Source organism: Aythya fuligula, chromosome 1 (assembly GCF_009819795.1).
Source record: "Aythya fuligula isolate bAytFul2 chromosome 1, bAytFul2.pri, whole genome shotgun sequence".
NCBI lineage: Eukaryota > Metazoa > Chordata > Aves > Anseriformes > Anatidae > Aythya > Aythya fuligula.
Window position 1 is genome coordinate 83,742,487 of NC_045559.1, and position 68,767 is coordinate 83,811,253.

A 68,767-nucleotide genomic window follows, 5' to 3' on the forward strand; every position below is an offset into this window, starting at 1 on the left:
ATGTTTATTTTGGGCATGGCATCCACAGTTTAAGCTATTGCTGAACAAATGGACATCTGTTTGTTCCCTGCTTTAGCTGGTGCGCAAGGCAGCAAGCACGCCCAGCAGCCTCAGTGGGATTGATGGCTGGTTCTAAATCAGAAAGCTGCGTCTCACACCCTTCACAATATTAGGTGTATTATAGTAGTACCTCAGTTTTAGTTGAGAATGCAGCTTTGTTCTTCTAGATGAATCACTTGTTTTAAATAATTATGGTTCCTACTCTGAGAATGAAAGAATATATACTGAATCTTTAAAGATCAGCTTTATCAGTTAAATACAAAGACACAGAAATGGCCACAGACATAATTATAAACGTTTTGATAGTCACTCTATGGCAGGGCTGAGACTTCTGCTCAAGAGGAAATTGTTTTTCTATGAGGAATAACAGAAGCAGATGACTATTCATCCTATAAAATTATAAATATGAAAGTATTTTCATATTTATTATAAATATATAATTATAAATATGAAAGTAAAGACTTGGATGCTTGTGTAAGTGGGATTTTAATAGATTATATTTTGAAATGGTCGAGTATACTAATTGTGATTTTAATGACCTAAAAAGCTTGAATTTCTATTAAATAGCATCTTGAATATTTCCATGAATCACAATGCTTGTTTTCTAAAATAATCACAACATTCCTACAGTATGGCTTGTGTTTAATTATTGATGAAGCATAACCTCAAATTTAATTATCTATAAAAATATTTTCTATCGCTGTAATTGTGTTTTCAAGGCAAGTAAAGACTCTAGAGTGAGGGCAAAATTTTTCAACTCAGGTATGTTTCACTGCTCTAGGAAAAACACAGTGTACTCTCCGTAACAGCACAATGTGTATGGGGTGATTAAAAGAAATCTGGCTATTTCAAAGACTTACTTGAATATATTCATTTGCTTAGAGATGAAAATTAATTAAAAAATCAGGCATTAAAAAAACAGACCACCCATTATTAGACCTTTGCCTCCTATCTTGGTAACAGAATACACTCTAGCAACCCAGGAGTATACCAGTGAAAAGCAAAGGTGGGGAAATACATCTTCACAGATGAAATGCTTATTACTCTCTGACAAAAATTACTTCCTATTCAAATTTTCAAATAAGAATCTCTTTCTCTCAGTAGTTAAGGGGGAGTCAGATCATCAACAGGAGAGAGCAGTACTTAACCTCCCCTACAAATCAGGCTAAAACCCTCGCTAGCTCCCACATAAGTGGACCTTGTTGAAACCTTGCATGAAGACTTCATTTCACTCAGTTTTGACATTAAATTGTGGGTTGTTTTTTGCTCATTTGTTTGTTTTTATTGGTTTGTTTGCTTTTTTTTCTCCTGTTGCATGTAATCCATTTCCCCCCCCAAGCAGGGCCTGGAGGCTGCTTGGTGGCCCATGGCCTCCTTCAACGTGGTTGCCACTCCCCACTGCTGTGGACCAGCAGTGAGCTGTGGCAGGCCTCAGCTGGTAGCCACGCTGAGGAGGCTCTTCTCCATTGTTCCCAACGGGGTCTGTGTTTTATGAAGCCTCACAGTATAGCCAGTCGCCATCTCCCCCAAGGGCAACGGCAGTTTCTGTTTCATGGAGAACAATGGATGATGGTGGCCAGTCTAAAAGGGAACAATTCTGCATGGGGAAAACAACAACAACAACATCGAGAAAAAGCAACAGTAAGTATGGACATTCATAATAAGCATCAGTGAGGAAAGAACCTATTATGCTAGACCCTCTCTATGGAGAAGCTGAGAGGGAGGTGGGAGACAGCATGCCAGTTTTCTGCACTGAAAGGGAGGCCAGGCGCACCGTCCTTGGAGGAGTGATGGAGAGGAAAGCGGGCACAGGCTGAGGGATAACTCCAGGCTTGCCAGCAACGTGGGCAAAATCCTATTTTGCTGCTCAGAGTAGAAGGAACAGTGTCACTTTTGCTGTGGGATGCAGAAACGGTGAAGAGCTGAGGCAGAGCACTCAGGGAAAGGCTGTGAGGAGCTGAACAGCCACTGCCACTATCAACAAGAGGCTAGAAGAGCAGAAAGCAAAGGGTGCTAGAGTCTACCTCTCTCATCATTTTCTTCATTGCTCTGGTGAAACAAAGCAGCTGCAATTCCGGTGGAAGTATCCCATAAACCATAGGTGTTCTGTGTTCCCAGATGGGTGCACAATAGTCTAAGCATAGCCATGAGTATCTATGTAAATGGTAAAATAGAATAAAACAAAAAATAATGTTGGAAATCTTTATCTGGGGGTGTTAGGTAAATTGCCTTAACACAGTGGTATGATTTTTTTCAAAAGAGTTGTAAAAACTCTGCCTTTTATGTATACTTCAGTCTTTTTGGTGTTTAGAAAAACATTTCACATCGCCATATATCTGCATTGTGATGCTGTGTTTCTTTTGGTATTTTATGACAGTCTCATTTTTAAAATAAACATTAAATAATCAGTGAAGTGTATATTTAACTGTACATTGAACAGATATTAAACCACTACTAACTCAACAGGTTTTAAGCCTCTGATCTCAGTTTAGCAATTAATATTTTTATTAGTCCCATAGAAGAAAATATGAAAGCATGGCTAGTAAAGTTTGCAGATGATGCACAGCTTGATGAAAGGATAAACAGTACTGAAAAACAGACACTTACACACAGATGGGTTGTCTGGTAGGAAAGGAAATCCATACAAGCAATGTGTCTGAACAGAAATAATTTGAAGGTCACACACCTGAAAACAAAAAATTCTAAGTCTTCTACAAGCTGGGGGACTGTGGAAATCACTGGCACTGAAAATGACAGAAAGAACATGAGCTCTCAGCACAGTAGGCAACAGTAATCTGTGATATATACACATTATTTATTGTTCTATCAGTCTGTACATCTTCTGCATACTTTCTTAATAACACTTCTATTTTTTTTTCCTACTGATCATTGGAAGCAGAAAAATTACACTGAATATTGCAATAGTATGATGGCATATTTTGATGCTTACCCTGAAAAGAAGAGATTGAAAAACTCCAAAGATTCAAGAGATGCAACCCTAACTTAAAATATATGAAGCATATCTTATGATGACAGTTCTGAAAATCAGTCTATGCCATTTGCTTAAGAAAAAAAAAATATTTTTTGATTATGGTAGGAGAGGATTTCTGAAAATAAAAAGTGTTTTAGCTTAAAAGGCAACAATGTTCTATAACCTAAAATTGTAAAGTGAAGTTACAGCAATTCAGATTGGAAATGGCTCATTTTTTAAGAACTGAAACAATTTATAAAAATATGATAGGTTTCACATCTATTACTTGTCAAAAGTGTCCAGTGACTAATGGCCAATGATTTAAATGTGAATTAGGTAATCAGATCTCTTTGTACCCCACATTCACATCTTTATGATTCTTATTACAGAAGCACGTTGAGGGATTAATTTAATTATGTAGTATCTCCTATGAGAATCTTTGACAGACATGTTAAGACCAAAAAGTGTTCACACTGTAATACATACTCTAGAAAAAGCAAGAGTTATGTCATGCTAATTGGTACTGTTCAAATAGCAGCTTGGTGATTTTCTTATTAATCTGAAGAAGCAGTTACAAAGGAGAGGTTCAGACTGTGTGAATTCCTACCTATTTCTAAATTTTCCAAAGCTGTTTGGTTATTTGTTATATTTGCCATGTTTGTTTAAAACCTTTAATTATGCTTCATTTTTTCTATTAATTATAGAAATAACAGTTGCAGTCTTAAGAGTCTTTAAAATGTTCACATGTATAGAAATATCACCATCAGCTGGGTATACCTGGATGACATTTGGCAGCTGGGGAAATGACAAGGAAAGGTAAGACCATCCTTACCAATAATGTTGCTCAAAATAAAACTCTAGTCCATAGTCTGGTACTTCATGAGATGTTATTACTCCAGGAAAGAAGAAGTGCTGTTCCTTACAAGCGTCCTCAAGGCACGAGAAGATTATGACTGAATAACCAATCCAGAAGATGATTTTATTAAACTATTTCCCAGATTTGTTTCAGTTTTGCATACAACATAACAGACCTTTGTGTACGATTGGGTGAGGGAGTTCACAAATCTAGTAAAATATTGTTTGGGTAGTATCTGCACTGAACACATATTAATATATAACAGTTTTAATAGGACAGCATTTATGTTTGAGATAGGGAGGCCTTGAAGCACCATGTTATATATGTTTATTTATAACAACCATCTAAACCAGTAAGCTGTCTTCTTTCCAGGACTCAGTTCCTGCAGGAATATCAGATTGGAACATACTGTATATCTCGTCCCCAGGGGTTCTTGTAACACCTTTTCTGTCCTTTTCCAACTGTGTTCTTTAAAGCAGACAGATATGTGGATGATACCTCAGCACTACTTTTTTTCTTTGTGAATTCCATTGACACAGCCTTTTTTTTTTTTTTTTTTTTTTTTTTATGCCTTGGATTGCATTTAATTTCTAGAGGATAAGTGCATTCATTCTCCATTTCTATTAGTAGTCCCTAAGAACACTATCTAGACAGCAACATTTGCATATAAAACTATTTCAGATACAGAAGGCCAAAGCTCTGATACATTGCACCCAGAAATATGCTACGCATTTAGATATTCTATCTATAGATATCTATTCTTATCTGATAAAGAATGAGATATATCTGTGCTGGGAATAATGTTTGAAGGTCTCCTCAGACATCCAGGCTGGATTAACCACTGGAAATAACAGCAGATTTGGGTTTTCTATTTACTGTAGTAAACCAACCTTGTCTATAAACTCCTTATTGCTGCAAACTAAAGGTGTGTGTCTGGGGAGGGCAAGCTTTTCCCCTTGATGTTCCAGGACATGGAAATACAATCCTTTTTCAGACACAGATGTTTGCAATAGAAAACTTTCACTCTGCTCTCTTCTGTTTTTAATCTGCTCATGACAGGAAACACAGATTCAAAATGAATGTAAAAAACACAGCCACCATAACTGATGATAATACAAAAGAACATGTAGGAAAGATTTCTTTTTCCCAACATATTATAGGGAGAAAAGGTTTACAGATTTCAGAAGATTCTAGGTGTTTTTATTTCCAAGTGGCTACCAGGACAGTGTTTTTCCATGAACTTCACATAAAATAGTTATCTGCAATGCTATGATACTACCAACAGTTTCAGCACACAAAAGATAATACACTTCTTCATTCTCTGCCAGATCTTCAGCACATTCAAATGACTGCCCTGCCAAAGTTTCATTGAGCCAGCAAATGTATAAAAATGGTCAAAAATCCTTCCATAGCACGTGTAAAATATAAAATGAAGCTGATAAGAGTGGGATTTACCCTCTTCAGCCAGTCATGCTGCTAACATTGAGGCTCTCCAAAATGTCAAAGACGTGCTTTTAAACTATGCCAACTTACGTGTCTGAAATGAAGTTTTTTTTCTGTTCGGAAATGTAAAGGGTTGGACTGGACTCCTTCCTGTGCCTGTTCCAACTTTGTTTCTGACTGTATTCTTCAGATTCCACCCTATCTGGCCTCCTTTCTCTGCATCATCTAGTTTGCCAAAATGTCCTGTCCTTGCTTTTTTGTTCACACACTATCTTTGTAACGTCATCCTTCATTTAAAAAAGAATGTTAGGCACATGCAACGCAAATTATTGCACATGGCAATTTCTGCAACCTCATCAAATGGTGTGTCACACACTCTCTAATCTGTGTTCACTTTGCCTGTTTAGCCTATGAACTATCTGGAGCATGGGCAACCTCCTTTTGTATGCTTAAGCAATGAATGGCACAAAGAGGCTACATTTTAGACAGTACCTGAGCAATACTATAGCGAACAATGATTTGCCTAGCATCACACAAGAACTCTAGGACAAGTGGCAAGGAATAAAGCCATGTTTTCAAAATTTACGCAATTTCTTTAACCATTTGTCCTTTTTACAGTCTGTTGCCACAGCCACCAAACTTTTTCTAATTTTTACTTTAAATAAGTCAAGGAGACTGTGGACAAAATCCCAAGAGGGACTATTATACATCCCTAATACTCCCTGGACCCCACTGATATTGTAGAACAACCAAGGCTGGATCCTATGCAAAGCAGTGCCTCTTAAAGGCTTTATGCAAATATAAGTTTTGTGGACTATAGCTCAGCTATGGAAGTCCTCCTGCCCCCCCCAAAAAAAAGAAAGAAAGAAAAAAAAAGTTTGTGTTATGCTCCTAGCACTGTCACACGTTTTCACTAAGCACTTATTTGAGCATATGTCTAAGTCTTCTCCTGAATCATTTTATGTCTACTGTCTGCAGGTTTTTCCTTGATTTTTCAGTATTTTTTTCTAAGCGTGGACACCCAAAGTGGACTTAGATTTATTGATGGATACTCCGGTACTAAAAAATCACTTTTCAACATTTCAGCAAGAGGATTGCACTAGAAATAGAGTTGTTTGTCAAACACAAACTCCAGATCTTTCACAAAACTTGTGTGTCCCAGGAGACACTCACTAGCCTGAAATATATGGTCTTAAACTTTTGTTTTTAAGTCAAGTTGGAGATATTAAAAACAGAGAACAGACATGGTTATATTTTGACTGAGGTCTGGTTCATGTGCACCTGCTACTGATATTTTCCTAATCTGGGCTCCATAACAGATTCTTCACATCTAAACAGCCTTGGGTGGATTCACAATATATATTGGAGTAATATTAGCAGGGAAAATTGTCTAGGAATCATCGATGAGAAAGGTTGGAAGAGTTTTGGCTGTAGTGAGAGATTTTAGAGGGCAATAAATATGATCAGTGAATCTTTTTCCTCCCCTAATTTGACCTTCTCTCAAGATGCAAGCTGTCTTTTGTCATTCTCTGGGATTTTTAAGCCAACCTCTTTCTCTTCTCACCCTTCTCATACATTCACATCTCTCTCCCTCTCTGTCTGCAGCAAGAATATCCCATGCTTCTTCTTCTGTGCCTGCTAGATTTCTGCTGTAGTAGTGGTCTCTTCTTTTGTTAAAGTGCTTTTGTAAACAAGTAAGTGGCAATTTTTCATTTTGTTCAGCTTGAGTTAGGGTTCAACAAAGACTTCAAAGTAATAATTCAGACTCTTCTGGTTGAAGGGAAAAAAACAACGTGAATTCAGGCTTTTACTCCAGTTTCATTTTGATTTTAAAATATGTTTTGTTTTAATACACTCTGGTTATCAGAATAAACTAAGTGATAGCTACGTTTTTTGTGCTATTTACAAGTCTGTCAGTATTTGTGTCAAGAGCATATTTCAGGTATCAATTATTCACCATCTATATTCTAGATCACTAGTAACAGTACTAAGTAGGGTAAAGCATGGGTTACTGTAGAAGTCTACTAGAAAGTCTCTGAATTCAAATTTGAAAAGTACTTTTTGAGAGTTGTCCAGTAATCAACCCTTAGTCCCATTTAATGTGTATTTCTCTGATAAGTTTAATTAGAATCCTCTGTGGTACTATGTCAAAAATACTTAAAAATTCTAAGAAGTATTGCTTTTGTACTGTTACACTTACTAATTCAAATTCTAATAGCATTGAAAATGAACACTAATACTTTTGACATAACATCAATACCTTCATTCCTAAGTTTGCAATCACTGAAACACACATAGCTTTTCGCTTCATCATTTTGTCTGAAATCAAGGTCTGACTTAATGGTTTATAATAACATCATAATATTCATATTTAGTATTTGCTGCAAAGCTTTCTCCTTGCTAATTCCATACTGGAAAAGGGCTTGTTTTTAAACTCTTCACAAGTGAGGAATGGCCTACATTTCCTTGTCACGTCATCTCAACTTTCTTTACATCTTTTGAAGCTAGGTTTATATTCCACTTCTCTCTTTAGCACCCCTCTCTTCACCTTATTATTTTGAGACAGCCCTACCTGCTTTGATTACTCTCCAATGGAATGAAGTTCTGGTCAGGAGACAGAGGCTAAGGCATCCATACATCCCTCCCACTGCCTGGATTGTTCCCCAATGCTTCACTCAAAGCATGTCTTCAGTCTCACTTCAGTGGTGCAGCCACAAGCTTGTCTAATACTTTTTTGCTTGTTTTGGCCTTAGGACAGGAAAATCTCAAAATAATATCCTCCGGTCTTTTCTATTTTTCAGCTTCTTCTCCAATGTCTCCTACAATTCAAGCAGTTTCATGTGATTTTCTCAAAAACAGGCTGACATTTTTGCTGAAACCAAAAGCTAAACAAAATGTCTGAGGAAGACGGACATTGTACAGGGGAAGTTTTCAGCTCGAATTATGACAAACATTCATAGCGATGATACAAACGATGAAAAGAAAATTACACGTATGGTTTTTGGACTCAGATTTCTCACTAACCTTGCAATTTTTTACGGTTTTAGAGTCTGGGGAGCTAAATAGAGGTTAGGGTCCAATGTTGTAAGTAGTGTAAACTGTAAAAAATGTTATTTATTGTTATTGCTATTAACTGATGCATCCAAGGGGAAACGGTTATACAAATGTATGGTGCTTTTAACTATTGAGAACACTTCAGGATTGTGCAGTTAGGGACTGTAAAGCAGTGGGAAACGTTGCCTGCGGTAAGGTTTGGGCTCATCTTGCCCAGCACCGAGCTGGCTGCTAGGAATAACCACCTGTGTGCTGAGTGGTGTCACTGCATTTGCACAGAGGTACCCGGGCCGGCCATAACCCCACCTCAGCGGCCCGTTAACCGCCCCTAGCCCAGCCGTTGCCATGGCTGCTGCCTCCCCCCACCCCCGCTGGGCGGTGCCCGGCCACCACGTGACCGCCCGAGCACTGCCCACACCCCGAAGCGCCACTGTGGGGCGCTGCGCGCATGCGCCGGCGCTTCCGGGCTTGTGCCCTCGTTCCCTCCTCCCCCTCCCCGTTCCCCCCCTCCCCCCCCCGTCCCAGCCATGGCGACACCGGGGGGGCTGATCCGGGCCGCGCGCCGCGGGACCCTCGCCCAGGTAACGGCACCGGGACGGGCGCGGGGCCCTCCGCGGCCTCTCGGGCTCGGGCCTGCCCAATCGCCAGGCTGCCCGTACCCACCCGCAGCGGCCGCGGCCGGCTCTGCGCATGCGCAGGGGCGGGGCGAGGCGGTGGGTGCTCCTCCGGGCGGCTCCGGCCGGCACTGCTCGCCCCGAGCGCTGGGTTCCGGGGGGGCTGTGAGGTCCCCCTGCAGAAGGCAAATAATCGTGTGTGACCGTGGGGCTGCCCACAGGCTGCACAGAGCTGGGGTGCCCCAGCCCTGGAGGTGCCCAAGGCCAGGCTGGATGGGGCTTTGGGCAGCCTGGGCTGGTGGGAGCTGTCCCTGCCCATGGCAGAGGGGTTGGAACTGGATGGGCTTTAAGGTCCCTTCCAACCTAAACCGTTCTGTAATGCCATGAATCTATCATAATAAATCATTGTTTACGTAGCGAGGCAGTTGGCTTTTTCATGAAAATCATGGTCACGTTTATATATCATCTAAATCTGAAGTGATATTCTATGTTTCTATAGTGGAGCAATTCATCTAGAATGGGTGTCAGCGCAGACAACCTGCATCTCAGGGTGCCCAGGGGGAGAAGTGAAAGGTCAAATACCACTTCCAATTTCTCACTGATCCTGCTGGCTGTGACCTTGCAGCAACTGTATTCCCCTCCATCACAAAGTTGTTCAGAAAATTTCAGGCTAAAAAAAATACACTAATACACACACACACACACACAAAAATCTTTACATATCAGTAAGTTTTGGTAAGTTTCAAGTTGCAGGGATGTTTGGATTATTTCAGAACTAGGATTTTGAAGGTTAAATTTAAGAAATGAGGGCACATCTCAGTTTCTTGTCAACACAGTTCATAGCATGCAAATGACCATGATGCCCTGTTTTGAAAGGAGCACTCTGTTGAGGAGAGAGAGTGGGAGGGAAAGAGGAAGAATCTGTTATCCCATAGAAAACTTTAATAAGTGATATTTCACGTAATAATTGTAAAATTCCTACTAGATATTATTATGGGGCAGGTGTAAGGTGTCCATTTACATTTTATTTTTCTTTGTTTTGGAATTAATTTTGTGTATAAGACTATTCTGAATGTTAACCATATGGAAGACCTGAAGAGTCTTGACATGTCATACTCAATAAGCTTGTTAGGTATTTCCATTCCTTTAGGTGCTTTGATTTCATTTCATCGATGTGTACCTAAGTCATCCTAGGTTTATAACCCTTCATGTTTTGAACAATTACATTGTCCCTGTAATACATTTGCCAAAGCAAGCAACATGCAGATCTTGCAAAGATGCGACAAACAACTTCTAATTTTTAGAACAAGAACTGCAAAATTTATCAAAAGTAGTAAAAAGGTTTGTACATGCCTGTCTTTTCAGCTACTCACTGTAGCTCTTTGGGTTCCAATCAGTATCCTAACAGGTAATTTCCCCTGCCTTCATGCCTCTTGAAAAGGTTGTTCTATTCTGCATAGTAGACAAATCTGCTCTGAGTAGACTTGGCTTTGTTACATCTTAATATTCTCTCTGACTTGAACTTATTTGCCAGGTTAAAGTCACCCATTAGGTCAAGATTACTCATCAGGTGCTTTGTCACGTCTTTACTCTTACCTGTTTTCCTTTAGATGTGCTGTGTATGTGAGAATGTAATTCCTTCCTATTATTCTATACCTGTTTCTAATTTAAAAACCAAGAAGCTCAAAGTTAGTATTATGTAACTTCTTCCTACTTCTTACTGTACTCCCACACTCCCACAGACAATAGTGGTAATTTGAATTGTTTTTTTTTTTTGTTTGTTTTCAAATTTGCAAGTCCAATATGTCGTGGGCTTTTGTCACTTTCACTTTAAGTGCCCTCTTATGGCTACCTACTAAGAATTGCACTCTAATGTGAAGAAAAAAAAACTGGCTTCCTAATTTATTCCTATTGCTGTTCCTATTGCCAGACTGCACTTTGGTGTAGTTCAACTATTACGTCAGACAGCTTGGAATGGGTTGATCATTTATTTGCTGTGTGCTAATGCAGAAGATTCAAATTTCAAGCTGGAAATGTGTTTGTCTTCAAGCTTCAGTCATATGTACTTTTTGGACCCTAAAAGACTTGATATTTTAAGCATTCAATAATGTAGTCATTGTTATTAGAAGATGCAATTTCTGTGATTTCAGCTGTGTTTCACTGGAGTAAACAGTTCATCATTAGGCTGGATTTATCCTGCTGTGTAAAAGTTCCTGGTGTTGTAAGTATTTTTACTACACGACTGGAACATGTAAACACAATATACATCGTTAAGAAGAAAGTAACATTTTGTTGGAGAGGTTAATTATATTCTGTGGATCTTGACTTTTAAGACCTTACTTTCGTACTCCTTGACTTACTGCTCATCAGTGGTCTGTAAGCCAGGGTTATGGGAAATCATTTCATCAAGTTTTTTTCTTTGATCATAGAGTCTTAAAGATGGCAACTAGCAGGTACAACAGGGAATTACTAATAATATTATGAGAAATCCAACTATAGCCTAAAGTATCAGTAGGAAAATACAATGTAAGGTAAGTCAGTTGGTGTCTGACTTGATAAAATATGAATTAGCAGAGTTTTAGTCCTGTCAGCAAAGGGCATTCTTAACCACAACAGCTACTGATGAAAAAATCTGAGTATGTGAATGAGGTGAACTTATGAACTATATGTAGTTAGGTGACTGGGGAAGAAAATCTTACCTGTCAGCAGTACTACCAATGTCTGTGACTAACTGCCAAGCATTTTTGTACCGGTGTGAACTTAAGCTCTTGGACAGGATATTTCTTTTCTCCTTTACACCTCAAAATGGACTTATGATTTGGTCAAAGAGAAGTCTAGACAGCATTGTATGTGTCCCCTTCAGACTCTGCTTTGTTCAGATCTACATCACTGTTGCTATATAGTATGTTTCAGACACACTTTACTGTTTATGTTGTCTTAGTTAAGTAGAAGAATTATGAGGTCTTGCTTTTGGTTATTGGTTCTCATGCACCACTAGCTGGTTTTCCAGGTACCCAGGTAGAATCCATACAATCATAGAATTGTTCGGGTTGGAAGGGACCTTAAAGATTGCCTAATTACAACTCCCCTGCCATAGGCAGGGACACTTCCCGCTAGACCAGGTTGCTCAAAGTCCCATCCAGCCTGGCCTTGAATACTTTCAGGGAGGGGGTATCCACAGCTTTTCTGGGCAACCTGTTCCAGTGCCTCACCACCCTCACATTGAAGAATTTCATCCTTTAGCCTAAAAGCCTACTTTTACATGTTATTGGCCTTCTGGAAGATATCAGGAGCCTTTAGCACCATTTTTCTGTTCTAATAGCCAGGCAGTTATCACTTATTTATAAGAATACTGTAATACCTCTGTGGTTTTTCTTTCTGAGAGCATCTTTTATAGAAAACATTAACTTTTCATTTTGCTTCTTTTTCTCCTACCCTGACATTCCCTCTTCTATGCATAAGCCTTCCCTGGCCTTCACATATGATCTGTTGCAGAGGTGGTATTGTCTCTGGTAACCTGTGTGCTTTGATATCCTACAACCTCCATCTCTTACCAACTTTAGCAGCATTCTGCTTCGCTGGAAAGTGGATTTTCTTTTAGCTCTCAGTGATACAGAACTACTTCTTATAGCCACAAGGGATGTCTTATTTTAATACAAAATACTTTCATCTTTGGTATTAGAATTCAGCCCTTTTTATTTTTTTCCTTGTAATCAAATTTGGATTAGCTATAACGAAACTCAGGACAGTGAGTCTGTCAGGCACTGTCCAGGTCATACAGAGAAAAGATTGATTTGAGTCCAGCAGTCCCAAGGGTGCTGCTCCTGCCTCTTTTAGAGTGCTGCACAGAAAACATCCCCAGTGAATGTTTAGTCAGGACCATCGCAAAAACAAGACCTTCAAATCCAAGGAATCTTAGCCAATGTGTTGGTAAACTCAGCAGCTCAGTTAGGAGTGTACCTGTACCTTTACATGAGTTAATAGCCAAAAATATGCCACAGGATAAATCCATTTCCCTAGCTTGCTTTTTGGTCACAGTTTGTGACCAAAGACGGTGCTAAAATCAAGGTGCACTTACTGTTTCTTCCTCTGCTGTGGCAGCTTCCAGAGGCCAAGGTTAGACTCCTTAGTCGGGCATGCTTTGCTCTTAAGAAGTCCGTGTTTGCTATTGTTTTTTTTCCCTCTAGTTATGTTCCAGGGAATTACAAAAAATGGGTTTTGTTCACTGAGAATTTATGCTAAGCAGACTACCTTCCAGGCTGCCTCTTTTATCATCGCTTGTATTTTTGGAGACAGGAATGACATTTGTCCTTCTTTGGTCTCCTGATACTTTGTTAGGCCTCTGTGAACGCCAGTATTCTTAGTACTTTAAAAGATCTTCAAACTGGTTGGTGTTGATGAAATATGATTCATTTTTTGATGAACTATTGTTCTTTCTGTATTCAGGCCACCTGATCGCTCCATTGTTACTGTGCTGGTTATGTTAACGATTGGTCATGTTTCATATTTTTTTAATGAAGATTGCTGTGAAAAAGGCATCAAAGATAAAAATTGAAGGGTTGTTTTAGAGAGAACCGCTAAAATGCATTTTCCCAAATTGCAAATTTAATCTTGAATATTTTTAGCTATAGTTACTGTATGAGTTAGGGAGAAAGGTGGTAACTGAAAGAACCAGGCCCTAATCCTTACAAATGTCAAAGGCTGGAGTTAAAACTATAGTGGAAGCTAGAGCTCAATGCTTAATATCATTCAGCTTTTTTATAAATGAAATGCAAACTCTTTAAAGGAGACCATGTTCCCATCTTGAATTTGTTGCTGTTACATAGGGATCACTTTGTTAATCATTAATGAAATTAGTCCCCAGATGCATGTAACAAGCTGTGGTTGTACACAGGTTACTGCAGCAGGTCAACTTCAGAACGACCATCCAGGCACTCATGTACTGAGATGAGCAAAGAGTTTAAGTGCCTGCCTTGGATTTATGATTGTGGTAGTCCCTGGTGTAGCATCTCTTTCTTCTAGGGAGCATGAAGGTTGGAGGCAGCAAACTGCTCTTAACTGAGAAAAAAGCTGGAAATCCAAATGCCTATTTGATAGCAAAAACCTGTGCCATGTCCTGGTGTCCAGTATGTTCAACATGTTGTAATTTACAGGACCTTTAGGAAAGATCTAAGAGACATGAGAAGTACCTTCCAAATTGGAGTGGCTTCTATGTGGATTCATGCACAGAAATTGATACTGAATTTATTTATTTAATTTCTCATTTTCTTAAATGTTAGCTTTTTGGCTATTGCTGATGGGCATAGGTGCTCATGGTTCAGTTACCCAACTGCTCCAGGAATCAATTGGATTTAGCAACATGTTCCAGCCTCTGGATTAAAACTTTAGCATATTTTATCCAGTTTGGAAATTAATGAATTCTTTCCTAATCAGTCATTTGTTTTATTTTGAATCACAAAGTAATTTGCATGTAGGAAATATGCCTTATCTTTTAGATAGTATTGAAGGTGTTCTCTGTGCCAGAATGAAACCATTATCTTGTGTACCATATTCGAAGGTGAAAGGAAGTTAGTATGCAGTGAGAATATATATTTCTCAAGTCTTCACTGGGTTTGGGAGCACTCAAATTTCCACACAGATTTATTAGAATTTCCACTTGGAGAGAGACTTCCCCTAATCTGCATTACTTAGGGCTTCGTCTGTAGCAAATTTTGACCACTGTTGTAGCTACACAAGAGAGAGCCCCCCATTGTAGACAGAAATGAAGCATCTTTGAGGCGTGGACTGGCCCTATTCATTTCCATAATGGAGTTCTAACAATAAAGTCTGGCAAATGTAGACTGTTTTAGCAGGAAACAGCCCTTTATTCTGGCATCTTGGCAGGGCTTGGGTAGAGTCCCACCATTCTTTCCCCCTCTGGCCCTTGCTTTGAGTCGCTTGGCTGAGCCTGTTTTTTTCTCTTGAGAGACTTCTGTTTTTATTAACTTGTTTTTGTAGAGTGAGTTTAATGAAAGATGCTACACTGGCAGTTCTGGATGTTGAATTTCTGTGTACATTTCTCTGGTGCATATATTGGACAAATGTATCATGAATTGTGCAGTCTGTAGTGGATCACCTCTGTCTCTAGACTGTAGACTGGGGGTCTTGTTTTAATGCCGTTTCTTTGGCAGATAGAATTTCCATTTACTAATACAGCAAGTGCTATTCTAGACCTTCAACAATTACTTTTTCCATGACACAAGTTGTGGTTTATCCTGGGACTCCAGGGTTAGATGAACAAGCATTTTATGGAGTTGACTCAAATTACAGTAGAATCAGAAGCTGAAGTGAAGAAAACCCCTAAACTTTAAGTCAGTTATGTCACCTTAGATCATTTATTTTTTGAGCTCTGCTGAGTTTGTAAGTAGTGAATTGAAATTGTTTTCCTTCTGGTTATTTGAGCCGTTAACTGTTAGTAACTGCAGCAATACCATTCTTAGAGTCCCCTGCTCGGACGACTCTTGTAGGAAATCTTATCACTTTGTGTTGTATCAAGCAAATCCATTTCATCTACTGGACTCAATTCAATGCATTTTTGTCCCCAGAGTTGTCTACCTTGAGAGTATATCGAACATCTTACTACAAGGGGAAGAAAGGAGGGGAACCACATATATGGTTGCTACCAGAAATCAAATGTCTGTTTTTAACTTTTAACCTCAAGGGTTTTTTTGAATTATGCTAGGGCTTGCTTCCACTGCATGGAGCTGTCACAAGCATTGCAAAGGTGAAGTTGATCCAAGTGTTTCAGTGATATCTGCACGATGTCTGAATAAAGAATTAGTGTTGTGTGCAGAGACCACTAATAGGGGGTTCCTCAGTTTTCGTGGTGTTGCACGTAGGTCATGTTACAAACCACTACCCAGGATATTGATGTTTGTTTTTTTTCATAACCAGGCAGATAAAACCCTGTAATGCTCCATTTGTATTTAGATAGCACTTCTATTACTGTACAGAATAGAATTGTTTTGTTTACATTAACTAGTTTATAGATGAGGGGTTTGCAGCCTTATAGTACACATTAGAAGGTAACGTAAGTGCTTCTTATTGAGCTTTCAAAGGGGGGTAATCCTACCTAGATGTGTGTCAATATTTCAGTTCCTGTGCAGAAAGATCCCAAGGGCAAGTAGTGAATAAGCTTCCGTTTCTGAGGCTCAAAGCTCCTGTATAATGCTTCTAATTCCCAGAAGTATGCAGAAGCTAAAGTAAGATGAGATTGTATATGTACTTCCACTCTGACAGATGGAGTATTAATATGTGGTTCTGAATCCAATCAGTACATTCTTCTTACTGTTGTTTCTGGTCACATGCTCTCAGTGACAATCAAATGTCGTTATACCTTGGTCTTCATAGCATTCTCTCAACAATCTGGATGTTGAGCTGTTGATCTCATTTAGAAAGTTACTGGCCAGCTTTCAGAAAACTTGAGTTGCTAGCATCTTCACAGCTTCTAAGGTCACCACCATCTTTTTCCTTTTGCCAGGTGTGTAGTTCTGACTTTGACATCTGCCATGTAGCTCTGCCTTGAAAAAGATATTTCAACATTTCTGTGTTAATAAGATTTCAGGCTTCCAAATTATCTCAGGAGTGATGATTTGGTCCAAATGACCAAAGGTTCACATAGCGACTATTTCTGTCACTTGCTTTCATGCTCACAGATACTCTAATATCACTGTCCTTTGGCAGTGAGGTTGCTAAATAGCCTGTTTTGAGCTTATCCAACAGCAGAAACAGTTCTTTTGAGGGATTCTTCCTTAATCCTAGAAGGTCTCATGGGCATTCCCTTTTCTGCTTACCGGCATTGCTTTTTACATTAACATCAGCAAAGAATTATGGGCAGCTACAAACTTTTGATGACAGAAACACATTATTCTATCCTTCCTAAATATAATCTTTTTATAGCCACATCAAAGTTTCTTTCAAAGGTGGTCTTTTGACTTCTACTTGAATTGGGTTATCCATTTGCAAATATTTTTCTTGAAATCACATACTTGCCAAGATGTGGAAAGACTTTACTTAATAGGCATCCATAGGGTGCTTTCCTTTTGCACAGAAGAACAAAAAGGTTTCAAACATTTCAAAGCCTCTTTGTTGCTTATGTAAAGGGAATGAAGGGTCCAGCCCTCTGAATTCCTAACCAAATCTCATTTTGCATCTCTGCTGGCTACAAATTAACCTATGTAATTGCTACCACCAAGAATGAGTACACTTCTGGTCTCCATATATTTCTAATGTTTTTTGTTGTTTTAGAATATATTCACATTTGACATCTTTGCAGAGTTAAAGCAATGTCAGCACTTTCCATGTTCATCAAACATTAAGCAAGGTCAGAACAGCCAAAGGTGGTGTTCCTCACTTCAGAGTGACATTTTTACAGTTCACGGCCATGCTAAATGGATTTTGAGTCTTTAGCAGAATACATTCAAAGCAGAATGGAATAATATATGTCTCTGGTATAACTGCAGTACAGTCTGCTTTTACACCAATGTACAAATGGTATATCCAACCTGAGGGTCGGCAATTTTTCTGGTTTCCTGTGGGCCAGTTTGGGTAATATAGGTAAGTTAGTGAGGGAGATTCCATCTTTAAAATAAATCAGTGTCACCCAGGAACTGGGGAACTTTTTATTTGACATTTCTGGGCTCAAAGTGCATCACGGTTGGGACTGTGATGGTATGATGTGACATGGATGGAGTTCGTGCAGCTATTCTAATCTCACACATAACGTTCTGCAAACTTTTACATGCAGTAGGCCTCAATCATGATAACCCTTAAATGTATCACTACAAATCCGCAAAATAAAAAAATATATATATAAAAAATAATAATTCTTTTGTAAGCAAAGAATTTGCTCTGTATAATGAACATTTCAGCAGTGGTAAATTCAGTAGTTGATTGCCTACTCTTTCCAGCACAGGCAATGGAAATCTAGATACTACACTCATCCTATCTTCAACCCAACCTTAGATACAATTCCTTACGGAAAGCATATAGCTGTTATTGACTATTTTGACCATTTTTTTTATTGGCTATATTGACCACTGTCTTTGGGGTCAGTACTTGTATCCGAGCTGAAGCTTCCAGATGAGCTTCTGTGCTCCAGAACTCAGGATCATGCCTTGGCTACATCCATCTTTGAGGGCAAGACCTGAGCATAAATGAACCTTCCTGTTTTTGTCCCCCTCATCCATTCCTTGTTCTTTGTTTGTCCTTTCTGTGGAAACAGCCTGATCTGGTGATTTTGGGACAGACATTAAAAACAATTTAAACGAAGTTCCAAGTATTACCTTTCTCACTTCAGAAAATGTTTTGTTTTTTAATGCTGTAGAAGTCCTTAATAAAAGTGATTATTCTGCCTAAAGTATTCAACTGGTCTATGCTTAGGAGAGCTATCAAGGAGGACCAGTTGGGGCATTTTCTTTGTGCATGAGTATGCCATTAGCGAATTTACTGAGACTTCTACTTTGTAAGTTCTTCCAACAGTCATCAGGTGGTTTTAAAATTTTCCTTTTCAGACAGTGACCACAAGGTGAAAATTTTTAAACAGCTGTGTTAATTTTGGCCCCATGTGAAATGAAGACAACTTTTCCCAGCTAAAGGTAATTGCCAAATAAAATAATGGAGGGGAAATGAACTACTCTTTGAGTTTCTATGATAATATTCTGAAGAAACATAACTTTTCTTTGGAATTTTTATTTTTTAAAAAACATCTCTCTAGATGTAAGTTGATAGTCTTTGTTTATATCCCATAGGGCAATCTTGGTAGCAGGCAGACTCTTCATTCAAACAAAATATATAAGAAATATAATGAACTCTCTTTCAGCTAGAGGTCAGAGGAGAATCAACAGTCATCAGATGTTTTAAGATTTTTTTATACTAATGTGATCAAAAACATAAAACTTCTCCAGTTTCTCTGGGAGGGAAGTATTTAGTTATGGGGGCATTCTTTAGCTTTTTTGTTTGTTTGTTTTAAGAGTGCAATGTTTTCAATACTTAAAATGTGTTCAAATAAGCTATAACTATAATTTATAAATAATTTATGACTTTATTAATGTTGGTCTCCTGTAGCAAAATGAGTGCTAATTCTTCAATGGTGGCTATCAGTTTTATTCTATTAAAGCAGTGTACATTTCTGAATATGGGTATTTACCAGATTGCAAGCAGTTAACGTTAACCAGGATTTCACATCTTTCAGCAACACAGAATGGTCTTGCAAAGCGTGTCAGTGTATAGCTGCTACCTGTGAAAAGGCTTCAAACCTCAAATTTTGTTAAATGCTGGTAGAAGGACTTGCATCTTGAGCTACCGTGAGATCTAGCCAGTCTACGTAGAGCTGTCTTCTATCTTCGTTCATCTCACTTTGACCTTAGTCATGGTTACATAAAATCATAGGCTCAAAGAACTGGGAGAGACCTACCTAGAGGTGATCTGGTGCTTCCGCTGTCCCAAAATAAAAGTGAGCTGTCCTATGTCTTTATCAACACATCTCATATAATATTTTCTTATAACTATTTCATTACTGTTAGGCAATCAGAACCTCTGTAAGCACTCTTCTGAAATGTTTTCTTTTTCTTGCTGTTGAAGTTTTCTTTACATCTGGTCTGAATCTTTCTTACTGCAACTTAAGCTCATTTTTTCTTACCCTATTAACTGTGGTCTCAAAAGTCATATGCAGAGGACTATGTATTTAAGGCATGTTTAAAATCTTGTCTCTCCTCAATTTTCCTTCCATTGGACTAAGCCTCAGTTCTTTTAGGCTTTCCTTAATAGTCTTATTTCTGAGGTCTCTCATTAGATTTGGTTACACATCTGTGGCCTTTTTCTACCACTGTTTTGAAATGCAGACCCAGATCGTGGCCCACTGCTACAGCTTGAGGCAGTCGTCATCGTGAGTAGGGTGAGAGATTTGTTCTGTGCTTTTCGATTTTGATTCTGTCAATGTATTCCTGTGCGATTTTTGCTGTAGTTGATTAATCTGTGTTTTTGCATAAGCATGACATTAAGTCTTCACTTTCTGAAGTGTTATAAACTTCAGATCCTGTTCTGCAGTTGTTGCCTGAACAGCTGTTCTCCTTGTATTTATGCAGTTCAGTATTTCTCACTGTATATATCCATGTCCATTGTCCTGGTAAAGAGCATCCCATTTTTTCAGACCATTTTGCCCCTCTATCAAGATCTCTTTGAGCCCTTCCAGCTTGGTGTCTGCAGATTTAATGAATACTCTTTATTTCATCATCAAGATTATTAATGAAGATACTAAAGTACTGAGTAATACTGGACCCCAGATGAAACCCTGCAAATCTGCAATTGGTTTATCTTTCCACACCCACTGTAAGCCATCAATAAATGCTGTTTTGTTTCTTTGTTTTTTTTGCTGTCCAATTCCACCCCCTAGCATGTAGTATTTTGTTTAGGTGCTATTTCTGTAGCTTATGGGAAATTGAGACCCTAAAAATCAGGATATAACCTTTAATACTTCTCCATACTAGCATCTCTTCTGCTGTAGAAGGTTATTAGAAAAGTCTGGCATCGCTAGATCTTGAGAAGTACTGCTGTTTGCTGTTTATAGCTGCAATTTCTTCTAGGTTCTTAAAATTACTTCCTGTATTTTCCAAAAATTGCAGTTACTCTGACTAATGCAGAGTAACTCTTGGGTGAGGTCCCAGCGTGGAGTAGAAGCCGCTCTGCTCTCTCCTGGCCCGCTGCTGCTGTGCAAGTGTGCTTTGTACGGCCCATGGGGCTGCAGCTGGATCAGGAGGAAGGCAGACCTGGTGGATACATCAGAGGATTGTCTCCAGTCTCCAGGAATCTGTGCCCTCAAGTGTTTATTATTTGATTGCTGCTCATTCAGCAAAAAGTTCAGTAAACTTTTCTATGGGTGTGTGTCTTAGGTGTGTTCTCCGCAATGAAATAAGCCTGTGTAACTCCCTCTTCTTTTCCCTTTGCCTTGCAAGCACTGCCTACAGTACTGTGTAACTATCACACTTCCAGCTTTGATCATTGTGTGTGTCACCTAAGGGATCTGGAGGTAGCGTGCATGGGGCTGGCCTGACCTTGGTGCCTTGCCCAGCTGGCCAGAAGCCTCCTGCTGGTTGTCCAGCAGGCTTAGCTCCCCCTGCAGCCTCCTGCTGGAGAGGCACTAACTGGGTATGTCACTGGGTTTTGGTGAAATTGGCTAATGGATGCAGTTAATGTGTGAATGCGGTTAATGTGTGAAGAGGTAGTTTGGTTGAAAAAGCTTTATTGCTTTAAAAAAGGGAGGGTGCTGCCCGTCTTGTGCTGTTTGAGACCATCGGCTGCAGTTCAGCGCGTGGCTTTGGAACCAGGCGGTGCAGCAGCAGTGCCTGAGTCCGTGTGCATTGCTCAGGAGCTGTGCCCCTCTGGGTTGTGCCACAGCTTTGGACAGGTGCCATGGCATGCTGTCCATCCACTTGATCTGGAGAGCTGTAGGGAGCACAGCACGCAAAAATCAGGCTATGGGTCTGTGGCCTTGCTCAGGGAGGCGTTGTGTTTTCGAGTAGGATCGGTCACAACAGCTGGCTGCATGCAGGACCTGTGCTTGCTTACTTCACCCACTGCGAGCAAACCCTTCCCGCCCTGTCAAAGATTAACACTGCCTCTTGTGCTAAGACCTCTGCGGGGTATTTGAGCCAACTCTTCTGTTTTGTAGGCTGCCGGCTGCTTCGCTATCCCTTAGCTGGAGTTTGTGTCACCTGTTTAACGCTGCACAGAGGGGGACAGGCCTGTGATGCCTTGGGCTCGGAGGTGACTCTGCGGTGCGGTGGTGTGGACTGCGGCAACCTGCCACAGATAATCCTTGCGCCTGTCAGTACAGCTGTCACTAGCACATCGAGTGGCACGTGGAGCTCATAAAGGCAAATGGGAGAATACGTTTGTGGGACACAGCGCACCACATGAAAGGATCCATTCGCTTAGTCATCTTCAAGGAGGCAGCATGAGAGGGCAGCCTAACCCAAACGCAGTTACACTGCCGTCTTTTGCTAGCCCTAGAGGGCAGAGTTAAATTTATAGAGTGGGGTTAGTGTATGCTGTAAATGTTTCTCCTTTAAATGTGTTTCTCATTTTAAATATAAATATTAAAATCTTACTTAAGTTTAAATATAAATGTATTTGACATTCAAGAAAGGGGTACCAGGCAGTGCTCTTTAAATCTTAATTTATTTCGGTTTCTGAGCAGTGAGTTAAGCCCTTCTGAGAAGCTATTAATCTGAAATCTTGCTCTGGTATAAATATGTTTTCTTTCTAATTTAATGTTAGCTCTTTAATCCCTAAATTTAAGAATTAAGCATGATGAAATAGCATTTGTACCAGATGAATTTGATGTATTGAATTAAGAGATCGAGATAAACATGTTTTAAAGGCTTCCACAGCAACTTTTTGGAGAAGTAATTGCTTAAGAGGCAATAAATGAGGAAAACCCTGTAGTACATAGACTGCTTCTAAGGTTCCCTCTTACATTTTTTTTCTGATTTCTAGTGGCATTAACACTTAAATTGTCCCAATTAGGCTTTAAAATATATGCTTTGGCTAGTAAAATCTGACTTCTGGTTTCCCTGCATTTTGCTGCTTAATAGCTGGTAGAAGACAGTTTTCTGCTAAGCCAGCGTATCGTTTTAGAAACGAGAGCTTTGAAGTTGTAAAGTATTAATGAGGGAAATAAAAAATCATAGACAGATGCAAAAAATGCAGTAGTTGGGAACTTTTGTCAGCCCAAGAATTTCTTTTGTCTTTGAGGTTGAGGCAAGTTTTTCGTTTTTTGTTGGTTTTTTTTTTTTTTTTTTTTTTTCCCTCCCTTTTTGATCCCTGTTGGGAGGATCTCCACATTTGAAATTTGAAAATTTCTAATTTGTGTGTTTTACTCGAGTCTGTGTTTACTTAATACTGCTCTTTCTTCCCCCTGACTTTCACATTTGCTTTTTTTTTTCTGGCAACTTTGAACTTGCTTCAGTTTGGGACAGCTAGGGCTAAATGAACCGCCGCGGATAAAATTATAACAAGAAGAGCAATGTCTGTGAATGATCCTTTGCTGTTTCCTGAGTCGTTCCAGTCTCATTAATCAGTGCTAGCGCTGAGGCGGCTGTGCGGTGTGTTATGTCGCCAGCACAGCAGCTTCTCCGTCCCTTTCCCCCACCCCCTGCGTGCCTACACAGTGGGGAAAACTAGAGAGGGAAGCCATCAATCTTGCCTGTCGTATGTGTCAGCAGCGATTCTCCTGTTGACTTCCTGTTCTCTCCGTCTTGCCCGCCACCTGTGTTTAGAATTAGCTCGGATGCTGCAGACTTCGCTCGCCTCTTCACCTGTTCTGCCCTGACTACATGGCTATCAAAATAAAGCGGAGGGGCTAAATGCTATAGCATGTGAAAAGCAACCATCGCCGTGGGTTGCAGGGTGATTGCTGCTGCAGCTGTTGTTGTGTTACAGCTATTGTAATACTGCTGCAATCTTCTGTAATGATGAGGTTTTTAGCTCTGAAAACTATTGCTCGTGTTTCAGCCCAAAGGTGAGCTTGTGACCGAGTTGTTTTTCTTTTAATTAATCTAAAAATGAAAATATTAATTAGATATATTATGTAGATGCAGGAGTCTCCCATCAGTTAGCTTGCTGGGTTAGATTTATGAACAGACCGAAGGAATTATTCAGAAACCTCACCTTTATGCTCTGTTACTCAGACGATACAATTAGCAGATTCTCCAGGAGTTGATTTTTATATCTCTATATCTGGGTGGAGGGGGGGGTGTCTTGAAAATACAAGTGTCCATCTCCCCCTTCCCTGGGTACCATTAGATTGAAAAACTGAGATGTACTGCCTCTGGAGTTCTAGGCCAGGGTTAATGCCATAGTCTTATTATGGTCTGTCGTGTCAAACTGTAGCTCTATGACAGACTCCTATCAGCTGAATTCTGATGAAATTATCTAAATATTTCCTATGCCAAATGAAAAGGAGAAAGCAGTCCTGAGAATTGCTAATGGGCAGTTTTCTCCTATCTCCTTGAACAGATGCTAGTTTTTTTCTCTTTTTAAAACATGGAAGAGATTCAATTATTGGCATAAGATTTCTTTATACTTGTAGGTTTGTCTTCATCTGACATCTTTTCAAGTGTATGATTGCAATCTTTATGTTATAAATAAAGTTATAAAGAAGTTATGAAGAAGAGGAGCTTAATTCCTGTGAATGTTTTTACTTCATTTTATTTGTGTAATTCCTTTTGAGAATCAAATTAATTGCATTACGACTGATTCTGCTGCGTGTTTGAGAGGCAGATTTCTGTTGACCATGCCAGATAAATACATCTAACTTAGATTCAGCTCTCCCAGAATTCATAAAGCTAAACATGATGGGCATAGTCAGGATACAAAGAATTGATTAGAGTGACACAGAGGTTTTTTGATCTGCTTGAATCTTTGAGTGAGTGAAGTCTGAGGCTTCCCAAATCACAGGTTCCCTCACGAAATGGCTATATTTGTGTCTGTGCTGTGTCTTGCAGTATGAAGACAGTTCATACTTGAGCTTGCCTGGGTCTTAGCCTGACAAATTAAAATAAATAAATAAATAAATTCTTCCTGGTGAAGAATCTAAAAAATCTTTTTTTAAAAAAAATAGCAACTTCCTATAATTTTAAAGGAGAGAGAGGTGGCTTCTTATACTAATAAACAAAAGAAGACTTGCCCTTTTAAAAGGTGCAGATGTGGTGCTGAGCTCATGGAAAGAGCCCTGTAAGTTCATGGTCAGTGATATAATGAAATGCTTTTAGTAATGGACATGTGTTTTGCTTTCCACTTGATTTTTAGTTTGGTAAAGCAATGCTAGATTATAGCTAGTTGTACATTTCCATGCTTGTTTGTAAAATAGTCTTAAACTCTCTACTTTCCACAGTCTGTAATCTTTAATTTTAAAGAAATACATTTTTCCAGATTTCTTTGAAGAAACTATTATGTATTTTAATTTAATTTTTAAGTATGTAATTGTTTTACATGGGCTTTTTTTTTTTTCTTTTGAAGATGTCTTGTAGCTGTTGTTTTGTTTGGATATCAATTATACCTATATCTGAGTAATATGCACTCAAATTGTACAGATGTCTAAATTAGAGGGTATTAACAAAGTAAATTTGAGTCAGCTGAAAGTCATGGAATGAAAAAGAGAAACTTTATTGTGAAACTTCTTCTACAGCTGCAAATAGTTTAAGGAGCATATGGCATCCTGCTCTGGAGGTTGCAAAAAGCTTTTAAACACAATTGGAAATGCAATCTGTACAGCTACCAGCATCGAAAGGACTGCATAGCTGCTCTAACGTGCTGCTGGGTTGCTGAAGAGCTTGGAAGCTTCTCTGTGTGCTCTTTAACAGATGAGAGAGTCATGTGTCTGTTTTCTGAGGTATACATCTTAACCCCTAAAATCCTCCTTCCCTAGGGTTCCTATAACTTGTGAAAGGGACTGTTTCTTGACGTAACATGACTGCTCAATATGTGAAAACAGTTTGGTCCACCAAGGACAAAAACCTAAGGGTAAGTTCCCCTTAGGTCAAAGGTAGCTGTATTTTTGAATACCCCCTTCTCTTCTTCAAACAATTTCTTGCTTTGGTAGATTGTTGTACATATAAACTTTAGGCAGTCTGCATGTTTCTTTCAAAGATAATAAGGTTCAGTGCTGCTTGAGCCAGTCTGCCCATGCCATAACTAACATGAGAAAATTGTGTATCATGCAGATATTTCCCTATGTAACTGAACAGTATTTCATTGATTTTAGTAATATTCTTTCAAGAATTATTTTGGTTAGACAAGCATGCTATAAACACCTTAGCTTTCAAAATAAAACTGTTTGCAGTAGACTTTAGGAGACATACAAATGGCGTTTCCTTAACTCTAGCAACTTTTTTGTGTTCTCCAGTTCTGGCACACTTGTCTCATATGTACAGTGAATGAATGTAGTTTTGACTGCCATATTGATTCCTTGACAATTCTAGCTCTCCTTACTGCACGTGTGACCTGTTGAGAAAAGCGCAGCATTGGTCCAAAACAGCAGCACTGGCTTTGGGAAGGTGTCGTCTTTTCCAGTATAGCCTTTGGCATTCAGAATAGGTGCAGGGTATTGGGATCATCACACTCTGCGACAACAATGTCATGCTTATTCCTGATAGCAGCTGACAAGTAAATGCTCTCGAACTCTTCCAGTTCAAGGAGCAGCAGTTGCTCATTCACTACTGAAAAAGAAGGTAGGTAAGAAGACACCTGATCCTTAACAGGCTTTAGACCAAACTTGTTTAGAAGTGCAGCCAGGAAATGCACTGTGGTGTTTGGAATCGCCTTGCAGATGTCTTATTGAGAGAAAACAAGCAATGGATGTTAAAACGTCTGTCGGATCCCATGCTCTTAACAGGAGTGTAGATTAACATGCAGCACTAGTGGTGTAGGTGCACACACCATACAGAGTTAAACATACGAACAGCAGGCTCACACTGTGCTTACTACAGATGTCTGAATGAGTGAGTGCCTGTGGGCTGGAGCTGCATGTCTTGTGGCTTTCACTCTGCTCCATTGGGAAGTCTTCACTCCTTTTGTTTTCATCCTTTTCCAACTTCGGTACTTCGGAGCACACAGCTCCCATCCCCTGACCTAGCAGCTCCACTGAAGCGCATTCCAGCCCTATGATTTCATGGTACCAGGCAGAACTCCCCTGCCATGCTGCTATGCTGCCCGCTGCTTCTCACGGAGTGAACAAACAGGGAACATAAACTCTCGCCAAAGGAGCAATGTTCTCTGTATATTTTTAGTGCTAGAAATTCAAGATTCGTTTAGGGGTGTTTTTTTCTGTTGTTTTTTGTTTTAATATAGACTTCTGCTAACACAATGGAATATTTCATACCACCCTATTTGCTGTAACATCTCATGCTTTATGTTGTTAAATAGAATCAAAGGAGTTAAAGATGAAAGACTTCTGGTCAACTGGTCCCTCAGCTGGGAGCCAGTGTGGGTTTGTTCTTTGTAATGTACTTGCAAGTCAAGCCTAGCTCAGTTTTCATTATTGGATTTACTTGTTTCTGCAAATTCCATACTATGAGTAAAGTAATTGCTGAGCTTTGACTCAGTATAATGCTGCTACTGTTTGTTTCTTGTGTTTAACTTGTTATTTATTGCCCATATACTGAACAACCCTTTCATAAGTAGTTGTTTACCATTTGAACACACAAACACCATTAAAGATGCCATGCTCGCTTTCACAGGTACACTCTTTTCTGGGTAGACAGAGAACTTTCTTCTCTGTTTATATAAAACCCTGTCCGTTTTGCATTGTAGTTGGGTGTTTTCTTTCCAACTTAAATTGTGTCACCAAATGTTAGCTTACATCGTATTACAATAAACCCATCTTTAATTAGCTCATCGTTACCCTTAAGATATTTGGTGTTAGCACAGAATTTGAACGTGCATGTTGAGACACCAATATTTTGTATTTTATTTGTGAAAAATGTTTTCGAACTACCTGTTAAAATGTCATTATTACATTTGTGCCATCTATTTGAGTGTATTAAAATCAGGGAAAATTTTGTTAATATGTCTGATATGTTCATAGTGACTTAATCTGCAGAGCTGGCAGTGATCTTGGAAGGGAAGAAGAAAGATAAAGAACATGTCATGGAAAGCATACGAAGCAGGGACCAAGGCTGCAGGAAACTGGAATCAGTGTGACTTTGGGGCTGAGGAGGTTTGTAGATAGAGTTGTTCTCCACAGGCTCAGGGTGCCAGCTGTGTTTGGGTGAAGGCATTGGCACATGAGCTGACCTGTGTGAACTGCAGATTCCAGATTCCTGGTACAACAGATGTTTACCCCAAGGGGGCAGAGCTGTTTCTGTCCTAAAGTGCTATGAGCTTCAGAGTCTCAGGGAAATGAAACAGTAACAGGGTATTTCAGGTGATGCTGTCTTTGTCTAGATGGCAGTCAAAAGATGTGCAATCTTCTGCATCATGCTTTAACATGGTCATCTTAACATATTTTATTTATGCCCGTAGTGCATTTCTGAAACATTGTACAGTTTCTCAACTATTCTAGCAGTGCAACTAGGAAACATTCTCTATAAAGCCACTGGAGTCAAGGCAGCAATGGCCTCCTTACCATATGGCATCCTCTGCCTCCTAGCTGTCTTGATATGCCATCCAAGAGTTCATCTGGGAAGCAGGGGATGGGAGAAAACAAGTAGGGGAAGAAAATACTACAAGAACACAGAAGGGGTAAAACTACATGGAGAAGAAAACAAAAAGTGGAGCTGTAAGCAACCTTAGCCTGTGTAGAATAGTGTGGTTAAACAGGCATATAAGTGGGTGCTGGAAACAATCAGCACTGTGGAAAGATGTGAAGGTGGGAAGGAGCATCAGGATTAGAAGTGAGTGAAGGGAGACAGAGAGATGAGGAGAGGAAATGTGCTCTGAGAAACAACCAGCTGTTCTGGGATCCCTGGGTGCAGAACGCCATCTTAGTGATCATCTATTTATAGTCTTGTTTTCTTTCCTGAGCAACATTGGAAACAAAAGACAAATGTTATGCCTGCTAAATAACTTTTGCATTGCTTCGCCACCACTCTATGTCCTTAATAATAACAGCACAGCTCTGAACCCTAGTGAATCTTCAGTTCAAGTGTCTACAAAACTTCACTTTACGTATATATGTTGGGATTCTTTATGTCTCCTTCTCTAGGTGAGCACCTGGACTTGCTCAGTTAACAGCAAGTTGGCTGCAGTCCTCGGGCCAGGTAGTAGCTTAGCAGGAATTCAGGGGTTCTGCAGGTGGTAATAAATGCTCTGATGGAGGTTCCTAGGAAAACAAGGGGTCACATGGCAAGCAAGGCATTGTATAGCATGACCACATTTTTTTTGTGATGGAGAAAAGGGGTATGGGTGGTCAAGGACTGGAGCACAAGAACAGGGAGTTAGAATTACTGTTGGAGGAAATGTTGTGCTTTTCACAGCACTAGCTACATTCCAGCTACTGTGCTGGAGGTTCCCCAAGAGCATTTAGAAACTGATTCAGGAACATACTGTGAAATCAAGCAGATATTTGGGATGGAGGGGGAGGGTTACCACATGGACTTAAGTGTGTAGGCACTTAGGAGAGAAATTAGTATGGCTGCTAGCCCAAACTTGCGCTTACCTGTCAGCACAAATGCTAATGCATTGGATAAGAAAACTATCTTGACCTGAAAAATTAGCTTGCTTTGAAAGCAAGAATTTTTCAGCAAATTTTGAAGTAAATAGGCTAGGCTTTTCTGAACTACAGATTATAATTATTATTAAAAAAAAAAAAAATCTCTGCTTGGAAATACTTTCTCAATCATTTTTCTTGAGTCTGAGTTGAAAAGAATTAAGGGAATGCAGTCAATTTGAAGTCCTATTTTTAATAGTTAAAATTACTGGTACTTGTCTTTGATTCTTGCTGCCATTTTGCATGATTTCATAATTGTGTGACTTTCTTTTTTCTCCTTCCACCCCCCTACATTTAAAAGAGATTCACGGGAATGGTAACGTTATATCAGTAAATAAATAATCTATAACTTTTTATAAATGTTGCTTGTAAAACTTAGCAGGAAAGAAATCTTGCAGCCAGAGGTATAATGAAGTTGATGTTCCTGTTGCACATCAGAGTCTAATGGTTTGTATTGCACATCTCTGTGACTGGGACTCCCTGCTGAGGTTGCTGAGACCCTCGTTTATGAGTTGAGCAGTCTTGCATGCTTTCACAACTTGGCATGTAACAAGGATTTTCACGTAAAACATTGCTGAATTACTTTCTGAATATGGTGGAATTCTTTGGAAAAGTAGGGAGGTAATTGATCATACGCTGACAGCTTGGGGCTCTGAGAAACGGTCAGATGGAGCGCTGAGATGCAGGAAAACAAACTTTCCAAGATGGTAACTGTCACCTAGCCAAGCTATACATCTTTTAAGCTTTTTAATCTTTGCTCACAACCTCAGCTTCTTAATCATTTTTTGCAGTTTCTGTGAACTTCCTTCAGATGTTGACTTTTCACTGGTGCTGTTGTGTTGATGGTATTCCAGGTGTGATCCTGAGCTATGGCAGTATTTCTTTTTAGAGTCCTTTAGAAACTCTATCCAAGGTGGATAGCTTCAGAACTTTGATAGTCTTGACCTTTGGATCAAGGACTAGTTTTCTTTCAGGAACACTCAGAATGTTCTCTGCAGCTAGAATAAAAGTATAGTGCCCATGGGAGCTAAGATGGCAATCTGCTTGGATATTGTGTATGTTTATAATAAAAATGTTTTGATGTCTCTGTGTTGTGATCCTAAGTATTGGTATAAGAAAGGATAATGTACTAAAGAGAAATATGCAGTTTCAGAGCAAAAAGAAGATGAAAGAATCTACCACTTGGTTTCTGAAACCTAACGTTCACTGATCATGCTTACAGCTATATTTGTTTGCATATTTGATCTGACTATTTAAGATCATGCTAATTGTCAGTCTCTGCAGTAACAGTATTTTGATTGACTTATTACACTTATTTTTAGGCATCTCTAGGTAGGGCTTTTTAATACATTGACAAGTGGAAAGAAGAGACAAGCATAAGTAAGGCTTTATTAATAACCTAAAATGTAAAAGAATTTGTCAAAAATGCTTATGCTAATTTTACCAATGCTTTGTAACAGAACATGGTCGTGGATCGGATTTTCTCTGGCATACAGCCAACTGGGACACCTCATCTGGGTAACTACCTTGGAGCCATTCAGAACTGGGTGAATCTGCAGGAAGAGTACAGCTCAGTGTTATACAGCATTATGGACATGCACTCTCTCACCATGCCGAAGGAACCAGCTCTCCTGCGTCAAAACATACTGGACACCACCGCTGCCATCCTTGCCTGTGGGATCGACCCCAAGAAGTGCTTCCTGTTCCGACAGTCACTGGTTAGTGCCCCTGTTATATTAGTATCATTTCTAGTTAAGTGGCTTTCCAGTCCTGTCAATGAAGGAACATAACATTACCAAATTCGTGTATCTTCTTCATATTTGTGGTCCTAGAAAATGTTAGCAGTGTTGAATTTCAAATTCATCCCTTACTGCTGTTCTGAAGAGGCTGAAACCATGATCAGAAAGTCCATTTTGAGAAAAATACATTATAAATTTCCCAAGCAGAGCTAGCAGCTTATGCATGTGTGGTAGACACTAGGTACCAGTCTTTCACTCTCCTGTCTCAGCAGGACCTGGGAAGAAAATACGATGAAACAACTTGTGGGCTGAGATAAGAACAGGGAGATCTCTCACCAGTTACCATCATGGGCAAAGAAGACCTGGCTTGATAAAGATTCATTTAATTTACTGCCAGTTAATAACAGTAGAGAGCAGTAAGAACTAAAAGCACCTTCCCCTGATTCACCTTCTACCTCCTTCCTGCAAATGGCACAAGAAAATGAAGAGGGAGTGTTACTGTCAGTCGATAGCATTTCATCTCTGTGTCTCCTTCATCCTCACTTTCTTCCCCTGCTCCATTGTGGGGTCCTTACCACGGCATGCAGCCCTTCCTGAACTTATCCAACATGGGCTTTCAACAGGCTGCAGTTCTTCAAGAATTGCTTCAGTATGGGTCTGTACCATGCTGTCTATCCTTCAGGAGCTGGACTGCACCAGCACACACCCACCCTGGGCAGCAGCTCTTTCTAGATCACCTGCTCCTGCGTGGGCTCCTCTCCACGGGCTGCAGCTCCGGCCTGGGGCCTGCTCCTACGGGGGCTCTCCATGGGCTGCAGCCTCCTCCAGGCCACATCCACCTGCTCCACCGGGGGCTCCTCCCTGGGCTGCAGCGTGGAGATCTGCTCCATGTGGGACCCATGGGTGCAGGGGGACAGCCTGCTCCACCAGGGGCCTCTCCACAGGCTGCAGGGGAACTGCTGCTGACTGCCTGGAGCACCTCCTGCTCTGCTTCTGCACTGACCTTGGGGGCTACAGGGCTGTTTCTTTCTACATTTTCACAATCCTCTCTCCCAGCTTCTGTTGTGCAGCAATTTTTCCCTTTCTTAAACATGCTGTCACAGATGCAAGATGTGAACACCACTGTTGTTCAGTGGCTCACCTCTGGCCAGCAGTGGGTCCCTTTTGGAGCCAGCTGGAGCTGGCTTTTCTCTAACATGGGGCAGCTTTTGGACTCTTCTCATGGAGGCCACCCCTGTAGCCCCCATGCAGCCAAAACCTTTCCATGTAAAACCAATAGAGTGTGTTATGAGTAACACAATGAAAATACCTGTTAATCATTAATTTAGCTCAGTAAGTCTCATTTTGTTCACTGTATGGTAACTCATAACATAGTCTGTGCAGCCATAAGGGCAAGTAAAACATGTTTCTATGCTTTGGTTTTGGCATTTACTACTCAATCTGCCAGCTGCACAATATCTCCTGCAGGTGATTGGCATGGTATGTTTTTTGTTAGTTCCATTATAATCACCAGTGAGTTCTGTCTTCTCTGGGATTTTTTTTTCTCCTCTTTAAATACAAGCTCCTTTTCATACACACCTTTGCCCACCTGATCTGGTAATTCGTATGTGATTGCTTCTTCTCCTTATTGTGCCAAGCAATAGTGGGCTTACCTTCCTACTTGGCATGTGTAAGCCTGGTCTAGCACACGCTGCATTTTCATGGGGCACAACTTATTCTCTTGCCCTATTAACTTTCTGTATCTGACTCTAAATTGGCAAACTTCTGTTATTTCCAACAGAGGCAGATGTATCATAGCTTATGCTGTTGTGAAGACATCTTTAAACAGATGTCCAACTTGCAATAGAACTGCAAAGGTGATATACACAAGGTCTGAATTTTATCAGTGAGAGATGAAACCCAGCTATTACTTTTTTCTTTTGAATGTGGTTCTTTACAGGCAGTTTCCTGTCATTGTCAAACTGCAAATGATAATCATAGGTCCGTGTCCTTGATGGATATTGAAACGATGAAGACAGATTCACTGCCTGCATCTTTTTTTCCTCTACCTTAGAAAACTAATCTAAGTAGATTACCACAGAATTCTAATGGAGATGTGCTTAAATTAATTTAACCTTTGTTCAAATCTGTTCATCTTTTTGAATAAAAAGCTTGGCTTTTAACTTGGCTCTAGCCTGACTTAGCTTCATTCAGGTTGAGGCTGACATTAACTGGAATATTCTCAAGATGAGTTACAAGCCATCAATGCAGTAAAAAACAGTTTGGTTTGTTTTTCTTTTTTTTCTTTTTTTTCTTTTTTTTTTTTTCTGCAAGCAACTGAATAATTCAGTTAGTTACAAGCAACTAGAAACACAGATAAGGACTTTTCAGTGTGGAAGACAGATGATTTGCAGGTTATGGTTGGAAGGAAAGGAAATACAGGTTTCTAAAACTGAAGGTGGATTCAAAAAGGACTGGACAAAATAATCTGCAAATTCTCTTGGGTTCTGTTGCAAACCTGAGGTTCCACCTTTGCAGAAATAGCTGCCACTATACTTAGCCCATGTTAGGAGAGTATCTGTGCTTTTCTCTGTGCCTAAACTCATTTCTGTTGTTTGCTGTCAGAGGTGAATATTTGGTCTGATCCAGTGTTGCTATTCTTACATTCTTATGAGTTTTAAAGCTAAACTATTGCTGTCACAGGTCTTGCTAAAAGCCAACATGCAGAATTCCCTTGAACCTACCAGATTATCAATGAGGATCTTGCATTGCAGTTAGCCGTGGAAAGCATGTTGTATCTTTCACAATACAATTATACTGAGATAGAATCTTTGTGTCCCCAGAGAAAGTATCAGACTCAGAAAATGGAAGACAGGACTAAAAGGGACACTTCTGTAGAACCAATGCACTCAAAAACCAGTGAAAATTTTGGCTAGCTAGACTTGAAAAATGTTCAGCTTTATCAAACAGAAGTTGACAGCAAAGGTGATTCTTTTTTATGTTATGACAGGTTGGCTGGCCTCTGCTAAATATGCTTACTAGCTTTTATCTTAACTTTTCTGTGTGCCCTTATCAGTCCAGATAGAATGTTTTTTTCTTGTTATTTAATCTAAAGCATTAAATATACGCTTTCTTTGAGTGGTGTCTAATGCCTTGAACCATTGTCTTACTAGTACTTACCACATGTATCAAGAAGTGGCTGATCTTGGCAGGTTTTTGTAAGCTTGTTGTCACACTGCAAACAGCAGAAGTACTATGATAGTAGTTCATGAATAAAGACCGTTTCAGTAATGGTTCAGGCTGAAGTGGTTTGTTGACTTCCCCAAAATAAATCTATTCAAGCTGTATGTAGTGGTCAGGTATACACAGCGATGCACTCTTCATCTGTTACAATTACATTGGCAGGACCAGACATTTCTCTGGAAGCAATTAAAAGAAATATCTGCGTGTAGCTGTTGATGCGAGGAAAGGAGACAGGAACCTTGCTAATGTGATAATTGCATTAGTATGATAAAGAAATAGTAAGTTAAGGAATGATATAATATTAAGATGATTGTTCCTCAGAACAAAGGTGTAAGATGGATTGCAGTTATTGCTAATTAAGAAAGCTTACTGCCTGATTTTATTTTCTTTTTTAGATTTCTAATTGCTTAGTTTTTGTTTCTTTTTGTTTTGTTTTGTTTGTTTGTTTTTAAAAAGAGAGATGAAAAGGAGATGGCCTCTCCTTTTCAGCAACTATAGCAGTCCCCAAGGATAGTTTAAAAAAGACTATTTTTGTTTACAGAGATTTGGCTGAAGTGTAAAGCAAAGTAACCAAAACTGGATGGATACTGATGTAGGTTGTACTTTCAGAGGACAGCAGAAAAGCAAAGAAAATCCCTCTGCAAATAGAGAAATGTTTTTTGTGTTTGGTGATTTGACAAAATGGCTTTCTGTTTTATCGGTTCAGATTTCTATTTAAAAGAGAGAGTTCTCAGTAGCTTAGCACAGCACAATTATTCTTGTATTTTCTGTTCTATCTTGAAAATTACAAAATCTGTAGATCACAGAAATGTTACTGCAGTTACTTCTGATTAACGCTTCTGTTCATTTTTCAGTAAACACTACACAATGACGTGATTATGAAATATGAACTTTTGTGTTTAATTACTAAAAACAGCTACAAATAATGACTGGAAACACCCTGATCCTGTAGCAGTAATAACGATTAAATTCTTGTAGTTTAAAACTAAGCTGATAATGGCAAGCTCCCACTAAGGGAATTGACCATGCAGTTGCTATTGAAAATGTTCCTGTATCCTTTTACTTTCTCTGAATCAACATGAGGAAGAATGGTCTAGAATCCCTGAAGGAGTTTTTTGGTTTGTTTTATTTTAGCTACTCTTTCTATTCTTTCTTTCTGCTGTTTGTGTTGCTTCTCTGGAATATGTTTGCCATATGTGAAGAAAAATATTGATTACTTTGTTTCTCCAAAGGCATGTGCATTTCGCAAGGGTTTCACTGTCGGTAGTCTTTTATTTACAGCAGGGTTTATGCAGATCAAATCTCTAATCCAGAACTATCTGAAATACCTCCAAAGTTTTCCCACATTTTATCGTCCATTCCAATGCAAGAAAGAGACAGAAGGCTGAATAATATTAAACATGAATTGACTGCTGGGAAAATAGCGTGGCGAGAACTGATAGCTCTCAGATTTACGCTAGATCCAAAAGGTGCTGTTGTGATAAGGATACAGGTTGCCTTTGAGTCCCCAAACTTTGATGTGCCTTGCAAGGAAAATGAAATAAAAGTAAGTGGAATTTTGTATAGGCTGATTTCTGTCGTGTTACTTTGAGGTCATATGGCATCTGTTCTTAATTGTCATGTGTATAGCTCGGTTATCTACAAATGCACAGTGCTAGTTTGATGAAAATTAGGCGTGTATGCTTCAGAATCTACCATTTGTAAATTGCAGTTTTCCGTAACATACATAAACAGAAATTGAATGTCTGTCTGAATATTTGGTCTACATATATAGCTGTTCTCCGAATACCTCCCACACCCATGTTACCTTATACAAGTTTGATCTCTAGCTTAGGTAAATAGTGGCTGGAAAGAATAGATGATGATAACTTGAAAATATTTAGAAGACAATGATGAAGATTTAGGGTAGTGTTTGGAATCACTCTGTCTGTGAAGGGTTATAAACAAGCACACCTAGTTAAATTAACTAGGAAGAGACAACTGTGGAATATCTTGGATGCTCTAATGGAATCCTAGTGAGTGAAGATCTTTCATTGCAGTTCTTTTAATTACATTTTCTTAGGTAGGAAGACAAGTCATAGAAGAGTGACAATATCTGTAAAAACAAAAATAAATGCATATTTCAGAATTATTAATTTTCATTTGGAGTGCAGCTGCAAGATGTATGAAACTGTCTTTGCTCGTAGAGAAAATAATATCAGGATACGCTTTCAGTGGCTGCCTTTACCTATCAGGCATAAAATGGAAGTTAGCAGAATAATGACTTACACAATGTATCCTAAAAATACTATAAAAAAGAATAAATATGTTCCTTAAATTGTACCATAACTGATAAAAAGCTGTAACAGTCATCTTTCATAAAACAGGGAATTTTTTTACTAAAACCAAAAAGCACTACAGGGAAGAAAAGAAGACTAAGCAATCTGCACACATGGTAAGCTTAAAGGGTATAACCCATTTTCTCTGATTCCTGGTAGATACAATGCACATTTCAGTTCTTACCCATAACCATCTTGTATCTCATCTGCTTCACAGTCAAAACGATTTTAGAAACTGCTGTTGCTTTTATGTGGTCCCAGGCTGTTCTTCCTGTCCACCTACCTATCCTCATCCACACATGCAAAATGTCCCAATAGAAACTAGAATTCTATCAGAGTCGATTCAGCAGGCAAAGGTTGATATGCTGCACTAACACTTCTCTGAGAAGTCCTGTGAGTTTCTGGACAACTTAACTTTCAATTTCTGGGTGGAAAATTGCAGTTTTCAGCCTTCTGGATGGGGTGATTTATTTTTTTTAAGTATAATTAGCTGCAGTATTCTTGCAATGTGCAAGCAAATTGAAGCAGTAACTCTTGGAGGTGGGAATTTGCCAATTTGTCTTAGCCCTAACTCCAAAAGCCAAAATACGACAATTTAAATGTGTGCACTAACAGTTGCACTGCTATTATATTCCAGAAATATCCAGCTGCTTTGTTTTGTGGGCAGAGTTTGAATAGATTCTTGTCCAATTTTCAGAGGGCCTTAAAAGCTTCCATTGCATCAGGGCTTATAAATTCATTAAAGTCCATTAGTTTGCCATAGTCCATTGAAAACTTCCTGTCATAAGAGGAAGTATGTAACTAATTTAGCATATTATTCTGCTTCTCTCATCCCTGTGTTTTCTCCCTCATAGGACTGAGTTAGACATAACCAGTGCTCAGCAGAAAGAAAAGTTATGGTTTAGTAGTGTGGGGTTTTTTTGTTTGTTTGTTTTGGTTTTGGCTTTTCTCTTCTGTAATTTACCTGGTTTATTTCATACTAGGATGTAGCTGTTTATACGTTCCTCTCCACCAATCTTCTGGACACACCAAACTGATTACTCAGACAGTATTGTGGGTTCAACTGGAAAAATGTTTTGAAAATAAGTTCATTTGGTATTGAATAAAGGGAAGAAAAAGATTGTCTGGACGAAATGACTCTTCTTTAACCCTCTGGCAGGGTTATTCTTGATGAGATTTTGGGGGAAAGAGGAGCCCGATCCTATTTCTGTAAGTTTTAATCAAATATAAATGAGGGTAAATTATTAAATTGGTGGTAATGAAAGCTGTAAATACCGATGGATTTGCCAGCAATAGCTAACCATCCCTCCCCCACAATTTTCTATGTTGCTTGACTTATGTTCTTTAAGTGAGACACTGCCTTTGTAACCGTGAACTTATTTCACCCATGCTACAATTGTTTCTTTGAATGGGAATTTGGGATGTCATGTTAAATTTTCTGTCATAAGAGTTTCTCACTGGGTGCTTCAGTTGCTATGTGCACTTAATTCAAGAGCAGTCTAATTTGTCTTGTTCATGGCTCCATTATTCTTTCTAACTGTATAATATAAACATGCATTAACAAGCATCTTGAACATAGTGCTTGCATTCTTAGGCATTAATAAAATCTTACTTCTTGTAGAAAAACAAATGTGGGGAGAACTTTGTTATAAAAGGCCTATTGAATTTCTTAGAAACACTAACTGGTATGTCTAGATGAGACAAAAATCCTCAAAAATGTTTTCTCTCTTTTGTAGTTTAGGAAGTGTTCTGTCTTCTGTCCCCACTTTTTTAGTACACAACTATACAAAATATCTTTCCAGACCTGTTTATTTGTCTTCTGCGCTGTCAAAAACTAATCTTTGAAACTTTGTACCCATTTAAAATGTAGATCATAATGAGGTTACATTGCTGATGGGAAGCTGCTTCCACATAGCAGACATGCAGCAAGTCTGAAGTCCCTTATAAAGAAGGGCATAGGTTGCAACTTGAGGAAATCCGTCTTCAAAATGAAACAGTGAATCTCTGTTTGCAGGAAGCCTCTTCAGCTGCTGACACAAAACTTTGTGTAATAAGCATCAGAAAGCTTGGTACCATTGTTACCAAGCTGCCTATTTTCCTGTCTGCTTGCAGAATCCATGCCTTTCCCTCTGTTCCTGAATCTCGTAGCTTGCTCTTCTCCTCAGCTGTATGTTTCAGCATAAAAAGCCATCTAGAATTACTTGGACTCAAAGTTGCTATTGGTTTTCCATGTCATCAACTCTGGCTGTGGCCAGGGGATAGCAGTAATAAGGGAATAGCTGGGGTCAAGAGCTAAGTAGTACATCTGCAGGGAGAAGCCCTGAGGTTGTACTTCAGCATATAGCACTCCAGAGATGTTCCAAGCGTAAATTGTGATCTAAGTTTAGTAATGTTGAGTGGCTGCACAAGTGAACAATTAAGAAGCTATTTGTGAAGAGTAAGGAGCAAGGTACTTAGCCAAACGAAGAAACGGAGATCTCTGTACCTTCTAGCTAACGGTGCATTACCACTTGTAAGTGGTAACCTTTGTTAAAAGTGTGGTTTTAAAATAATAATTAATAATAATAATAAAACCTGACTGCAGAATGGAGTGTGTTGGGCCATGAGGAAGGAATGTCAGTCGTTTGTTCTGGAAATAACTCTTTGAGCAGTGATTAGCAAGCCAGTCGTGGGGGATGCGTAATGCAATGGAAATTGAAGGAGGAAATGTGTTGCTGGTAATAGCAGAGAGATGACCATCTTGACCCTTTGAGAAATGTTGATGGGTTTTACAGACTTTTAAAGGATTAGGAAGGAAAACTGCATTAAAATGGGCAAGAGGGAAGAACAGAAAATGGGTGGAAACAATGTATTTACAGAGAGAAGCAAAGGGTGAGATTTGGGCTGTCTAAAAAGCAGAATTCAGTGTACGGATCTGCTTAAACTTGTTTGTGAAAACTACAAAATGCAAAATAGTTGTCACTGCCAGGGAAACAATAAATAGAGGATTTACTAGACAATTAGTCCTCCAATTATTGATTAGAGAAGCTGAATATTTAGGACAGGAAGCAGTATTATTACAGTTCAACTATCCATGTAAAAGCTTTATAAAAGGCATACTGGTAGCATTTTTGGATGCAACAGATGATGCTTCCTAGTTTTAAAATCCATGAGAAGTGATGCCATTCTCGGTTTGTTTTTGTTGATGCAGAAGACCTATCTAGATCAGGATGTTTTAGTGGAGTCCTATCAGTACTAGGCACCATTGTAGTTGGAGAGATCAAATGAAATAAAGTACACAAATGCTCAATTTCAAGAAAGAGAGCTAGCTGAAAGTGAAGTCCAATTGTCAAAAATATATTAAAAAAAGTGTGAAAGCTACCTCCATCTTGGAGGTAGTATTTTAAAAAACGAACATATATATGTATATTTTTAAAAATATAAAATATGTAGCACCACTCAAACACCTCAGTAGTCCAGAAAATCCCTTTCCCAAAGAAAAGGGATTGCCCAAGTTTGTGGGCAATGCTGAGCTCTTTTTGGTTTGTTAAATGCTATGGCAGGGGAAAAGAACACCAAGAGGATTCATAAAACAAGATTAGGTAGGCACACTGGTGGCAGAAGAGCTTGAAATACAAAGTAAAGCATCTACCTAAAAGTAGTGTAAACCCTTACGCAGTGTTGAACTTAGTCACAACTCAATAAAGTCTTGTGGAATTGTTGAATTGTGCAATACAAGAAGTAGGTGGCATTTACAACTAGTAATGAGAATTTAGTGGATAAATGAAAGTATTTTACCCACCAGGTTTGAACCTCTGGAACTTGTTGCTGTGTGAGGTTGTGGAGTGAGTAGTACCGGAGGTTCAAGAAGGCAATAGGCCCATTCATGGGGAACATGGATACTAATGAGACTAGGCCATAGACGATAGCTTCTGATTTTCCCTAGTACAACTGTTGTGAATGCTGGTGAAATATGAGGGGAAAGATACTGCAGGAAGTGATGGGCTCATATGTGCTCTCTAAATTGCATTTCTTGTTTCCACTCTTGGAAACGAGTGCTTGGCTACAGGTACCTCTGCTATGATCCAGTATGATATTTCATAATGTTCCTATGTTTTGGTTGCTTAATGCAGACCTTCAGTCAGATTTTTAAACAGAATGGTGGTGGGGAGAGAGAGGAGGCAGGAGGCTAACAGAGCTTGTCCAAGAGACAATCTATTGCTATTGCTCAGTGCCAGAAAGGCAGAGGTGACTGGGCCTTTGTTTTACTGATATCATATACGTATCACCTTACAGTTTCTTTGTATCTGTATACAACTTTGTAGTTGTACAACTCAAAGTGGTAGAGTACTGTAGCTTGAGAAATCACATTTCAACTGGTGCACAGTGACCGACCAATGCACAAATTACCTGTCCCTCTTGCCAAGTAAAACACAGTAGCTTAAACTGTGATTTAGTCTGACAAATGATTTGTGGTTTAGGCCTAGTACCTCTTGATTCACAGACCAACATACAGTCAGTTACTGCAATTTGGGTGATGAACGTTAACCCATTAGGCTCCAGTACATAATTTTTTTCTAGCTGAAATCTCTACCCTACTGTGCATTCTTTTATATTTTCTCCCCTTTTCATCAGTCTTTTTCTTCACAGTATTCAGAACTCTCCTAGCCTTGCTTAGGAAAAGACTGGGTTGCTTTTGAAGTTTAGAAGCAAATATAGCTTGCAGGAACCCAGAACTGTGGAATCAACTCAACAAATGCTGTTTAGATCACTTGGTGTTTTGGTAACTGATGTAATGTCAAAGCCCCTGATGCAATGAAACACACATGCAGTCTTGGCTGTGGAAGCAACGTCTGACAGAGTCAGATCAATGACTGCATAGTTTTAAAGGGAGTCCTTGTCAACACAAGTGCAACAGAGCACCATCTTCTCTTTATCCGTGACTAGAAGAAAGGAATGAGAAACCACTTTGAACCAGATGGTGATTCCTCCTAGATGAAATAGGAGTCTGGGCTTAGTATTTTCTATGCAGCTCAGTTTACTCCTTGTGTCTTGCAGAAGATACATTTGGTGCATCTTGATGCACTTTGTCTTGTGCACAGAAAATAGCAAGTCATATAAGCATGAGGAAATTAAAAGAGAGAGAGAAAAAAAAATCAACCAGAAATACTTCATATCTCTCACTGGGATTTTGCCTTGAGGTCAGATACCTTTATGCAGCATTGGCAACCAAAACAGTCTAATGACTGTTAGCTAGGAAATGACTTAATATAAAACGTGACAACAAAGGAATTGCCATTAACAATGCAAGTTCTTACTTGTTAACAAACATTTCTTACTGCCTTCCATCTGGGAGGTTGTATCATATTGTGAGCATAACGCTTTGAACACCTTCGAGATGGTTAGCATGCTTTTAAACGTCCAAACCTGCCAATATTGAAAGGAGCGAATAAAATTTGTAAGCAAAGGAGCAGAATACAGATCACCTTGGTTTGTTTTTTTTTTGTTTTTTTTTTTTTCTTTTTATCTTATAGCTAACTAGCAACAGATCAAAATGGCTAGAAAGATGTTAAAGAACAGAGTATGTATCAGCAAAGCTTGCCTGTTTTTTATAAATCCTGAAATTAATATTGAATATGCAAAAGCTGAGGGATGTATGTCAAAAATCTAAATGTGGATTCATCCAGCATAGGTTGCTGCACAGCGTGTTTCTTGTCTTGGTCTGTAGATTGTCTTCCTCTTAGGAAGAAAGGAATATCACTCTGTCTAATGTGTTTCTGAAACTATTAAAATTTCACTGTTGTGACATTTTCCCCAGAAGGTTAAATGAAGACTTTGTTGTACAAGATTACAAAGGGTCTTCTTTCTCTCTCATCTTTTAAAAGGGCCTGATCCTTCTCTTCCACCTCTAAATAAGTATTAGTTTTGATAGGACTGCTGAACTGAGGGGCAAATTAATGCGCTATTCAGGCTATACTCTAAGTTCAACACACAACTTCTGCTGTTATCACTGTTACTCAGACAGTGGCAGTGTAATTAAGGCCTGTTGGTGCACTGAAAGCCCTGACAAACCTCACCAGGGCCCTCCACCCATGCACCTTCTGCCCATTGCCCCAGGGTCTCCACCTAAGCTCAGACTGTGGCCCCTGATCTTCACCTGAGCTATGTCATGGTGTACCTGTTCTCAGTGCTGTATCTACTGCCCTGGTTTTCTTACTGGGCTTCCTGGATTGCCCACAGAAATGGCCTAAGCCTTTAAGTTAGCTTGTCACTGCTGACCTCAGTGAAAAAAATGACAAAAATAAATGATTTTCTAATCTTTGATATTGTTTATCTATTTTGATTTCAAGGAAATACACATATAAATGCAGAAGAATAAAATACATTCTGACTTTTTACTTCCAGGTCCCTGAGCATGCAGAACTTGCCTGGATTCTTGGGTGCATAACTAATGTGCCACGTTTACTACGCTTGCCCCAGTGGAAGGTATTTATGAACCATTTAATAAGTTGAAAGGAAATGTGTGGGAATTCAGTAGAATTTTTGTCCTTGAAATATTTGTTATCTGTGAAGTACCAACTGTATCTTGGTTGTCCTTGCTTTTGGGTTAAACAATTCTCTAGTCATATGGTGGAAAGAGGAAAATGTGTATTTTCATGTCTGTTGCTATCAGTGAATGTGTTCCTGTTAGAAACTACAGGATAATATTTTTGGCAGAGACTAGCAAAAGCTGTACCAGATGGAAGAGTTGTTTAATTAGTTTTATTAAACTTTTTTTTTTTTTTTTTTAAAAAAAGGACTTGTTTCAATGTTTGTTTAATAATGCAGAAAAGTACAAGATTTTGTAGTGGAAGCCTTGCTTATTAAGGAGTTCCATAAAGGGAGGTGGCTGTTCTGTAGATTTTATAGAAGAGGATGCAAAAGAAACATTTGCTGGGAGAGGAGTATAGAAATTATAAATATTAAAAGTGTGCCAAATGATAAAGTTAATGCACCTTGAATGTTTGCCTTTACAAGTTCCATGCTCATCTTAATCTTGGTACTGTATCAGCATTACTGTATCAACTGCATTCTTGCATTTAATTTCCTTGGATTTTATTTGGCATTTAGTAGGCAGAAAAACCAAACGGCAGGAGAGAGAAGTATCAAAAAAGGGGGAAAAAATCTTAAGAGCAGTTTGGCTTGCAGAGTTCAGAGCAGTCCTAAATACCTCCAGATGTTTTCTTTTTTTTCCTGTTTTTCTTCTTAATTAAATAAAAACAGTAAAACTTAAATACAGCAACCAGCGTTAATGCGTGGCATAGATTAAAGCCAACCTTTTTAAACCTGAGGTTCTAAAGTTAAACTCTTAAGTCCTACTTTAACTGTATTGGCTTTCCAAATCTACAGATAGGTGTTACAGGTGCTAGGTTTTGCAGAGTAGATTTCGTGGGGATGAAGAGAGAATCTGTGTGATAGGGTGAGGAAAAAATGAAAGATATTTTCCTCTTAATGAAATCACTTAGGTTGTAGAGTTTTAGTGTAGTTAACTATGGTTAAAAACAAAAAGTAGATATGCTGCTATAACATACTGAGTATCTTTAGCTGGAATATCTTGGTTTCAGTGACCAATATCCTGGAGTGGTAAAAGACTTCAGGACAGAAGCTGGTTTGTGTGGGGCAATGTGAACTAATGGAGAGAACACTGGACCCTGCCTCTGTAGTTCTGGGTTGTCACTGACCCTCCTGGTGACTGCGATCACTGCATATTGATCTCTGGTCACTGAAATGCAGGTGGTTAATGCCTTTTTATATTTACACTATAAAGTATTTCAAAAACGTACAGCTGAAAATGCTATTTAAAAAGTAGGGGTTATCATAATAAGTGTAATAACCAACCTGACCGTTTTTTGTTTGTAAACGTTTGGTTAGTAGGTCAGAAAGCAAGCATAAGCCTGTATTCTCTTCCTACTACAATATTAGAGCAGTGTAGGAAAATGCATATCAAACATAAAATGGTATGTGTGTATTCACAAAGAGCAGATTTTACATGACACACTTTTCTATAGAGTTACACGATGAATGAGCACTACGGCTGAAACACACAAATTAGTTGGAGCTCTAATTAATTAAAATCATGGACTTTTATACTGTTAGCTAAAAAGGTGATTTATTTTTGTTTTTCTTGTCCAAACAGATGAAGCGTGCCAGTCAGAGTAATGGTGGAACTGTTGGTTTGTTGACTTACCCTGTGCTTCAAGCAGCAGATATTTTGCTGTACAAGTAAGAGTCATAATGTGAGCCCATGGGCAATGTCTGTTCATCTGCTTTAAAATGAATGAATGTTCATCAGGTCAACATGCTAACTTACTAAGTGGGGAGCTGGGTGTGATTAGATCAGAAGATTGGAAATGGATGACAACTTTTTCCCTCTACAGTGGCCAGTTTAAATCTAGCTTAGGTTGAAAGCAAAAGACATGACTGTAAACAAAACAAAAAAAAAGCCAGTCAATCTCAGAACGACTCTTGGGAAATTATAGCACACAGATTTTAATTATAGATATTACATATTCACACACATTTGTACATATCTTTTCTTTTTCAAGTAGTTATGCTTTATTTCATGCAGTGCAAGTTCTATAGAACCTAGCTGTTGAAGCTTGCTGTACACTGTCATGCCTGGTTATATTTCATATGTTTTAAACTGTCTCCATAAGTAAATGTCAGAAGTATTTCGCTGTGCATTAATTATTTTTATGTTTCAAGTGTATGTACTTAGAATTTTTTTGAAGTGAAGTTGTGAATATTTGCTGGAATACTGAAGTTATACGCAGAACTATAAAGACAAAATAACTAAGATTTGTGAGTTGTTAACCAGAAAAACATATCTAGAGAAATTTAATCCTAAGTAATCATTAGTAGGGGAAGACAGTAACATAGGAAGATCAGTAGATGATATTTCTAATTAATTTGAAATTTAACTAAAAATAATGGGAAGGAATCAAAAGGAAGAATTAGAATTTTAACATTAAAATAATCTTTTATATATTGAGACCCATTTGATTGTCAAGCAGTACTGTAGGGTGAAATGTAGACAACATTATCAGAAATTACCTTGCTTTGATTGATTAATTTCAACCATGTATGCCTCTTCCATCTCTAATAAGATCATGTGATTCATCATTCTTTAGTGAAGTCTGTGTTTTGTTTGCTACCATGTGTATTAACAGCAGGTTGTCCAGACAGAGTGCAAAACAGGGAAGTGAAAGAGAAACAATATCTCTTTGAAGAAGTTTCGGATAGTATTTTTAATAAGAAATGTTTTAATGTAAAAGCATAATATAGGGAACAAGAATAAGGGAGAAATGGAAACACAGGAAGGGAACAGCAGTCACGAAGAAGAATTAAGAACAGGAGAAGGGGATAAACAGTACTAATTCAGATGAACCAAGGATCAAAGAAAAAGGAAAATGGACAGAAGGTAAATATATGACAGAAAGGAATAAAAATAGCAACAGGACAGAAATATTAAAAAAGCAGCAAGGGAAAAGGCAAAGAATCATGCAGAGACATTTATAAAAACAATATGTTTTCTGTTTAGTGGCAAACTTTGTGAATATGGAACCATTTTGGCATATGGAAACATTTCTTTTGACCTGCTTAAAGTATATTGATTATAGTAACTGATTTTCTTTCTGTTAGTTGTAGGCCACTGTGATTTCCTATTGGCTACTGTAACTGTTTTTAGGTTGCTTTGCTGACTATTTGGTGGGGGATAAAGGTGGACAAATTGATTCCTGGATGTCTGCCCAGTAATTCAGAATCGGAAGGAAGAAGTACCGTGTTGAACTGAATTTTTCTGGGAACTTGAAAGATGCGTAGTGAACTTTCTTACACTGGAACGTATCCAGGATTCAGAGCTGAATACCCTGCAAGCGTTAGAAAAAAAAATCTGCTTGGAGGAGGGAAGAGTAATCAAAAGCTGGCAAAATTTCAAGTCAGCCTCATCTAAAGAATCATATATATTTTTAGCGAGTATGATTAACTGTGGGAAAGAATCACCAGGGGAAGTAATGGATTCTTCACCTCCTCATGTCCTCAGACGCAGATTATATTTTCCTCCAGAATTTCATTCAAGCTATGGAGCTCAGTACAGAAGATCAGAAGATCAAATGATCCTTTGATCCTAACAGCCCTAATCTAGGAAAGATAACACTTATGGTAGTAGAAATGCTGGCCCACGTGATATTTATAAAATCATGACCCATGAGGAAGAACCACTCTCTTCTTTCCTTCCCTTGGTAAATTCATAGTACTAACTTCTCAACAACAGTTATGTCTTCCTGAGATTTGACAAGGCAAGGTTGGACTTTATGCCTTGCAGATCTTTCTTGCTTTGTTCACGCACTCTAACACATGCTCTTTGATCTCTAAAGAGACAGCAGGAGATACGACAAAAACCTTTCTTTGAGCTGAGTTTAATTATTTGCTCTCACTGGTTTCTTTACTATATGTGTTTTTGTGAAAAAAAATATTTTTACCCTTGGAATTGTGCTTCCGTTTAGCACAGAAAGCAGATTCACACTGGGATGCAGTCTGTTTGGGATCTTGTCCACACAGCACCTATATCTAGCTGGGACTGTGTGTTTGGCTTAGTCTGGCTCTTAGTCATGGCAGGAGCTGTGACAGTCTTGAGTAACATTTCAGCAGAACCACAGAGCTTTGCTGAATTTCCTGTATCTGTCTTTTATTAAAAGGTCGACACATGTTCCTGTTGGAGAAGATCAAGTCCTGCACCTGGAACTAGCCCAAGATATAGCACAACATTTCAACAAGAAATACGGAGAATTCTTTCCTGTGCCCAAAGCCATTTTAAGTGAGCTGGTCTTGGTGTTTTATTTATTTATTTATTTATTTACCCCCTAAATTGCACTTCAAGGCTGAGGATGGATTTAAATATTGTGGGAACAGTTTCAGGTACAAGGAAAAGAGAATTCTCTGATGCTAAAATGGTTGACAAGGGAAAAACTGACAGCAAAAGACTAGCGGCTATGAAAATGAACTACCAAAATGGACATAAGTCTTTACAAGGCCTTGGTAGAGAAATGTATGCATTGAGGGTCTCTCCTATATGTTGCTAGTTCAGGAGATGTTTAAAGAACAAGATAAGACCCCTTGCAAGCAGAATTCTGTAGTTTCTGAATGGTAATATTTACATTAAGCATGCTAAATAGCTCGTAGGTTTATTGCTACAGTGTTCAAAAAGTGCTCAAGTGTGTTTAATTTATACTTGCATATTTCAGTAAGGGTCTTTTATAGAGCTTAGACTTGCTGTTTTTTGATCTTAGACTAAGGGAGACTTATAAGGAAAATCTTCTCAGCCATTTTGAGCTACAAGGTCATAGGCCGGGGGGTGAGGGGGAGTCAGATGGCGCAAATGGCATGTTTGTTAAGAAACGTGAAAAATTGGGCAAGGAAGAAGCATTGCATCTTTGTTGTAAGTAATGTAGAGGAATGCACAGCAGAGACCTTCGCCCCCAAAAGGGCAAGGAGCTCTCACCTTAAAAAAGACAGGCAGTAATAAACCTTTCTCAGTTTTCAAGCCTCAGTGACAAAAATGGTGTTAGACCTAGAGTGGGGTTTAAAGAATACTGATTATTGCAAGCCCTGTAGTCTCTAATGAACAACTAAATAGTAAGCACTGTAATGAGGAGGTGAATGTAGCCTATGGCACAGGGGGAGACTGTTTAGCAGTAAGCCAAAAGCTCAAACTGGAAAAAAAGAAAAAAAACAAAAAAACTTTTCACTTTCCTCATGAGAAGAATACCTTAATAAGTGCACAGGTATACACAAACCAATGACATGACACAGATTAATGGAGCAGTTAGGGAGTTACTCAGACTCACTAACTGTAGGAAGCTTAATTACCCAGGCTCCTTCAAATTTTCAGTAAAAAGACAGACCCTTCCAAAAGGTGACTCAGAACAGACCTCGTTCTGGGGCAGTCTGAACTGTACCCCGTCCTTACACTGAGTACATAATCAATCAATGAAGTGTACACAATTAATTTAGTTGGTTGTATTAGATGTATAAAAATGATTGGTGTGAATACTTTCTAAATTAGAGGTACTTTTGTGTATACTGTGAATCATGTTTCTTGGTGAAAGACTGAAATAGTTCAGGTTGATTCTGTTAAATAAAATACTTTGCAATATTTCCCTAATGCTGTTATTCTATTTCATGTGCACACATTTATCTTAGTAGTTTGTACAATAGCCACAGCTCTGTCTGAGCAGTGACTTCCCTTTAATGGAGCTGGTTAGTCTATGGTTAGGGAACTCTTGAGAACCAGCTGTCTTAATTGACGGTCAGGATAATTACTCAAATGCTTGGTGATAAGAGTTTCCTAAAGGAGATTACCTGTTCTGGGCTTCTTTTTACCAAGAGATTTAGCCTATTCCCCCACTGTTACAGAACCTTTCAGTAATGTCCATTCTGTGCTCTCAAGGTATCTCATTCCTGATGCTAGGAATGTAATGGAATGAGAGAATTTCTGGGGAAGATCAACATGTAGCCACAGAAAATATTAGACAGTGTCCCCACAGAAGTTTCCACTTAGAGAGGAGGGCAAAAATGAAGCTAGGTTTTCATTTAGGTAGGGGAGGTGAAAATTGACTTAGAAGGACCGGGAGGCCATAAGGACTAAATAGGAGGGTACATGATTGTGCTCACAACTCCTTTTTAAGCATGGGCAAACAGAGTTTAACCATACAGCTACCAGTGTTCTTAGCAACTATCATAAGAAACCATTGTCTATGCATGTGCATAATTGTTCCTTTTTTTTTTTTTTTAAGGTACAACAAAGAAAATAAAATCCCTCAGAGATCCAACGGTGAAGATGTCTAAGTCAGACACACAGAAGTTAGCTACTGTTAACATAGTGGACAGCCCTGATGAAATAGTGCTGAAATTCCGCAAAGCTGTGACTGACTTTACCTCTGAGGTGACCTATGACCCAGCCAATCGTCCTGGTGTCTCTAATCTGGTGTCCATTCATTCTGCAGTATCGGGACTTAGCATAGAAGAAGTGCTACACCAATCTGTTGGTCTTGACACTGCTCACTACAAAATGGTGGTAGCAGAGTCAGTTATTCAAAAGTTTGCACCAATCAGGAATGAAATCAAGAAACTCCAGGAGGACAAATCCCATCTGATACAGGTTTTAGAGGCTGGAGCAGAGAAAGCCAAAGAACTGGCTACCCCCATCTATCAAGAAATAAGAAGACTGGTGGGATTTCAGTAGAAACTGCTGAGTAGTTGCAAGGAATTTTGCTCCTGGGACAGCTATTTTGTTACTTGTATCATCTTAATCATTTCAGTTTGAAACAGACACTCTTTTTTTTTTTTTTTTCCTATTGCAAAATCCAAGTAGAACGTCTAAGATGTTTGCATCAAAAATGTGTGTGAAGCCAGTTCTTTACAATGGGACCAGCAGTGAGCTTATGAGGATGGTCTGAGGAGGAGGGTGCAGGCAATCACAGTTCATGAAGAAATCCCACAAAAGCAAAAGACAAGGTTGCCCATGTGTGTGTGTTTTGTTTTTTTTTTTTTTTGTTTGTTTGTTTTTTTAATACGTATCAACTACTGCAAAAAACTACAGTATAGGTAATATGATTTGAATCTCACTAAGAGAGTTGTAATCTTCCCAATAACATCCTTAGCTGTGGATGCGGTCTTGTTACAGATGGATAGCTCATCCTGTTAATGGTTATTCAGCTCTGATACTGTGGTAGACTGTGTTCTTGAATAACCAGAAAGCATAGACTTACAAATAAAAATGCTCAGGGATTTGATGGTGAAGACAGAACTTACTGCCTCTCCCTGTTGTGTCTTCAAAACCAGTGTAATTTTTTGATTTACATCTAGTTTGTGTGAAGTAAATTAGTCTGTCTTATGGATACAGATATTTATACTGTAAAACTAATTCTGACTACTGGGCTAGATGGCCTCTTTTGTAGTCACTCCAAAGAATGTGCAGTGAATGTGAATTTCATTTCTGCTGCCTGTGCAATCCTGCTGTTCAGTTCTGAGGTTCTTCAGCAGGAAACTACATGTGCTTCAGCTGCTTCTTTTCTACCCACTCTTTGGTTTAGCAGAGAACTCGGAGATTTTTGGTTCAGCATCAAATATAAGATTCCTTTAGAAAAGGTTTGGAAGGGGGGGAGTGTGTGAAAGAGATCTTAGACTGATAACATAGATAACTTCCTGTATAATTTACAAAATTACTTATTTAAAAATTATGCTGAGGTCAGAGCCAGAACTATGGTAAAATATTTTGTTAAAATGAGATTAAATAGATCTTTACGAAATCTTACTACTGAGCCTCAGGAAAATGCAGTAATGGGAGAATGATGTTAGCGTCTACTGATCCTAGGCCTCAGAAGACCCACAGGGTAGGACCCATGGGCCATGCTGTGTACTGGGGAGTGTGTGGTGAATGAAGGCAAGCTGTCAAAAGGAGACACTGTTCTCCTAGAAGGGGTCAATCATTCTTGTGAAAGCAACTGATGAGGCTTTGGTGGGGCCAGGAGCAAACTCCAAAATCTACAGAAGGCAGCCCTAGGGAGCACTGCAACCCCAACATGGGGCAAACAAGGTATGGGGTGGCAGTTTGCACAGCAGTTTGCATGGAACAGCATGCAGGAAGGGCATTGTCACTCTGCCAGTCTAAATGGGTAGTTATATTGATGTTAAATTAGTTAAGTTAGTTAAATTGATGGTCATAATCCTCTCACAAAGAGCTTTAGCAGTGGTATCCTCCAAGAAGAAAGCTATGTCCTCTGCATCCCCTGTGGCCTCTGCATTCACTGTATCTTGCACAACTACCCAGACAGAGCTCCCAAGGAAACAGCCATCCAGGTCTCAAGCTGCAGCATTTGCCCAAGTTTTCTGTCAGTGTCTGAGGGCAGCAGTGAGCACAACTGTTGGAGGTGTGGCCAGGCAGAGAAACTGCTCAGCCTAATGGCAGAGCTCTCTGAGGAGGTGTGCAGGTTGAGGAGCATTAGGGAGTCTGAGAAGGAAATTGGTGGAAGTGTACTCTACCATCCTGGGATAGATGCATCAGCCAGTCATAACATAAGATAACATAAGATCCACCACCTTCTCGCCACCAGGTAGGTAGAAGGTGGTAACTTCAGAGATAAAGAAGCAGGTTTCTGTTTAGGGCAGCAGGCAAACTCCTTCCCTGCCTACCTCACTTTCTCAGGTTCCCTTATGCAATAGGTGTGAGGCCCTGGAACTTGAAGGATTCCCAAACAATGATGTCTATGATGGTTCATCTGTGTTGGAGGGATCACCAAGGGCAGGTCAACCTACCCCCTTGCATCACAACAACCTACTTTAAGAAATAAAAGACAGGTTGTTGTCATTAGTGACTCCCTTCTGAGGAGAACAGAGTCACAATATACCAACTACACCCAACTCATAGTGAAGTCTACTGTCTCCTTAGGGCCTGGGTTAAAGATGTTACCAGAAAACTTCCTAGTGTGATATGGCTCTCAGATTATCATCCTTTTTTTTTTTTTTTTTTTTTTTTTTTATATATAGGCAATGATGAAGCTGCAGTGAGATCAAAAGAAACAGCAAGAACAAACAAAAGAGACTGCAGGTCCTTGAGACAGGTCCTTGGGACTCAGTTGTACAGAGCTTACAGTTGGCAATGACACACTTGAGAGCCTCTGGATAAGGATTAAGGGACAAGCAAATAAAGTGGATGTCATTGTGGGAGTCTACTATAAACCACCCAGCCAGGTTGACAATACTGATCAGTTATTCTATAAAGAATTAAGAGAGAACTCTAGATCAGCTACCCTTGTCCTTATGGGTAACTTCAACTTGCCAGACATTAACTGAGAATACCACACAACTGATACAAACAGGTCCAGGAAATTCCTGTGGCACATTGATGGTAACTTCTCAGAACAGATACCAAGAAGCTGACTAGGACTGGTGGCCTGTGAACAGAGAGGGTCTTGGGTGAAGTGGTGGTTGGTGGCTATCTTGGCCACAGTGGCAATGAGGTAGTTGAGTTTCAAATCTTTGGTGATAAAACTTCCAGCAAAACTTTGACCCTGGATATGGAAAGAGCAGACTTCAGGCTGCTCAAGGAACTTATTAGTCAGGTCCCATGTGATTTTGCTTTAGAAGGTATTGGGGTCCATCCGTGCTGGTCACTTTTTAAGAGCAATCTCTTAAGACTGCAGGATCAGGCAATTCCAAAATGTCAGAAATCAAGCAAGTGGGACACAAGGCTAGCTTGGCTGAGCAGGGATCTTTTTCTAGAGCTTAGGCAGAAAAGGAAAGAGTGTGGACATTGGAAGCAAGGTCAGGTGACATGGGAGGACTACAGAAATGCTTTTTGCCATTGTAGGGAGAAAATTTGTGCAGACAAAGCTCAACTAAAGTTGAACTTGGCCAGTGCTGTGGGGGACAACAAAAAAAGGGTTGTTTAAGTGTGTTAGCAAAAGGAGAACCAGAGATGACATTGGTCCATTACTTAGTAAGGTTGATCACCTCACAAATAGGGACATAGACAAAGCAGAGACGTTTAATGCCATCTTTGTCTGTCTTTGACACCAATGATGGGCCCTGGGACTCCGGAACCCTGAGTTGGAGGACCGTGACTGCCGGAAACTCCCTGCAGACTCTGACCTATGCTGTGGGATTTGCTGCTCAAGCTAAACGCACATAAGTCTATGGGGCCCAATGGGATTCATTACAGGGTACTAAAAGAACTGGCTGATGTCATTGTGAGATCTCTCAATTAGTTTTTAATGGTCTTGGGAATCTGAAGAGGTCCCAGCTGACTGGAAGCTGACAAATGTTGTCCCAGTTTTCAAGAAGGAAGACCCCAGAAATTGCAGGCTGGTCAGTTATGCTTCAGTGCCTGGTAAAATTACAAAGAAGATCATTCTGGGAGCTACTGAAAAACACTTAAAAGGCAACACAGTCACTGCTAATGGCTGATACAGGTTTGTGAGGGGAAAGTCCTGTTTAACTAACGTAATTTCCTTGTATGATGAGGTTATCCATCTGGTTGACTGATGGCATCCAGTAGATGTGATCCTTTTTAATTTCAGCAAAGCTTTCCGTATTATTTCTCACAGTATTGTTCTGGACAAAACATCCAGCATACAGCTGGACAAAAGCATAATGTGATGAGTAAACAATTGGCTGACAGGTTAGGCTCAAAGGGTTATAGTAAATGGGGTTACATCACCTAAGGCTCAATTTTAGGTCCAGTTCTCTTTAATGTTTTCATAAATTTCTCAGATGCAAGACTTCAAGGTATACTAAGCAGGTTTGCAGATGGCACTAAACTGGGAGGAGCTGTTGATTCCTTTGAGGGTAGAGAGGTCTTGCAGAGAGATCTTGACTAATTAGAAGGCTGGGCAACAATATGAAGTTTAAGAAAAGCGAGTGCTGGATTCTGCACCTAGAATGGAGCAATCCCAGATATACATACAGTCTATGAGATGAGAGGATGAAGAGCAGCCCCACAGAAAGGGTGTTGAGGGTTCTGGTCAACAGTAAGTTGAATGTGAGTCAACAGTGTGCCCTGGCAGCCTAAAGGGCCAATTATACCTTGAGGTGCATGAAGCAGAGCATTGCTAGCCAGCTGAGGGAAGGGAAGCCCTGCTAAGTGCTGGTGTGGCCTCATCTCAAACACTATGTGTGGTTTTGGGTGCCTCAATATAAGAAAGGCATAAAACTATTAAAGAGTGTCCAAAGGAGAGCTACAAAGATGATGAAGGGTCTAGAAGTTCTAGAGCTCAAGAAGTGTTTGGACAACACTTGAAAATATGGTTTGATTTTTAGGTAGTCCTGTGTGGAGCCAGAAGTTGAACTTGATGGTCTTGGTAGGTCCCTTCCAAATCAGGATATTCTGTGATTCTAGTACATGCTAAAATGTAATAAAAGCCTTACTTATCCTATGCCAGCATATTTAACGGTGCTGTGTATGAACTTGCTATACTGTAATGTAAATTGAGCTCTGTATTCTGTGAGCTCATAACCATTATATGCCTGTAGCATTTGTCATGGGGGACTGTAGGCTTATATTATTGAGTTGGAAAAATGGGGGGTCTCTATATAATACAGACTTTTTAAATAAATATGATGTTCAGTTTTAATTTACTTAATTATCATGGTGAGGTGATTCAGAAATAACTAGTTAATTTTGCAGAACATGAAGTTGTGGTCTGAATGTTTGGGAATCTGCACTGAGACCTGTATTTGTTAAGGATCTGAAGAAAGAGAGCCACAAGGCAAGAACTTGATGCTAGTTTCTAAAGTTAGTCAAGACTAGAGGAGCAGAGTAGATGGGGAGAATGAGGGGAAACTAAATGTAATGTAGACAAGTCCTCTGAAAAGAATAAGTGTGTTCATAAATAGTCTCTGGTTTTAAAATAGGTGTAGTACTTCAGGAACAGTTATGCACAGTTATTGCTGTGCATATTCAGGTAGTTTTGTAAGACTTTGGCCAGTGTTTCACAACAGATTCGTATATATATCAGTCTGCATGGGAAATAAGACAAAAAATTAACACACAACTCACAATTATTTTTATTCATTAATGTCAAGATGAAGGCTTATTGGGTTCATTTAACTCTCTTCTGCTTGTATCATAATTTTAACCCGAGTTACCAAAGAACTTGACATACTTGACTTCTGCAATCATTTTATCCCCTTTCTGTGGCACAATCTTAGCAGAGAAAGTAAAGAAGAAGAAAAAAAAAAAAAAGACAAAGATGGTAAAATAAATTAAAATAAATAATAGAGAGCTGGCTTTGTTACTTTTTGTGTTGTCCAAACAAAATATATTCAAGGGAAAGTGAAAGGCAAATGAATAGAAGTTGTTAAAATGTCGTCTGTACTAAATGTAGCTAAAGTCACGAGTTTAGCTATATTTAGTGAGTGGGACTTCATAGACTAAAGAGCAGGACAGTTCAGCTGAAGTAGATCTCCACTTTTTAATGATCTTTCTTTCACACAAAATCTCAAGCTCTGGCATTGTAAGTTAGAGCAGATAACATTATGAAAAGCAAATACCCCTTCCAGTTGTAGTTCTCCTCAACACAGCCTTGTTCACTAACCACTGCATGCCAGCATTGTCATAAAGTGTTTTGCTGTGACACTTGGATTGGATTAGAGCAAAGGTCCCACAATTCGTTCTTCAGGAGAAACAGGCGTAGTATTCATGGAGATACTGAAAATCTTTAACATTAATATATCTAATTTTTACCTCTTATTTTCCAGTAGCAAAGACAGGACCATTCAAAAGACAAATCACAGTTTTAAGGTCTTTATACACATATGATACTCAATTCATCTAACACCTGGTTCTGGCATTCAACACATCACCTTTTCAGTAAAGAGGAAATAGGAGTATTCATACGTCTTCAATGCTATTTTTTTTTCTTTCTTGTTTTTTTTTTTTTTTTTGGGGGGGGGGCAACATATTACATATCCTCTTCTACTGTTCAATTTAATAAAAATAAATTTTAGATTTGGCTAAGTACAACTGCCAGTTTTAGTAATTATAAGAATATATAATTATGATTAAAGAAAGTATTTACAATGTAGTTGTTCCATAGCTGGTGGTGAAATCAAGAAACATCCGAAGTTATTTGATTGTCGAAGTTTGTAGCTTCCTCATTTCTTAGTGAAGGATTTCTGTATCATGATTGTCAAAGGCATGAGGCAAATTATTTGAAGCAAGTTTTTATTGAGCTTAGTCTACTTTTATCATTCTCTAGCATCACACACACACAGTCTGTGGATCATTATGAAATTAAATAATTCTAAATTGCATCTGAGAGATGACTGATATCCAGACCCAGGTAATTCTGAACCGTTCTGCCCTGTAGAGCTTACTGCATTTGCTAAGCAGCCCTAAAGAATCTATCAAAAAGGAAGCCTAGTGGATAATATCTAATATAACAGCTGGAAACAGAGCCCTGATCCAGGTAACCTTTTCAGCTATGATCAGTAAATAATTATTTATAAGCAGAAGTATATTACAGACTTTGTGGATAATTAGAATGTTTCAGTGCCTCAGTCATGTTGAGTTTTTTTTTTGTGTTTGTTTGTTTTCCTGAAAATCACATAGGGTAGAGCAGGAAGAAAAGCTTCAGAAGAGCCCTTTGGTTGGTGCATGGGCTTTGTACCTAGCATATTTGGCAATGTTTCAATCAAATTCAGGGTTTTCTCTTCAATTTAACAATATATATATATTCCTTCTCTTTCCCCTATCAATTAAGTGATTCTTATTTGCCTGGCCTATTTCCTTGGAGTAAGGAAATAACCCTTTCTTTTCTTCAGGAAGTTGAGACTTCTGTAAAATGAATATGTTCACCTACCAATTGTTGACTTATTTTAGTAGCTTTTATTTTAGTAGCTCCTGTCCAGGAATTCCCAAAATAAAAGCTACATCTGCCCAGTGGAGTAATCCCAATACCGCTAACAACCATGGTCTTTAGAGTCTCCTGAGAGGAGACAACTATAACGTAGGTATTTGCAGGTGTATGCTGCCTATTTCAGTTTTCTGAAAGCATGGCTTTTCTGGGAAGTTAACCATCTTGGCATTCAGATTAAGGGTCTGGCTGGACCTGGCCTGGCTGCCTCTCTGCATTCTTTGAACCATTTACTTGGCAACCAAAGGAGGTTGGCAGGAAGAAGCTGAGCTCGAAGCAACATATGCTTGCTACTATCAGTAAAAGTTGTTTGATATCAAGCTACTGTGATCTCTTTGCTCTTTGAACTCCTTGCTTCCTCTTCAGAACATTTTTGTAAGCACCCATTCTAAATGGTGTTCTGTGGCAGTGCTTACAGTAACAAAGTAGTGCAGATGAGTCAGAATAGCTCTTTAGAGCAAAACAGTTTTTTGGAGGACCTGATGTGATGTATCTCAGAGGGACTTGTTTCATGCTAAGTCTAGCCTGGTCCCATGGGTTTATTTACAACTGGAGTGCAGTAGGTACACTCATGAAATGCATTTTCTTGTTTGGTTTCATCCAATTCATGAACCATGAAACTTCTCTTTGATGCCTGCTGAATTGCAGTAAGTGGGGACAATGGGGAGTTTCTGCAAAGGGACACTCCTGCTCCTAGTCACAGTGTTAGTGTAGACACTTCTCATGCTGCTGTGAAAGTCGACCTCAGGTGTTATCCCAGACTGGGTGGGTAAGAGATCAAATTGTATCTTTCCTGGTTGAAAAAAAAAGAGTTGAAAGATGGAGACATATCCTTACTACCCTCACTTTCTTTGTTGCTCTTTGTTCAGCTTCCCTTTCTTCAGTGATCTTCCTTGAATACATGCAGTAATTTGTGGTCTTGGTACCTAAATCTCTTCCTTTCTCATTCCTGCATGTTTAATGAATGGGAAGTACATATGATAGTGGTTGGGACCACAGTATCAGAACAGAGATGGACCCAACATCTCCAAATAACTGAAGAGGTCCACTTACATTTAGAGATTAACACCAACTCCCCAGCAAATAACTGTTTATTAAGATCTAACTAAAATGTTTATACACTTGAGACGTTTGTCTTTGCCAAGTGCTTTTGTTCCAAGTCCTTTTACCACTGACAAGAAGATGTTGTATGTGAATCATGGTTTCGTGCTCCCAATTTAGCCCATGAAATTTGCTGAGAAATATGTCTCTAAGACGATGATAAAATTCAGAAAAGGTCTGGATGTGGTTCTGGTAATGGCAACAGTATGGACCCATGTGGGTTTGAGTCTTACATCTAATGAGCATGCTCTTTCAGTGGTCCAGCTTGTCTAGATTTATTTTAAGAACAACATGTTTATCTTTCACTCTGTTGATATCTCTGTTTGCATTACTGGATGATGGCTACCTGTTCACAAATAGTTGCTTCACAGAGAGAAAGAGGTAGCATAGGGAGTCTAGTGGAAAAGGTTTTCTGCTCAGAATAGATGTTTTCATGCTAGGAAAGCAAAAACCCTCTATCTCCTATATTGGACTATCTAATTTCATTTAAATTATTGGTCTGTTTCTTTTGCCTGGGCAAATTTGGCAATAATAGCTATAAGAAGAATGGCACTTCCTTGTGCAGTCAAAAGTGTTGGAAGGACCTAGGCATCTCCTCTCATTATTTCAGAAGTACTACTGTTTGTGTCAGCCAATTTCAGTGAAAATGCTACAGAAAAACTGTGATCTTCTGTGACATCCATCCATCTAATTAAAGCTTTTCTATTTTATTTTTCAGCTCAATAGGTTGTGAGACAAGACTTTTATTTAACTTTGAATTTCCAACCAAGCTGTCTATCTCGTAGTCCTTTGGTGACTGAATGGCATCCGAAGTAACAGAAAATCCTTTCTTGTCACAAAAGATTCTGTGCTGATTCTCACCATCTTTTCTGTATGTTTTTGTTGTTGATGATGAATTTTTTTTTATTATTGATTTTTTGGATGTGCTAATGCTCATATTATGAAAGATTTGACAGTATTTATTTTGCTTTGTGCCAATGAAAAATCATTCTGCCTGTAACACTTCCATATTGTTATGCAGAGGCCACAATTTGATGATTATTTTGCTTTTAGGCAGCTTTGTTTTCAACAATTATTTTATATAAAATGGAATGTCAGCCTGTGCTGAGGGATGAGCCCAGTTGCAGTAAACAGTTAAAAATCTGGTAGAAATTTTACTACTGTGGTAAATTGCTGTCACAGAACACCATGACTTGAAGATGAGATTATCCACTGCATGAGTGGTCTCATACTGCCCATGGACATGAAACTAAGCACTGAGCTTAATGTCTGTTGTGCTGTCATGCTCTCAGCACTCCAACGTGGCTGTGAGGCAGCAACGGCAAATCTATGCCACACCAGAAGGCTCGATCAGTTCCAGATGTGCTATATTTGGCCTATCTGCAAGATGAAATGTCAGGACAAGAGTTCCAACACTGAAGTCCTTACAAGTTATTAAAAGTTTGGTAGTAACAGCATGCTTGTAAAAGCCTGGCTATGGGAGCATGGTCATAGTCTCATTCATATGGCTGACATGACAAGTCACAAGTCTGTGATGAAGTAAGCCATCTGCTTCCTTTATACAATCACTGTAAATAAAGACTGTGTGAGTCTAATCTGAAGGGTTAATGGATTAACTCCCACAGTTGGGAAGCAGCAGCTTACAACAGAGTAAGGTGGAATCATGTCTCTCTTACTGCCGTAAATCATTCTGAAACAAGATGCTCACAGTTTAGGTGGGAACTTCAGGTTGTACAAAACAGAAGCACAAGATCCTGTATGGACAACGTCAGTTGTCCCATGTGTTCTCCTAAGCATGTCTTCAGTCATAGTCTGATTTTATTGTCATCCATCCACGTGAAGCAATGGTCAGGTACTGATAAAATCAATGAAACGTCTGTTAGACGCATTGAACGCGTGTTCTTTTTGCTGTCTTTGGTGAAAACTTCTTTCATGATACCCCAGCATCTACAAAAACATATTGTTAAGCTAAGTACAGATGAGATTTATCAACATTGTTACTCTCTGATGTTATCCAGTGTTTCTGGTGTAGGTGGTCTCTGACTTCATTCACCGTTTACCTTCACGTTTCCTTCCCTAAACCATACCCCTCAGAGTAAAGAAAGATCTTGAATGTTACGGAACTGACTTTTTATTGTGACTGAAAACAGTTGTTCAGATGTATTTCAAGACACTCTTCATGGTGCTTGCTGAATGAATAACAAAGATCTCAATAAGTGGCTCTTGAACTGAGCACTCAAGCCAAGAAAGATTGTCCTGAGTGGGTTGAGGCTTTCTTTGCCCACATTTGTTCCTTCACTGTCTGTCTGGCAGATGTTACTACAGCAAGAATAGGAAAAAATAGCAATATTCTGTTTCTGCTTAGGCTTGTGGGCCGCGAGTAACCTGTGAGTGGTAATGTGGCATCCATTCTTCTTAAGTTACCCTCATCTATTTTCTGATAGTGATGGAACTGCTTGCCAACCCTTAAAACTTGAAGTTGTGGGAAGGGAAGGGAAGGGAAGGGAAGGGAAGGGAAGGGAAGGGAAGGGAAGGGAAGGGAAGGGAAGGGAAGGGAAGGGAAGGGAAGGGAAGGGAAGGGAAGGGAAGGGAAGGGAAAAAGAAAATTTAAAAAGAGAGAAGGATGAAAGAGAGGAAGAGAAAAAGAATAGATGGAAAAAATGTGATTTACTTTACAGTGGCTGTGGCTTGTTACACACATGTGCAGGCTGTCTTGCCTTCTGTCCTGATCAGAAAGTTGCTCTTGAGATTCTTGCTCTTAAAAATAAGTTACAATTTTTTTTCTTGCAAGAGAAAGAAAGTTTTGCAGAGTGAATGTTGAACTTTAATGGCTGCAACTCTTTTAAAAAGTCCAGTCATTCATTCCTGGGACATATGTGGAGTCCATGTGGACAAGGCAACTCAAAGAACCACAGTTAGACTGTAGTTCTGATGCACAGAAAATGCCTCCCCATCATGTCAAGAACACTCCTCAAGAAGCACTAGACGTACTGTCTAGTTGCAGGCTGAGTGCACTGGACCTGAATGAATAACCCATTTCTTTCTCAGAGCACATGCATTCTCGAGGCATGTACATTGACACACGAGGCAGAAGGGCCTTGATGGACTCTGGTAAAATGTTGGTTGGCAGAGGATTATTACTGCTACCATTGAGAAAACTGATCCAAGCTGCAACACTCCTGGCTTATGCCCAGCAACCTGAGCCCCCTAGAAATAAACTGTGAAGTAGATGAATATACCACATGGACTGTGTGAATGCTGTATGTTGCGTAGGATTGCTGTGACCCATTGGGAAAGTGCCATTTTGGTGTTTAATAACCATTGCAGAAATGGTTCAGGGATGTGCTGGGATTCTGAAGATCTTGGATTCAGGTGTGTTGCTGACCTATATGTGAGAGCAGGTTATTCTGGCTCCACTGAAGATGAAATGTGCTTTTGCAGGTTTCTTATTTCTAAGGGCCCTACTTCCTATGGAGACACAGTGTTGTTAAAATAGACTTCAGATTTATCCTATACGTGTACAAAATAACAGCAGAATCGAGGTGGTGAGCATCACTGCTATTTTAATCCATTTTGCTTACCCACGTCACATGCTGGCAGACTGCCTTGGAGTGGAAACTCCACTTTTTTCCTTCTTTAAGCCAGCAAAGTCCTGACTCAAAGGGCTTCACTCTCCTCTTTGCTTGCCTTTGAAGAGATGGATTAGCTGAAGTGTGAATGTCGTCTTTGTGGTTTATGAGGATGTTTCAGTGGATGATGAGTGGGTTGTCAAGGGAGATCTCTGGGTGGCCTGAGAAGATTTAATGGATGCTGGAAGGTTTGGGGGAGTTGTCTTAGCTCTCTTCAGTTTAATAAAATGCTTAGTGTATCTGCCCCTGAATATCAGCAGCTGAAAATTAAAATAGAGATTTCCTATCAACTTTGTAGAATGTGTTCTTCCACAACTTTGTAGAAAACAACAAAATGTATATCAGCAAGGCCATTGTGGTCTGTAGTTTTTAATCTACTTTGAGTCTTTGTTGTCTGCTTTCTGCTATTCTGCTCTTTTAGTGTTATTTCTATGGGAAGATTTTTGCTCTCTTCTTAAGAAAATATCTAAAAATGTGTTTTGCCTTTTATTTCTTTGACATCCTTGAACAAATTGCTTAACTTGTTTTGTCTCAGTTTTCTTTGCTATAAAATGAGACGTGAGATTGCATTGTAGAGGTATAGGAAGGCTAAACTAATATTTGCTAAGCGTTTTGAGCCTTCCAGTTGAAGATGCCTTCACTTGGCTTTGAGTTATAGTATTTCTTCCTGAGATGCACTATTAGTGGTGCTTGTGGCATGAATAAACATAGTGAAATGTGCCAGAGGGCAGCCAGTTCAATCCGGAGTAATAAATAACGGATCCAATGAAAGCATCAAAGTTGTCTGCTTCACAGAAACCTGTAGGCTATTCCACCCTAACTTGATACTTTTTGTTCTGCGTCAAAAATACCTGAAAATATCTCAAAAGCAGCTTGCACTACAATCTCTGCTGCAGCTCCTTGCTCTTTGTCTCCTCCCTGCAGCCTGAAAGTGAGGGCCTCTAGCAAGGATCTAATATCAAAAGAAGGGTAATGCCACTACAGGGAGGGGAAAAATAATTACTAAATTTCCTGAATAGTAAACAGTTTGGGCTTGGTTTTTTTTTTTTTTTTTCTTTCCTTTTTTTTTTTTTTTTTTTTTAGGAGTAGTTTTGGCCCTCGCTGTGCTGGTGGATGTCTCTAGGGCGGTAAGCCTCTCTGCTGCTGCTGCAAGGCTCTTCCCCACCCCTACCCCACCCACCCCGTCCCGAAAATAGCCACCAATGGAGCAAACAGGTTGGGCTGGGGACGTGCCACGGGAGCTCCGCCGCGGTGGGGCGGGCGGGAGGGAGCTGCCCAAGCGCGGGGGGCTCCGCGCCCCGAGGCCGGGGGGCGCAGCGCGGCGCAGGGCGCCAGGGGGCAGCCGAGGGCGCGGAGGGGGCTCGGGGGCGGCGGGGAGGGGGAGAAATCGGGGTCTCCCCTCCCCTCCTCGCCCTTCTGTGGCTTTGCATGCGGGGCGAGGTGGGGCTCCGAGAGGCACGGAAGCCCTGCCAGGCTCACGCAAGCCCCCCGCTGGGCACTGAGGCTGGGTTGCGCCCCCCCGTCCCGGGGTCCTCCGTGGCCCCGGGGTGTTCGTCCAGCCCCGAGCGTTTCCCAGCCCTGCCAAACGCCCAAAACCACCCGGAGGAGCCCCGGCACTCGAGTCGCCTTGTCCGCTCACTCCCTGCCCCTCCTAGGACGATGCGCCGGAGGCCGCCCCGAGGTGTCGGCAGCCTGAAGGGAGCCTTCCTCCCCCTCCCGCAGCTGTCAGAGCAGAAATCGGGGCAAGCTCTGCCCCGCCGTCGGGGTGGGGAAACCCCCCGGGGGCTACGAGGTTCGACTCGTGGTTCAGGCCCCCTCGCTCTGGCTCGCTCCCGGGGATTATTCCCCAGCACTTTCCCTAAAGCGAGCCGGAGGCCGGGGAGGATTTCGGTGGCCGAGCGGTTTGAGAGGGTGCGGGAGGGGACTGTGCAGGAGCGGTCACATCTGCTCGTCGAAGGTCATTCGCTACCCTAAGCACCAAAATAAGAGGCGAGACGAAGGCTGGCCCGAGCCGACATCTCCCTAACGCCAGGAAAGAAGGAAAATCGTGCTGCGCTGCTCGGGAGACCTTTAATTATTTCATGTTCAAGAGAGGGCATTAAATAGGATCAGCAGGTCAAAATACACCTGATCCTGCTCATTTCCGCCACAGCACCACGCGTGTATCGGCCGCTAAAGAAGCACGTCTTCTTTTGTTGCGGGACGGGCTCTGCTCTCATCCGCGACCTTTTCCTCCTGGCTTTTCTCCTTCCCCGCCGACTAGCTAAAAACTGCGAATAAAACAGTTAGAAGCTGTGCCTTCCAAACAAAAGCAAAGACGCAGGTTTGGGAAAGCCACTTCTGCTCCCGGCCGCGTATCCCAGCCTTGGGGCGATGTTTTTAGCGATGCTAAACCTGGCGGGGCCCGGCGCCGTAGGTCTGAGAGCCCCGGTGGGGCGGTGGAGAGGGGCAGCAGCCAGGCGGAGAGGGGCTGCCCGGAGACCCCGGGCCCTGCAGCCCCCCTGGGGCCACAGGTTGGCGGGTGGGCAGCGGCTGCACACTGCGCTCTTGCAAGCGCTCTTGCTTTTCAAGCATCTCAGCGGGGAAAATCGCAGCAACTTCCCGACGAGCAAACCCAGTTTAGGGGAGAAAGAGGAAACAGAAAACGGTTAGGCAGGTGATCTGTTCCCAGCAACGAAGCCCCGAGCGCCTGACACCTTTCCGTGCGCGGTACAGCTCTAGCAGCCGCGGTCAGCTCCGCGGCCCCCTGCTGCTTTTCCCTCGGCAGAGCCCGGGGAAGCCTCACGGCTTCCAGCGGCTGCACGAGCCGGAGCCGGAGCGGTGCCGAGGGCGCTGCGCATCGCCTCCGCTGCTCGCCCCGGCCGGGCTCTGCCCGCCCCCGGCTGCTCACCCCGGCTCGCCCCGGTCTCCGCTGCCGCTCCTCCCGGCGTCCCGGGGGTCGGCCCCGCCGAGCCGCTTTTCCGCCAGCTTTCAGGCCACTGCGACGCCCAGACCGGCTTTTCCCAAGCGTTGCCGTGCCCGAAAGAACTTTCCTGAACAAGCGTTTGCCTCCCAACCACGGATATAATCTTTCTGGGCTTTCTTTGTAATGAGCTCCATTGAATCAATGCTGCAAAACTCTTTATCTTATAGTGCAATACGGAACGTGGCGTTGTACACATATGGTTTAGTTTTTTCCCTCTAATTCTTGCGAGCTAGGCAGTTTTGAGTTGGGAAAGGCGTATTTATAAGAATTTGACTCCTTCCACATTCTAAGGCTTGCAGTGGTGTAGGGTGTTTGGGGAGATCTGTCTGGGCAGAGGGATTAAACGAAATGTCGGGCAAAAGCACTGTTGAGAGAACTCTGAGGAAGCGCTTCCATCCTTAAGACGGAGTTAAAAATGCTTTGGAAAACCGCGGTTGCTCTCGCGGAAAACAGGCGAAGCGCCGAGCGATCGATTGCCATAGCAAAGAGATCGAAAATTAGAGCTAAGGTCCCGTGTGACACAAACAAACAAACAAACAAACAAACAAAAACAGTAAAAATAGATGAATAGCAATGAAAGGAAAATAAAGAGAGAGAAAAGGGACGCGTAAAGCTGCTGGTAACAGAGGGTGAGTGCGATGCCGGGGGGGAGCTCCGGGGCGCGCAGCAGGCGGGGGCTGCTTAACAGGGGGCGGGCAGGGGGCAGGCAGCGCCGCGGGGCGGGGGGCAAGGTGCCAGGCAGCCCCCCCGCCGCCGCCGCCCTCAGGTGCCAGCGCCCGCGGGTTGCTCCCCGCCCGGGGAGCAGGGTCTGGGGGCAGCCGGCCCCAGGCGGTGCCGCCGGGACCCCGCTAGGCTCCCCCCACGCTGCTCTCGCAGGAGCCTGGAGCCCGCAGCGGGGGCTCGCCCGCCTCTCGGCCCCGCGTGTGTGTGTGCGTGGGAGCGTCCTCCGTGTGTGCGTGTGTGCCGTGGGCTGCTCTGTCCGTGAGCGGTTGCTGCTTGAAGGCATCCCGGCAGCACTGTCCCCGGTGTCCCCACGAGCCGCTGGCCGGGCAGAGGGGTGAGTATGGTGGCCCCGGGTTGTCACCCCTCTTTGCGCTGTGTCTGAGCCGCCAGCCTCTCAGCATCAGTTTACTCCGCGTCCTCCTTCTTGCTCTGAACTTGCCAGGAAAGTGTTGGTGCAGTTTTACCCTGTGCGAGACAGTCGTTGCAAACGCGATATATGTTTCCATCCAAATAAATAAATCCGAGTAAGTTCCGCTCTCTGAATTGTGCCAGCCCTTTCCAGGCTGAGCTCAAGCTCATTTTCTCACTTGCTAAGTCTGTCTGTCCCCCTGCCTGCCGGTCTATCCGCCTGTCTGTCTGTCTGTCTACCTATGGGGTTGAACTTCTCGGGAGAGGCAGCCTAGATTGAATGTTCAGGTGTACATCCATTTTTTTACCAGTTTGTTTTGGTGTCCCTCTCCCTCCCTCCCTCCACCCCCAATTCGTTCGTATTTGAGTTATTCTTGAACGGCTAAGGCCCCCAAACCAAAACCCAATCACAGCAGTCAAAAGTCAGAGGGCCTCCGTAAAGGAAATGTATTTGTATTTATATTTGTATACATGGGCATCGACCTGTTAAAAGCTCCCGAGCCGTGTCAATGTGTAAACGAGAAATGTCAGCTCCTGGATGGTGTGAAAGGATGTAACATTCGTCTTCCTGTAGGCGCATTTGGAATAGGCTACCAGTTTGATGTTGCTTTTTCTCCGGGAATAAACGCAGTCTGGTTTCCGAAATAGTTACGGTTTTTTCCACCGGCATTTCCCCCGTTTCCGTGATGTAGCCGCCGTTGCGAGCGGGACGTGAGCGATTTCACAACCGTGTATTGGAAGGCGAGTTAATACAACCACCCCAGTTCTGTTTCTAGACAGACGTGTTTTGGGAAATGGCAATACCCTAAAGAGAAATCGCTCCACGAAAGGAAGAGCCGCTCGGCGTTTAGCCCTGAAACTGCGGCTGGGCTCAGCTCTGCTGCCGCGGACATTCCCATCCCCAAAAGCTCGGGAGCTTTTACTCGTGATGGAGCTGAAGGTTCGTGCTCCATCCCAGCGAGTGCGGGAAGGCTGGGGGAGCGAGGCTGCTGCTCTCGTGGGAAGGGGAAGCGTGTGCCGAGTTGTTTTCCAGTCCGGGGTTAAAACGAAAAGAAGGCCTTTTGAAGCGTGGCTTATTGGGACACGCCGTGCGAACCTGGAAACCGAGCGGTGAAACCTAAAGAGGGGACAGGGAGCCGTGAAATCTTTGCAGCAGCAAGGAGGATTAATCCCGTAACAGCACGGCTGGACCGCGTCCTCCCGGGACGTGCGCTTAAAAAAAAAAAAAAAAAAAAAAAAAAAAAAAAAAAAAAAAAAAAGAACAAACACAAAACCGTGGAAACCAGAGGAGCTAAAGCCGTAAAATAAAAGCGGGTGGTGCCAGAGTGGCATCGCGCAGGCCGGCCCGCATGGCTGGAGCCAAGGGCGGTGGAGAGCAGCGGCCACGCGAGGACAGGGAGGGGGGACCCGCGGTGTCCCCGCGGTCCCCCGGGCAGCAGCGCAGCCTCCAGGCCTCTGCAGCCGCCACCGCGGGCTTGCCCTTCTCGGCCTCGGCTTTTCCAGCCCCCGGCCTCGGCACCCGACGGTTTAAGGGACGCTGGGGGAAGGATTAGCGGGGTAGAAAAGTGTCGTGGATCTTCTCATTGGAAATGAGCTAATGGGATGGCACTGGAGGCCACCGAGCCTCTGAAGAGGCCACCGCGGCTGGCAGGAGGAGAGCATGGTTTGCTCATCCTCCCTTTTCTCCCGTGTTCAGACCACTTATCCCGAGGGTCCCGGGGCAGACAAATCCCTCGTAATGAAGGGAACAGAAGTCCCTGCGCTGCACCCAGTCTCCATCCTCTGCATCCCCTGTCGGGCCGACAACGTCTGCTGGTGAAATCCTCCCTTGTGCTCCTTTCCTACAAGTTATTGGGTTACACTCGGCTGTTGTGTTATATGGGGCATGTGCAGGGTTTTTAGAAGCCTCTATAAAAGAATAAAGACTCAGTCGCAGCCCGAGCCTGAAACTCGTTTCCCTACACGTTATAACACAGTCCGCAGACGCCGTTTGGTAGCGAAGGGATTGGGGCGAGCAGAAAGACGAGTCTTGTATTATTTCTATTTGATCGAAAGAAGAAAGCCGTGTAAGGTGTTTCCTGTCTACTTGAGATTTTGTATGGCCCTTTAGGCAGGTTATTTCTTTGGAAAACAGCCACGGAGCCCATTGTCTTTATCTGATGCTTGAAAGATTGGGGAGGAGAGGAAGGAGAAAAATCATTGTTAAAAACACTTTGAAGTTGTGCAACTGTTGCTGCTCCAATTTTTTTCTCCAGTCTCCAGATGCACCAGAAATCTCTACTTTGATCTCACAAAGCAGCAATTTATATTTTTTAATTTTTTAAAAAATGGTTGGGTAGCTCGGCGCGTAATGGCAAACATGCAGGGAATGAGGTCATTGGGCAGCGCTGGGGAGGGGGCGGGGAGGCAGATAGTAAATGCCGAGAGCGCAGGAATGAGGAGGCAGGGAAGGAAGGGGGCTTGCTCTCCAAACGAGCCTGGCTGCGGGAACATCTGCTCAGGGCTAAGTTTTACATCCACGCTTGTTCACAAGGGAAAAGTCTCTGCCAGTGCACATGGGTCTGGCTGGAGCGTGCGAGGGATGTTCCCTTCGCGATGCCTCGTCGAGGGGCGCGCACGTCGAGCTGCCAGGAGCCCGGCACCGGCAGCTCTTGGCAGCATGGCCGGGGAACAGCACGGGAACGGGGGTGATAAGGCGAGGCCCAGCACCCGAGGCGGCAGAGGGGACCAGCCCCTCTCCTTCAGAGCACCTGGGGGTGCCCCTTGCTGTCGCTGGTGCGTGCCCGCCTCTGTGAGCCCTCCCCAGCAGCGGTCGCCCCAGACAAAATCTTGAGCATCACATCTCTGGCAACCTCCCCGTCCAGCGGCAGCGCTAAACGCTCCCGGACGGCAGCAGGAGACTCTCAATTGCCTCTTCGGGAGGGCCTGGGGGCTCCTCGGGCCGCCTCCTTCCTGCCCCAGGGCTTGGGTCCGGGCAGGGACCGACC

The 68,767-nt window shown here is 40.9% G+C and overlaps 1 protein-coding gene across 1 annotated transcript; it reads left to right on the plus strand.

Moving 5' to 3' along the window:
* The first annotated feature begins 8,889 nt into the window (after nucleotides 1-8,889).
* WARS2 (tryptophanyl tRNA synthetase 2, mitochondrial) lies at nucleotides 8,890-60,519 on the plus strand. Its single transcript, XM_032206123.1, has 7 exons — nucleotides 8,890-8,965; nucleotides 30,704-30,961; nucleotides 42,907-42,987; nucleotides 44,678-44,763; nucleotides 47,238-47,356; nucleotides 49,335-50,064; nucleotides 58,774-60,519. Exons 1-6 carry the CDS (start codon nucleotides 8,912-8,914, stop codon nucleotides 49,781-49,783), a joined length of 1,047 nt encoding a protein of 348 aa, XP_032062014.1. The 5' UTR covers nucleotides 8,890-8,911; the 3' UTR covers nucleotides 49,784-50,064; nucleotides 58,774-60,519.
* The last annotated feature ends 8,248 nt before the right edge of the window (nucleotides 60,520-68,767 follow it).

Excerpts from the sequence above, each read along its gene's own strand:
- WARS2 (XM_032206123.1), top strand. The coding sequence starts at position 8,912 with ATGGCGACACCGGGGGGGCTGATCCGGGCCGCGCGCCGCGGGACCCTC. Across the intron at positions 30,962-42,906 it reads TCCTGTTCCGACAGTCACTG|GTCCCTGAGCATGCAGAACT; the intron begins GTTAGTGCCCCT and ends TTTTACTTCCAG. Across the intron at positions 47,357-49,334 it reads TGTGCCCAAAGCCATTTTAA|GTACAACAAAGAAAATAAAA; the intron begins GTGAGCTGGTCT and ends TTTTTTTTTAAG.